The 72,089-nt window shown below is 46.2% G+C and overlaps 1 pseudogene; it reads left to right on the forward strand.

Moving 5' to 3' along the window:
* Positions 1-826: 826 nt before the first annotated feature.
* Positions 827-39,675, forward strand: LOC145540472 (ubiquitin-conjugating enzyme E2 N pseudogene; annotated as a pseudogene).
* The last annotated feature ends 32,414 nt before the right edge of the window (positions 39,676-72,089 follow it).

A 72,089-nucleotide genomic window follows, 5' to 3' on the forward strand; every position in this document is an offset into this window, starting at 1 on the left:
AACTTTAGGTACATTTGAAGTTTTCTGTAATAAAACATGGACATGATTTTGAACCATCTTTTTTTTTTTTGTGCATGCCACAGAGCATGCAGAACCTTAGTTCCCTGACCAGGGATCAAACCTGAGTCCCTTGCATTGGAAGCATGGAGTCTTACTAAACCACCAGGGAAGTTCCAATGAACTATCTTTAACGACTAATGAAAACATTTATGGTAAAATAATCAGTGAGAAAGCAAGATGTGGAACTGTGTAAGCATTGCAATCCCAGCTATGTGTGTGTGTGTGTGTGTGTATCTACCCACACATGTGTGAAAATGTCAAGAATGAACGACAACGTTAATTTAACATGTTTGTCTCTGCATGATAGACTCATTATTTTTCTTATCAATATTTTCCAAGGTTTCTAAAACGAGCGTGTATTATTGTATAATCAGAAAAACGATCGATATGAAAATGCTTAAAATATAATTTTGCTAAACCAAGTGGCTGGGACGGGAGATACTGGGGGCACTGAGCCAGCTGAGGGCAGAGAGGCTGGGGGTCCCCGCAGCTGCTTGGCCCCAGCCCTGGGAGAGGAGGGGCAGCTGGACAGACACCTCCGGGTCTTTATTTCCTCTCCAACGAGTGGGTGCCAGTCCCAGAAGGCCCAGCCCTGCTTCAAGCTGCTTGCCCCGGTCCTGACCGGCTGTGTTGGCCCTGCCTCAGGGGCCAGGTGCTGGGGAGGTGAGCCAGATGTCAGAGCCACAGCCACATCTGGGGAGGGTGGCTGAGAGGCACGTCGCCCAGCTCTCTGGGTCGGGATCTGGTTTCATCACCTGACCCCAGTATGGAGGGCTCCAGGGCCGGAGGGTGTGGCACCACACCCTTGTCCTCACTGCACAAGGCAGATGGAGTGACCGCATCCTTACTGAGGACCTACCAAGTGCCAGGTCTGGCACACAACCTGCAGAAGCAGCAATTGCAGGCCCACTCTACAGATGAGGGAGCCGATGCTCAGAGCTGCACTCACCTTGTTACAATCCTCCAGTGCTTCTCCCTTGCCCTCAGGGTGAAACAGAGTCCCTGCCTCTGGGTCCTCCCACTACCCACCCCACACTGTTTGTCACTGCAATATTCACAGCCCTCATGTGTGGGCACACACATGTCCCCAGCCCTATGCTTGGAATTTCCCCTCATTGTGTTAGCTCTCCTCTTATTCCCACATAATCTTGTCTCTGTGGCAATGCCACGTCCTCCAGGAAGCGCCCCCTCCCAGCCCCCAATAGGCTCAGACTACTGGGGCAACTCCCAGCAAATCAATATTCCTCTTTGCACAGCCCTAGTTGTGCTGTATTGCCAAGCATACTTTCATATCACTCGCCCCTACTGCCCCTGACCATGGACTCCCCAAGGTCAGGGAAGGGGTCAGGGCCATCACACAGAATCCTTCCTCTAGGAGGAAGCAGCCCCACGTGACCACGGGGTGAAGCTTGGAGTCCTGGGTCAGAATGCAGCCTGCACAACTGTGCACCGCATCCCTGGCCTGGGTCTTACTCGGCTGTAAGTGGGCCTGGCACAGAGGCTTGTGGGAATGAACGAGCAAATGAATGACTGAACGTATGGGTGTGAGTGAGAGTTGTCCAGGGTCTTCCAGTGGTAACGGCACAGCCAGGGCTCCACCCATGGCTCAAGGGACTCCAGATCTCGTGTTTGCCATGCCCTCTGGAGATGCGGGGAGCTTGCAGCACCTCCAGATACTGAGCCAAGGCTGGTCTAGTGGCCTGAGCCCTGCCGGGGCCTGACCAGGGTGGTCTCTGGGCCTCCCAGAGGATGAGGTGCTGCTGGACAAGGGGTCACACCAGCTGGCCAAGGCTGATGACCTTGTGGCAGTGAGGGTTGGGCCAGGTCAGGCTTGTGAAGCCCAGGCCTGGTCCCCAAGGGCACATGGAAGTTGAGAACCTGAGACCACCCTATTCGTTGGAGGAGTCTTGGACCTCAGCGAGGGGACCCTCTCTCCTAGAAAAGTTGCCCCATGGAGGACACAAAACAAAGAAAAAGTCCAACATAAATCTACTGGTGACCAATCAGTGTGCGAATAGATTAGGCACCAGGGTATAGCACAGTGAGCACACTGCCTGCCCTTGGGCTGTGCACAGCCTTCGAGGATGTACAGGGAGTGTCCTCCCCTTCCCAGAAGTGAGGGGTGACTCTAGACTCAGGCAGCAAGGTGTCCATTCTCCCCACAGAAGGTGTAGAGAATCTGAGGGGGCAGAGCAGGAAGGAGGGGTGCAGGGGATGGACCCAGAGTGGTGGGCAGCACTTACTCTGCAGAAGTCAGTCTCACTCGAGGGCAGTCTTAGAGGCAGGGATGTAATAAAAAGAAAGAGATGGCTTTGGGGGTCAGACAGAGCTAGAATCAAATCCTGCTAGACCACTTCAGGGCTGGGTGACATTTACAGTTCACCCAGCTCATGTGGGTTTGTGAAAAGAGAGAGATGGTTAGACCCACTGGGAGAAATTACAGCAGGCATGCATCTCAGATACACACCATGAAGAAGACAGGCCACAAAGAGCACAGACTAACTGATGATTCCATTCATACTCGATTCTAGAAAGCACAAACCAAGCTACAGGGAGAGAAAACTGATCTCTAGGGGATGGGGCCTGGGAGGGAAGAGATTACAAACAGCAAAAGGTCACAAGCAAAAGATGGCAGATGATGGACCTGTTCCTAACCCTGAACATGATAATGGCCCCATGAATGTGTACATAGGTTACAATTTAAATTGTACAGTTTATATCTGTGCACTCTGTTGTATGTCAATCACACCTCAATAAAGCTGTTTTAAAAAAGAAATCCCCCAACCTCAAAATTTTTAAAAAACCTCAGTGTCTTCCTCCTGGGAGCAAGTCACAGGGTTGAAGTGACTTTTGAAGATAATGGCACCCCACTCCAGTACTCTTGCCTGGACAATCCCATGGACAGAGGAGCCTGGTAAGCTGCAGTCCATGGGGTCGCGAAGAGTCGGACACGACTGAGCATCTTCACTTTCACTTTTCACTTTCATGCATTGGAGAAGGAAATGGCAACCCACTCCAGTATTCTTGCTTGGAGAATCCCAGGGACGGAGGAGCCTGGTGGGCTGCCGTCTCTGGGGTCGCACAGAGTCGGACACGACTGAAACGACTTAGCAGCAGCAGCAGCATTTCTGTCTGGGTTAGCTTCCTGCCATTTTTACATTGTCAAGACAATTCTTCCCTGACTCATTTGTTGAATGCACATCTATAGAATTCTAACACAGCTCTTGGTCATTAGACCAGGTTGGCTTTCTGAAAGTGACCATGTAAGTGGGGTTCTGCTTTTCTGGAGAGAAGCCCAGGGCAGCCTTTAACTTGATCTGTGCTGTGCTGTGCTTAGTCACTCAGTCATGTCTGACTCTTTGTGACCCTATACGTGGACTATAGCCCACCAGGCTCCTCTGTCCATGGGTTCTCCAGGCAAGAATATTGGAATGGGTTGCCATTCCCTCCTCCAGGGGATCTTCCCAACCCAGGGATCAAACCCAGGTCTCCCATATTGCAGGCAGATTCTTTACCATCTGAGCCACCAGGCAAACCCCTGGTGGGCTTGGCCTGGGGGTCTGGAAACCAAAGTGAGGTTTCCCATTTGGTTCTGTTCGGAGTCCTTATCTGGTGGTCCTTGCTGGTCAGCAGGAGGAAGGGCATGTTTCAGAGCTCCCTCCCCAAGCTCCCTGCTGATGAGATTGGTGCACCTTGGGCCTTTTAACCTCTCATGCGCCTGTGAGGAAGCATGCTTGTCAGATTTAATTTTTTAACATGATTGATTTTAGGTTTTTGAAGTATGGTGTTAGTTTCAGGTGTCCAGCAAAGTGATTCAGTTATTCTTTTTCAGATCTTTTCCCTTTTAGGTTATTACAATATACCAAATACAGTTCCCTATGCTATACAGTAGGACTTTGTTGGTTGTCTATCCCTTATCAGATTAAGATGACTGTTTTTCTTTTTGGTTCTGATTCATTTTTGTCAGTTACTCCTATTCTGACCTGTCATGGCAAGAAGTTCAAAACCAAAATGTGCAGTAATCTGGATTTTGCTGAAAGAATTAGACTGAGTTTATATCAGCATGTAGGATCTTGTGCGTGTGCGTATGTATGTGTGTATGTGTACATGCTGGCATATTGGTGTGCACATTCACAGGTCACAAGCTGTGAACAATCATTACTCAGCTGCAGCTGTCCTTCATGACCTTCTTGCTAGTTGGTATTTTCCATTCTTATAAATGACTCTGAACTACTCCAGTATTAAGAGAAAAATCAAGAAAGAAACCAGCACTGAAGGAAGCATATAGAACCACATCAGTCCACCTGTTCTCTCTTACCTGACCTGAGACCATCCCCTGCACCCACATGGTCTCCAGGCTGGCTCTCTCCCCTCTTTTCTGACCCTGAGTGACCTTTGCAAATTGCAAATCTGAGTACGGCTTTCTTCTGCTTGCATACTCTCCTCTGGCTCCTCTGACAGCAGAACAAAGTCTATGTGCCTCCTTATCATATATTTAATAAAGTTACTGTGTCCGACATATATAAAGAATGCTTATAATTCAATAGTAAAAAGACAACCCAAACAAAAATAGGCAAAACATTTGAGTGGATATTTCTCCAAAGAATATATAAAAATGGCCAGTAAGAATATGAAAAACTGCTCCATGGCATTCGCCATTAGGGAAATACAAATCAAAATGACAGCGAGATAACTCTTCACATCCACTAGATTGACTATTAAAGGTGAATCATGACAAGTGAGGATCTTAGTGAGGTTGTGCAGAAATTGGAACCATGTGGGTTTTGTAAAATGTTGGTGGGAATATGAAATGATATGGCTACTGTGGAAAAAAAGTTTGGTGGTTCCTCCAAAGTTAAACATGCAAGTACCATGTAACCTAGAAATTCCACTTGTCTGTATATGCCCAAGAGAAATGATAGCATGTACTCAAAGCATGTACATGAGTATTCACAGCAGCTTTATTCATAATAGCTAAAAAATGGAAGCAACACAAATGTCCATCAACTGATGGACAGAATGTGGTCAATCCATGTGATGGAATATCTTTTATAGGATTGGAGTACTGATACATGCTACGACATTATGAACCTTGAAAATATGATGCTAATGAAAGAAGACAGACAAAAAGGCCAACTACTCTGTAATCACATTTATAGGAAATATCCAGAATATGCAAATCCATGGAGACAGAAAGTGGATGCTTGTTTGCCAGGGGCTGGAGTGGGAGAGAGAATGGGAATGACTGCTTAATAGGTAGGAGGTGTCTTTTTAGAGTGATGAAAATGTTCTGGAGTCAGAGAGTGATGAAGGCCACACAACATTATGGATGGACTAAAAGCCGCTGAATGATACACTTTTAAAAGCTTGAAATGGTGAATTGTATATTATGGGACACTTCCTCAGCAAAGTATTGCCGTGAAAGTCGCTTAGTCGTGTCTGACTCTTTGCAACCCCATGGACTATACAGTCCATGGAATTCCCCAGGCCAGAATACTGGAGTGGGTAGCTGTTCCCTTCTCCAGGGGATCTTCCCAACCCAGGGATCAAACCCAGGTCTCCCACTTTGGAGGTGGATTCTTTACCAGCTGAGCCACAAAGGAAGCCCAAGAATACTAGAGTATCCCTTCTCCAGCAGATCTTCCCAACCCAGGAATCGAAGTGGGATCCCCTGCATTGCAGGGGGATTCTTTACCAACTGAGCTATCAGGAAAACCCAATATTAACAAATCCTGAGAATGCATATATTAGCCTGAATCCTGCCCACATCAAGTTCCTCCACCTTTACAGAGGTTTTCCCAGCTTGGTCAGCTCCTGGTGATCTCACCCTCTTCTAGACTTTCATGAAATCTACTGAAAAATTGGGGATTTGACTCATCCTACACTACCTACCATTCTTCATTTCTTTGTTTATTCTTCATTATTTACATTTATTTCACTACCTCTCAATATTTATACTAAATTTATATTTATTATACAATCATTTCAATAAAAATATGTTGGAAAAATTAATTAATTAAAAAACCCAAAGAATACCATCAAGTATAGAAAGTCAGGGCCTGAGAATTAGTAGAGAGGACAGAGAAGTCAATGGAACTCAACACAGAGCGGGAATAAGTCCACATCAGGGAACAAGTCCATACCCCTCCATGAGCAAGGTTATACCCACATGGGCCCTCGGCATCCAGTGAGTGATGGGGCTGGAGCAGTTAGCTACTCAATTTAAAAAATAACTACATACATATATACCACATACATACATATTAAAAAATAACTACATTCCAACCTCCCACCATTCACAAAATGAAATCATATATACAAATGAGATAAATAAGGAAAATGAAGCTTCTAAACCAATAGAAGAAAACACTGGACCATGTGTTTGTGTTCTTGTAGGAGGGAAGACTTTGGTCAAGAAAGTATAGCAAGCAAAACTCACAAAGAAAAGATGGACACTGCACTGAATCAGAATGGAAATCTCTGCATGAAAGGAATCAGGGGGTACAAATTTCCTAAAATAAGACTAATACAAGGATACACTGTACCAACCACATGGTGACTATAGCTAAAACACTGTGTCCAATATTTGAAATATTTGAAAGTGTCCAGGAGAATGGATCTTAAAAATTCTCATCACAAGAAAAAAATTGTAACTATGTGTGGTGAAGCCTGTTAACTGGACTTAGTTTTTTTAATTGAATTAAAGTTGATTTACAGTGTTGTGTTAATTTCAGGTGTTCAGCAAAATGAATCTGATATATATACTTTTCCAGATCATTTTTCCCTATCGGTTGTCACAAAACATTGAGTTAACTGGACTTATTGTGGTTATCATTTTGCAGTATTTACAAATATTGATCCATCATGTTAAAAACCTAAAGTTAATATAATGTTGTCTTAATTATGCCTCAAGAAAATATTGAAATTTCTGTGTGCCAAAAAATCACCATAACCAAAGTTTAATAACTTGTGAAAAAATAAAAAAGACTAGGAGAAAATAGTTTATATATATAAATATATACATATATACTTACAATAATATTTGTATAAATAAATATTTATTTTTATATAAATAAATGTATGTTATATAATATATATATATATATATATATATATATATCCAGAACATGTGAAGAACTCCTACAAATCAACAACAGTAATAGAAGACCAAGAACCCGATAGAAATGGAAAAAGAATGTGAATCTCAAATAACAAAATATAAAACCCACATGGTCAATAAACATTTGACAAAAAAGTTGGCTTCACTAGCAATCAGGGAACTGTAAGCAAATACCACAAGGCAACACTATTTTTCTTGCATCAGCTGGGCAGAAATTAGAAAGTTCGAGCACCTCAGAATGGAGAGGATATGAAAGTGGATATTCTCATGGCTGCTGTGGGTTGTGTAAACAGATGTAACCATGTTGAAAGGCAATCTGACAACACGAATTTCAAATTTTAAATCTGTATACCGTGACCTGATTTTTCCATTCCTTGGTGTGTACCCGTAAGAAAACTTGTACATACATGCAAAGAGGCAAATATAAATTTGGTTACTACAGCCTTCTTTAAAAGAGCAAAAACAAGAGACACAACCTAAATGTCACAGATGGGGACAGGACTAGTAAACTGTGATATCACCATACAATGAAATAACATGCTGCATTACAAATAATGAGGTTGTTCCTCTGGCTTGACCAGAACAGGGCTCCAAAACAAACTATCGTTAGATAAAAAAGCAAGTCACAGAGTCATACCTTCAGTATCACACCATGTGTGAAAATACACTGTTACCCACAACTATAGTGCAACATGCTTTCGCAGACACTTGTATGTGTCAGTGCAGGGGTTGCCCCCAGGGATGAGAGTGGAATTAGGCCTGGCCATCAACAAGAACCCGAGGTGATTTTTTTCATACTGATTCTATTTTTTCAAGTAGAATATATTTATGTAATTAAAAAATATGACAATATTGCAAATCAATTACACTTCAATTAAAAAATAGATAAAAAAGAGGAAGATATGTAAAGATTTGGCCCAGAAAAGTTAAGATTAAATTATATTCTGGAAAATGTTCAGGAATCTCAAGTTATTATAGATTTTTTTTAATGCTACACATTTATTAAAAATGTTAAAAGTTTTGAAAGACTAAACATATTGGCAAGGAGATGGAAGGACTGAAAGTTTCAAACTCTTCTGGTAGGAACACAGAAGGAAACAACCATTTTAGATCACAGTATGTGCTGATACGCTCAGTTGCTCAGTCGTGTCTGACTCTTTGTGACCACATGGACTGTAGCCTGCCAGGCTACTCTGTCCATGGAATTTTCCAGGCAAGAATACTGGAGTGGATTACCATTTCCTTCTCCAAAATTTTTTTTTTTTTTAAATAGACATCTGGGTGAGTACAGTGACTTGAAACTAGGAAAAAAATTTAAAAATTTTAAAAATATGAATTAGACACAGGGGACTATATTCTGTCAAGGCAGTCTGAGCGCAGGTTGGAAAAGAATTTCCAGACACAGTATTTTAGAGGAGAGAATTTATTGAGAACAAAGGGCTGAGGTAGTGAGGGGCACTGCCAAGACATCGGGCTGACTTCCTCACTGACCAGGGAGACCTGATGCCTTTCGAGGGTTAGTAGCCAGTTTTTATATTCTCAAGACAAAGAAAAATTCCTGCTGCAAGGTCAGCATTAGATGATTAGCTAGGACGATACAGGGTGAGTACCAGGGTGGGCATTTTTACCTAATTTGGGATCAGGAAACTGATCAGTAAGGATCAGGGGGACTTTTCACAACGGTTATGATGGGGCTCACTCAGTTCCGGGGGCAACCTTGGTTCTGGGCCCCATTGTCTGTGGCCTTGGTGCAAGGCCTCGCACCTGTGGCCTTGGTATGAGACTCCACATATTAAATATCCTGTGATAAACCATAATGGAAAAGAATATTAAGAAGAATATATATATAAAACTGAATGACTTTGCCGTTTAGCAGAGATTAACACATTGTAAATCAACTATACTTCAATAAAATTAATTTTAAAAATTTTAAGTTAGAAAAAATCAAAACCAGGAAAATATAAATCATGATATGAAGTCAGGGCTGTGGGAGAAAGAAATGGAAACATCCAAATCCAGACACCAATGATCTATGACTCTGGGAAACAGTGAAGAAGAGGGAAGCCTAGCGTGCTGCAGTCCTTGGGGTCACAAAGAGTCAGACATGACTGAGTGACTGAACAACAAATGATCTATGAAACTGCCATAGTTGATGTTCATATTTAGTTCTGAGCTTTCTGGCAACCCAGGGAAAAGTGCAGATACGACATAACCAACCCCTGATTGTCAGAAAGCAGAAACCTGGTTAGAAATTTTCTCATGTGGTAGATTTTAGCTTTCTAACTGTGATGGAGAGCCACAAGTTCAACCTCTTGGTAACTTCAGGGCCATGCAGGGGGTTGAGCACCCACTGGTGTGCCCTGCATGTCTGTTAAGGGTTGTGACCACCCTGGTAAGTGTGGGATGCTTACCAGAGTGGAGCAAAGCTATGATTGGTCCTGCAGGATGAAGCAGAGCTCCAAAATTCCATGATCTGCTGTTGGTTAAAGTTTGGTTACATCACTAGGATCCTGACCCCAGAGGCATAACTCTTTGAAATGGATTTCAGTTGATATTTTAAAAGTGTGAAACAAGAAAATAAAAATAAATGACAAAAGGAGAAAATGAAAATTTAAATGAAACAAAGTCAGTTTGCTTGCACCATCGTGCTAGAAGAGGGCCATAAATGTGATCCTGAGCTTCCTTGTGGCCAAAGCAAAGAGTGAAAATGGTCAACTTCAAGGTGCTCGTGTTATATAAGTTATAAACAAGTTGACTGTCAGATGCACAGGCTTTCCTGAGTATAGAGATCTGAAGCCAATGTCTTTGGTGGTTCCCAATAAACCTGATCTCTTGGGACAAGGGAACAGTGTCCTGACCACATCCCTACAACAGTGAGTTTCTGTGCATGCGTGCTAAGATGCTTTGGTCATATCCGACTCTTTGCAACCCTATGGGCTATAGTCAGCCAGGCTCCTGTGTTCATGGGATTCTCCAGATATGAATACTGGAGTGGTTTGCCATGCCCTCCTCCAGGGGATCTTCCCAACCCAGGGATCGAATCTGAGTCTCTTTCATCTCCTGCATTGGCAGGAGGGTCCTTTACCATTAGCACCACCTGTAGTTCCTCTCTAAAACAGCATCTTCAGGACTTCCTTGGTGGTCCAGTGGCTATGACTCTGCACAGGAGACTTGGGTTCACTCACTAGTCGGGTAAGTAAGATCCCACATGCTACAATCAAGAGTTCTATGGCCACAACTGAAAGATCCTGCTTGCCTCAACTGAGACCCGGGGCAGTCAAATAAATAAATATCAAAAAATAAAATAAGGCAACATCTTCAAAGCACTCAGTTGGCATGGCACCAAAAAGTAATTCAGTAAACTCACCGTCCAGGGTGGGGTCAGTCTGGACAATCCTAGTTTGTCACAAATAAGTTGTGATGACATAGATGGATGCAGAAATTAATTCCCAGAGAAGACCCGGGCAGCAGCTGACAGCAAATGTGACAGAGGCCACAGGAGGCGGCAGTGTTGTCCTGCTCCTGGAGGAGAGGCCTGAAGGCAGGACAGTGTATATTTGGAGAGGAAGGTGCTATTGTGTCTCTTTTAAAAAGAAGACAAGTTTCTTAGTTGATGAGGCTGTGTCTTGTGTCTAGACAAGTGTTCGTCATGGCACTATTCTTGATGAACTCCAGGCCGTGTTGACCAGACAGCTGACATGCTGAAAACCTCCTGTGAGTTTGTCATGAACCCCAGCATGGCAACTCTGTGGCTTGGGCAGGTTACATGGTCACTTTGTACCTGACTTTCCTCCTCTGCCATGCAGGTCAGCCGAGAAACCTGGGAATAGGGCAGGGGACGCGCTGGTCCCTTGTGGGCTCTGGAAAGATGCTAAGTCTTTCTGTCATGAAAGAAGGCGAGATAGCAATGTGGCTCTGCTAGAGGACTTTGACCCGAGTCCCTGGCATGGATGCAGGATACGCTCCTGGAACCAAGATCTTCAACTCCAGCTCCAAGGCCTACTGGGTTCTCCTGGGCTCCATGCAGGAACCAGCTCTTTCAGACCTGCAAGCTTCGAGCAGGTCAGGGGCCTGCCTGCCCAGAATGATCAGCCTTGGAAGGAATTTTAATGGAAGTTCATTAACATTTTTCTTTCACTTCTGGAGGATTTGCTTTGAGAGTTGGGTGGAATGTTATCTCCAATGAGATGAAAGTAGAGTCCTCGGATGAATGGAGCCCCCTTGTTCCAAGGAGTCCCTGTCTGATGCTAAGTTTGTACACATGTACCTAGCCAGCCCATGCACCCCACTTCCAGGCCCAAGACACTGGGACCATTGGTTTAAGGTTTCCCAAGAGTTGTCCCCTTAGTGCCTTGGTGAACTGGAGAGGTTGAAAACCCCAGCACCTGGGTTTGTCTACAGGCAGGCAGCCACATGTCGGTTCAACCTTAATAAACCTGCTCTCAGGTGTTGGCCTGGGTGCTCACAATGGCTACTTTGGGGGATCCTTGTGGGTGCACTTAAGTGGCCAGGAGTGGGTCACAGCCACTGAGCAAGGAGCTGTCCTGTCCCAGAGCTCAGGGCCTCTGCCCCTCCCAGCTGGACAATCCAGTGTGGAAGCTGAGACCTTCTGTGGCTATTGACATTTAAACTTAATTCAATCAAATAAAAATTCAGTTCCTTAGTGGCATCAGCTCCATTTCTGGGTGCTTGGAAGCCATACCTGGCTACTTATAGGATAGAGCAGGTGGAGAAGGTTTCCATCATTGTAGGAAGTTCTGTTGGACAGCCTGGCCAGGGTGTCGGGGCTTTCCACTTGCTGAGAAAGGCTGGTTGGGTTCCGTGACCAAGATATTAGTGGTGGTGGGTGACATTCACCTCCAGATGAATCCATAGATCAGAGCCCTGGGTGCACCCAGGCCACCCCAGGGTGGCTCTGTCTCCCTGCCCTGAGCCAGACTCACCCCGTAAGCTGTGTACTTGCCCCCCTGCTCCCAGAGAGGTCAGAGCAGAGAATCTGGTCCCAGCAACTCAAGGTCAGCAGTTTCCAGCCAAGCAGGTCTGGGCTGGGCTTGGTGTTTGCTGAGCTCAGAAGCCCCTGAGGCCCCATGGCCAGCTGGGCCTCCACCCTCTAGAGGCAGCTGGACACCCCAGTCCACCTCTTTGACTCCATATGCCCGTCTGGGACCTTCCTCCTGCTTTCCAGCTAAAGATGAGCTGAAAACAAGGACAACAGCCTTCCCCAGTCCACCCCAATAGCATCAGCATCTGCCTGTGTGAGAGCCTGGCAGAGCCCCCTGCTCCTATGGAGGCCTTTGTCTCTCCATGTGCACATGCATATGAGTATCTATATGTGTGTCTGTGTATGTGTGTGTGCATGCTCGCGCACCTGTGTTATCCTGGGCTGAGGCTTTGGGGACCAAGGACAACTTCCCTTTCCTCCCCATCGAATGTTGATGGGAGGGGGAAATATTTGCATTCCAGTCCCGCCCAGCCCGCTGCTGCTGTGCTTAGTCACTCAGTCGTGTCCGACTCTTTGCGACCCAGTGGACTGTAGCCCACCAGGCTCCTCTATCCATGGGGATTCTTCAGGCAAAAAACTGGAGTGGGTTGCCATATCCTCCTCCAGGGGATCGTCCCAACCCAGGGATCGAACCCAGATCTCCCGCACTGCAAGCAGATTCTTTACCATCTGAGCCACCGGGGAAGCCCCACCCAGCAAGCTAGGGCTGGTGTTAAAGAGTTCGTGGAATAATCTCCAGTATGTGAAAGAAGCTAATCCTAGACTTGAGTCCAGCTTAGCTCAGTTTTCTCTTCTGAAAAATGAGGACAGTAAAGGCAGCTCCCACAGAGCAACAGGGTAGAGATGAGTGTAAAAGTTCTTAGCCACAGTTCCCGGCACGTGGTGCATGCTCAGTAACTCTTAGCTGCTGCTGTCTTTTAATAAATGCAGAGGAACACCTTCCTTTATTAAATCCTTACTACAAATTGGAGCTCTTCTGAGCACTTTATTTTTTATTGAAGTTTAGTTGATTCACCATATCATGTTAGTTTCAGGTGTACAGCTCAGTGATTCATTTATACATATATATATTATATATATATATATATATATATACACACACACACACACATATGTCTTCCCTCATAGTTTAGTTGGTAAAGAATCCGTCTGCAATGGAAGAAACTCCGGTTTGATTCCTGGGTCAGGAAGATCCCCTGGAGAAGGGAAAGACTACGCACTCCAGTATTCTAGCCTAAAGAACTCCATGGACTGTATAGTCCATGGAATCGCAGACAGTAGGATATGACTGAGTCACTTTCACTTTCATACACACACACACACACATATATATACACATCTCAGATTCTTTTCCCTTACAGGTTATTACAAAGTATTGAGTATAATTTCCTGTGCTATACAGTATGTGCTTGTTGGTTATCTGTTTTATGAGTAGTAGTGTGTATCTGTTAATCCTAACCTCCTAATTTAACCTTTCCCTATCTGCTGTCCACTTTGGTAAATATAAATTTGTTTTCTGAGCCTGTGGGTCTCTTTCTATAAACAATGGAATATTCAGTTAAGTTCAGTTCAGTTCAGTTCAGTTGCTCAGTCGTGTCCGACTCTTTGCGAACCCCTGAATCGCAGCATGCTAGGCCTCCCTGTCCATCACCAACTCCCGGAGTTTACCCAAACTCATGTCCATCGAGTTGGTGATGCCATCCAACCATCTCATCCTCTGTCATCCCCTTCTCCTCCTGCCCCCAATCCTTCCCAGCATTAGGGTCTTTTCCAATGAGTCAGCTCTTCACATGAGGTGGCCAAAGTATTGGAGTTTCAGCTTCAACATCAGTCCTTCCAATGAACACCCAGGACTGATCTCCTTTAGGATGGACTGGTTGGATCTCCTTGCAGTCCAAGGGACTCTCAAGAGTCTTCTCCAACACCACAGTTCAAAAGCATCAATTCTTCGGCGCTCAGCTTTCTTCACCATCCAGCTCTCACATCCATACATGACCACTGGAAAAACCATAGCCTTGACTAGACGGACCTTTGTTGGCAGAGTAATGTCTCTGCTATTCAATATGCTATCCTGGTTGGTTATAACCTTCCTTCCAAGGAGTAAGTGTCTTTTAATTTCATGGCTGCAATCACCATCAGCAGTGATTTTGGAGCCCCAGAAAATAAAGTCTGACACTGTTTCCACTGTTTCTCCATCTGTTTCCCATGAAGTGATAGGATATTACTCACCCATAAAAAGAATGAAATAATGCCATTTAGAGCAACGTGGAGGGAGCTAGAAAATATCATACTAAGTGAAGCAAACCAGACCGAGAACAGTATCACATTGCTTATATGTGGAACCTCCAAAAAAAAAAAAAAAAAGATGTCACTTCTTGAATGCTCCCTGCTCCTGTAAGCAGTGCTGATGAGGAGAAGAAGCTCAGGGAAGTTACCTGAGTGGCCAATGGCCACAGGGCTGTGGGATGTCCCACACTCAGCACAGACTCTCCCAGCGGCCCGAGGAGCATCAGAGCCCACGTGGGAAGGAAGAGGCCTGAGAGCAAAGAGACAGGCTACTGATTGGCACAGATGAAGACTGCAGGAGAGGGTGCTCCGGTCTCCCCTTCTCAGTTCTGTGACCCTTCCCAGAGCACCTGCTGGGTACTGGGTTCCCTGGGCTCTCTGCAGTGGTGGACGAAAGAGTAGGAGTCCTGGAGATTCCAGAAGGTCATTGCTGAGTAGAGACGGCAGTAGGAGCTGACCAGTCTAGCCCTGCAAATGAGGGGCTCTCTCCACAGCCATGGAGGGTGAGTCAGGATGCCTGCCTGGCCTGGTCCTCCTGCTTCTCCCTCAGAGCACTTACATGAAACCATTAAGAAGTAAACGGGTGGGGTCCACACAGCCCGTGGACTGTGTGAGGCTGGTAGTGGCCCCTGACACGCTGAGCCCGGGTCTCCCCGGAGTCCGGTTGCTTGGGAATGCAGCCCAAAATGGGTGGTAAACTCCATCTAAGGCTAAATATAATATGAGGCTTTCTCTATTACAAAAATTTCCTTACCCATCAGCTACACAAACTCTACTGCTTAAGAAACATCCACACCTTAAGATTGGGAAATTCTGTCTCTCTCAAAGGCAAACTCTTTCACAGGTTGGGAACCACCCACAAGCAGCAATGCCTTGAGGAGAGCTGGCCCATTCTCTCAGCAGAGAAACCAACCCTGAGTGAGACCCTGGTGAACAAGTTTTGCTGAGACAAGGGAGAGAGAATCGTGGAAGTCCCAGCGCTGATCCAGTGAGCTGGGCCAGGAGGCCCCACCAGACACACTCAGGACTCCAGCAGGCGATGCTGGCAGGCCGACAGCTGAGCACAATGACTTCATTTTCAGCTTATTGTTATTTAAACATGGAAAAAAAATGAGGAGAGACAAAAGAAGTTTGTTTTGGCAACTTGACTTTCAGCTTCAGGAAAGTCATGGCCTAGGGTTTTCCCCCAGCATTTGTTCCCCTGGGTCTTGGGTGCAGGGGGTGGGGACAGGCCAGGTGGGTGCAAAGGTGGGGCGGGGGGGGGGGGAGGGGGAGGGTGACATCCCAGGGCCACTTGTTTTGCCTACAAGACCATAGGACTGGGGTGGCTGATTCTTTATTTTTTTAACTGCAGTACTGGGTGGACTAAAATACTGCTTTGGGTTTTTTCTTTGTTTTGGGTTTGCTTTGTTTGTTGTGATTCCTGAGGACAGAGCACTGCTTCTAGCCCAGGCTCTGCAGTGTGGCCTCAAGCAACAAGCTGCCCCACCCTGGGCCTCAGCTCACAGAACACACACCTCAGGTCTGTCACTGCAGGATCTGGGATGGTGTGTGGTGCCTGCTGGGGCACCGACCACCTCCACTCCTTCCATTCAGAGGAAACCATTTGCAAGGCTTCTTCCTAGTCCTCCCTCTTCGGAGACCCGGTCTGGACCCTCTGGTCATCCTCCATGCCTATAACGCTGGTACTTGATTCCACATTTTGCAAACAGCAGAGAAGAGGGTTTGGACCCTGGCTCTTACCTGCTGTAGGCTCCTAGGCAAGTCACTTGCCCTCTCTGGGCACCTGTCTCTTAATCTCAGGAATGAGGAGTTGTCATCACCATGAAATGGTGAGAGGAACCCTCACACCAGTCTGGTCCAGCCCTGGCATGCAATCAACATGTCAGTTTCAGGGCCATGAGCATCGCCCCCCCATCTGCCTCTCCTGGCCTGGATGGGCCTGCTGTTTGACACCCCAGTGGAAATTTTTAAGGTGCAACCATGTCTCCTCACAGCCCTGGATCGGTGAGAATCGTTGATGAGGTCCAGCGCCTACTCTCAAGCCTGCAGGAGCATCTGGGCTCTGGGGTGGCAAGCCTGGGACTCGGGCACAACATCTAGGGAAGAGCCAACTCCAAAGTGGCAAGTTCAGAGTGGGCCTCCCTTGTCTCACTGGAGTCCCGGTCCTGCACTGGGGACCAGAACAAGAAGATGTAGTCATCAGCCGGTAGACAGGCTTCCCCGGGGAAATGGGGATGCTGGAGCCCCTTTCTCCCTCTGCTTGTTTACCCATCACCTGGACTGGTGGGTCTTTATGAGCAGATGCTGGTGGCCTTGCTCTGCCCTGTACAGGTGGCCCCTGGAGCAGAGCGTGCCTTCAGTAGGTGCTCAGCAGACAGAGGCTGAACAAGTGAATTGCAGAACATACACTCAGCTGTTCTTTTACCCATCCGTCCATCCACCCACCCAGAGCACACAGCCTAAACACCAAACTGTGTGCTGAGCACCATGCTGGGAGCTAGAACCCACAGCATGGCTCACAGTGAATATGAATGAATGTGTGTTTGTGTGTCTGTGTGTATCTTGCCTCCCCTTCCCAACTGCCCTCCAGAAAGGTGACCTGACAGCCAGGGGCCCTGCTACTGGTGTAGCCAGCAGACGCCTTCCGGGAATGAGGCAAGGTCACGCCTCAGTCAATGGAATTTCTCCATAAATCAAGAGTACCCCTAGCAATGGGGTCTGGACAGAGCTAGTTCTTTATCTGTCCCTAGCATCTGTGAGGAAGGCCTTTATGTGATTGGACAGTCTTCAGCCTCCCAGAACTAAAGGTCTGTCTGGGGAGTCATAGCTGGTTCCCATGGGGCAGAGAGAGCTGTGGTGGACTTGATCTTGACCTGGCCCCCAGCCAGCCTTCACCATCTTGAGCTCATCTCAGCAAAACCACGCAGAGGCTGACTGTGGAGCAGAGGCCTGCCTCAGCCTGAATTAAGTGCACACTTACCCTTGGAATCCTCTGCAGTGATGAAGCAGGTGATCGGCATGGCCAGCATGGAGCTCTGTAATAATAATAACAAATTGTAGCACCGGCTCCATGAATTGAGTGCTTACTGTGTGTCAGACACTGAGCTGAGTTCTGCCCATATCTTATCTCATTTAATTCAACAATAACCTGTAAAGCAGCCACTATTCTCATCTCCATTTTAAAGATGAAGAGACTGAGGTTCAGAGTAGTCCTCACCCTTTCCAAGTCTCAGTTTCTACACCTGGGTAGAGGATATGATACCTCCTTAAAGAAGCTAATGCAGCAGCTAGGAGCTTTGCAGGGCACTCAGGGGACTTCCTTGGTGGTCCAGTAGTTAAAAATACATCTTCCAATGCAGGGGACTCAGGTTTGATCCCTAGCTGGGCAACTAAGATCCCACAGACCGCAGGGCACCTAAACCCGTGTGCCACAACTAGAAAGCCTTTGTGCCATGATGGAGGTCCTGTGTGCTGCAACTAAGACCCATAGCAGACAAATAAATAAATAAGTAACTTTAAACATAAAATACACTTAGCCCAGGAGCACTACCCCAGAGCCAGAGGAAGTCAGGGTCACCATGTAGTGAGTGCCCCTCTCACCATGACCCTGTGAGGTAGGTCTTGCTATGACAGCCAGTTCCAGAGGAGGGAACTGAGGCTCAGATGCACTGAATAATTTTACACAACTAGCAAGTAAATAGCCAGGATTCAGACCCACACTGAGTTCTATGACCCTGAATACTAGGCGCGGTTAACGTGACAGTGTTGGGTGGAGCGTGCAGCATTTGGAATCAGACTCCAACTCTGACGCTACCTGAAGGATTCCAGGGGGCAAGGGAAGGAACCTCTCCAAGCCTCAGTTTCCTCATATGTCAAATGGGCCTCAGATGCAACCCTTGCAGCAGGGCTGTGAGGACAGAGGAAAATAATGAGGCAAGTGCCCAACTCAGGATCTGTAACATTTGGATGGCACATAGGGTCTGTTAGTGCTCAGTCCCTTTTGGGGGAGTAGGCACCCACCTGGGGGCTTAGCTGGGTAGGGTTTATTGTTTCTCATGGATCAAGGAGTACAGTTCACTTCAGTTCAGTTGCTCAGTCATGTCCTACTCCCTGCGACCCCACTGACTGCAGCATGCCAGGCTTCCCTGTCCTTCACCATCTCCCAGAGCTTGCCCAAACTCATGTCCATTGAGTCAGTGATGCCTTTCAACCATCTCATCCTCTGTCTTCCCCTTCTCCTCCCGACTTCAATCTTTCTCAACATCAAGGTATTTTTCAATGATTCAGTTCTTCCCATCAGGTGGCCAAAGTATTGGAGCTCCAGCTTCAGCATCAGTCCTTCCAATGAATATTCAGGACTGATTTCCTTTAGGAGTGACTGGTTTGATCTCCTTTTAGTCCAAGGGACTCTCAAGAGTCTTCTCCAACACCACAGTTCAAAAGCATCAATTCATCGGCACTCAGCTTTCTTTGTGGTCCAACTCTCACATCCGTACATGACTACTGGAAAAACCAGAGCTTTGACTAAATGGACATTTATCAGCAAAGTAGTGTTTCTGTTTTTTAATATGCTGTCTATGTTGGTAATAGCTTTTCTTCCAAGGAGCAAGCATCTTTTAATTTCATGGCTGCAGTCATCATCTGCAGTGATTTTGGAGCCCAGAAAAATAAAGTCCGTCACTCTTTCCATTGTTTCCCCATCTATTTGCCATGAAGTGATGGGACCGGATGCCATAATCTTAGTTTTTTGAGTGTTGACTTTTAAGCCAGCTTTTTCACTCCCTTGTTCACTTTCATCAAGAGGCTCTTTAGTTCCTCTTCACTTTCTGCCATAAGGGTGGTGTCATCTGCTTATCTGAAGTTATTGATATTATGCCTGGCAATCTTGATTCCAGCTTGTGTTTCATCCAGCCTGGCATTTCACATGATGTACTCTGCATAAAAATTAAATAAGCAGGGTGACAGTATACAGCTTTGATATACTCTTTGCCCAATTGGAACCATTCCATTGTTCCATGGCCAGTTCTAACTGTTGCTTCTTGACCTGCATACAAGTTTCTCAGGAGGCAGGTAAGGTGGTCTGGTATTCCCATCTCTTGAAGAATTTTCCACAGTTTGTTGTGATCCACACAGTCAAAGGCTTTGGAGTAATCAATAAAGCAGAGAGTGAAAGAAAGTGAAGTCACTCAGTTATGTCCAGCTGTTTGCAACCCCATGGACTGTAGTCTACCAGGCTCCTCTGTCCATGGAATTTTCCAAGCAAGAGTACTGGAGTGGGTTGTCATTTCCTTCTCCAGGGGATCTTCCTGACCCAGGGATTGAACCCAGGTCTACCGCATTGCAGGCAGACGCTTTACCATATGAGCCACCAGGGAAGCCCTCAATAGAGGAGAAGTAGATGTTTTTCTGGAACTCTCTTGCTTTTTCTATGCTCCAACAGATGTTGGCAATTTGATCTCTGGTTCTTCTGCCTTTTCTAAATCCAGCTTAAACTTCAAGAAGTCCAGAGGTGGACAATTAGGGCCAGAACAGTGACCCCACATACCACAAGGATGCATGCTTGTGCATTTTCTCTATAGCATCCTTAGCAAGTGGCTTCCTCCCTCTTACTCCCAAGATGGCTGTTCTACCCCCAGGCATAGCCTTGGTTCCACCCAGGGTAAGCACATGTCACTGGCCAGATCTAGGTCACGTAGCCACTCCTCAATGCAAGGGAGTCTGGGAAGGGGAGACTGCCCCCAACTAAACCTGGTTCTGATGGGCATGGGGGCTGCCAGCAGTTATAGCCACCTGATATCCGGGTGTTGTGGTCTTCTCCCTTCCCCATCCCCATTGGCTCCTTTTTCTCGTGCTTTTACCTCCTCCCCACACCCGCTGACCAGTTTCTCCTCCAGTGGGACCCTGGTTAGTACCAACAGCCAGACTTAATTTTCATATAGGAAATGCCTCTCTTCCCAGAACCCAAACACGTGAGACGCCCAAATGGCCAGGACACATTTCCTATCTCAAAGATATTCCTACAATCACATAATTGTGCTTGACTTTCCAGAACCATCTAGGAGGATCCCCCAGGGGCAGGAAGCCCGAATGGTCTTCTTCTCCTGAAATTAGGCCGAAAGTGAAGCCTTTTGGACCCAAGGACTTGCAGAAACTTGAGAAGTCTTCTGAAGAACCCAGAAAGCCTTGATCAAGGTCATCGCAATGCCAGAATGATCCTCTGACAGGGTTCCTTGGCTCTGCATGAAGCCCTTTCCTGGTTCCTGTCTGGAGTCCTGGGAATCTGAGTGGTATAGGGACAGAGAGCGGGTTTCAGATACATCAGGCTGGACTTGAGCATTTCACCTCTTCCAAACAGGGTTGTTTTGAAGAAACTGAGAGACTCAGAGGGGCAAACACACTTTTTCACAACTATTTTGTTAGAGAATAGTGGAGCTAAGGTTCATACCCAGGTTAGGCAACACAATGCCCCTCTCCCTTTGGCCCAGAAAAACCCCTGAGTGTCTGAATCAACCCTCCCATTGGATGGATGGGGAAACAGAGCCCCAAGGCAGGGGAACTGAGGGCTGGGGAGGGGAGGGACTTGGTCAGACACAATGACTACTTGACAGACGTCTTTAGGCACAAGAGTTTGACAGAGATCTTTTGACTCTAATGATCTCAGTTGATTATTTAAAACAAAGGAGACTAAGGAAGGAGTGAGAAGGTAAGTCTGGATCCTGCATAATAGCCCCACATGGAAAGAAACTGCTTCTCTTCTGCCTGGATTGTCCTTCTCTCAAACTTCCACACACTCATTTCTTCACATCTGTTGATATTCAAATGTCACTTCCTAGCATTTGCCTCCTGAAATGGTTTTTTTTCCTCAGAAGTCTAGGGATGAGCAGTCCAGAGTTAACAGGGTGGTTTCATGATCCCACCAGGGACCCAGGCACCTCTATTCCTGTCCTCAGCACTTGGCTTTATATTTTTAAGATCACTTGGTAGTCCTAAAAGGCTGCTGGAGATATAGCCAACAAGCCTGGCTTCCAGACAGAAGGAGGAATAGAAAAAAAAAGATATGCCTTATTCTTGTTAAGGAAGACTTTACAGAAGTCTCATGTGACACTTGGGCTTACCTGTCATTGGCTGAAACATACTCCATGTCTATATCTATCTGCTAGAGAGATGGGGAAATGTGATCTGTTAACTGGGCCTCAGTGTCTTCATCTATAAAATGGGCATAAGAATACCCACCTTAATGCCTGTTGGGGCACTAGAGATCAGGAACACACTATCCTAGTAATGATAGTGGCTTAGCAATGGAAAGCTCAACCTTTGTCTTACACTGTAACACTTAATTCCTTTGACAACTCCATTTTAATTCCTTTTTTTCTATAAGAAATCTGAAAAATTAAAGAGTTACTAAATAATCAAGGTAAGATTTGAAGCCAGCTTGTTTGATTCCACACACATTTCAATACTGCCTGCAAAAAACTTGAAATTTGTAATTGACAGATTAAAAAAAAAAACTTCATGGTACACACCTATTAGAATGGCTAAAGTTAAAGCTGGATGACATATCTATTTATATGACATTCTGGAGAAAGCAAAATTAGGGTCAGAAATCAGATGGCTTGTTAGGGGCTGGGGTAGGGGAAGGTTTTGGCTACAGAGGGTCAAAAGGGAACTTTTGGGTAATGAAAATATTCTATATCTTCACTGAGGTGAGAGATGGTTACACGAAAGTTATAAAACTGCACACAAGAGCAAAGTTTACTGCATGTAAATTATGTCTCAGTTTCAAAAATTACAACATATTGTCTCACTCAAATATCCCAGGGGGATTTCCCTGGTGGTACAGTGGTTAAGGTTTCAAGTTTCCACTGTAGGGGGCTTGGATTCGATCCCTGGTCGGGGAACTAAGATCTCCTGTGCCCTGTGGTGTGGCCAATAAATAAATAAATAAATACCCCAGGGACCACGTGAGTCAGATATCACATTGTTTCAATTCAATAGCAAGGAAACAAAAGTTCAGAGGCATGAGGATCGCTTGTTGGCCACGGGACCTGTCTCTGTCCCTCATGGGTCTGGGTAAGTGGCAGCAACCATTGCCAAGGTCAGCAGATGATGCCCAGGTCTTCAGAAGAGGCCCCAGCCTCAGGGAGAGCTCCTGCCAGACCCTGTCATTACCCAGGTTGTGTCTGACCTGCCCATTCAGACCTGGTCCAGGAGATGGGCCCACAACTCCACTGGAGCCCCAGTGTGGGGGCCTGGGATCCCCTGATCACACAGCTGTCCTATGTGGTTGGACAGAGGGGACTGTCCATCCGTGTGTCTGTCCTTGGCTGTGTGGACACTGTGCCCTAAAAGCAGCATTCCTAAGTCTGGGGAGGAGCAGCTCCATTAAATACTTCATTTAGTGGCAATAGGGGACCAGCAGAGGCAAAGCAAATTCTGCAGTCCTCCACCCCCAGTGGAGGGCCCCTGAGGTCAGACCCAGGAGGCAGAATGAAAGAATGGAAACAGAGGGCACTACAAACACAGCAGTCATCTGAAATGTCACCAGCAAAAACTGGAGTTGCTACACATGTTAGCAAATGCTTCAAACAGCGAGTGACAACAGAGCAAGCCCTGGGTGTGTTGGGGGGCAGTGGTGGCATAGGTTTGGGGACCACAGGCCTGAGAGCTTCCTAGAACATCCTTCCCAGCCAGTTCACATGCACAGCTCAGACTGGGCAACAAGCACACTTGAAGAGCTTGGCCAAGATTTATCTGTTAACATGTGTTTATTGAGAGCCTACTGTGTGCCAGGTACTCATCTAGGGGTGTGGATACATTAGTGAGCAAAACACACAGGGGTTACGTTGTAATGGGGAGAGTGAGTCCCTGAAAAAAAAGAGCAACCAAATAAATGTCAGATGGAGACAGATGCTCAGAGGGCAAGGGGAGGGGTGACCGAGCAGGTGGTATCTTAGACAGGTGGTCAGGGAAAGCTTACCTGAGAGGATGACAGCGGGGCTGTGGGTGCAGCGGTAATGCCCTTCACATGACCCTCTGGGCAAGCGCAGAGTTTGGGGTGTGCTTTGTATGTTACGAGGATCAGTAGATGGGATGGTGAAGCTGGAGCAGATAGATGGGAGAGGTAAGGTCAGAGGTGGTAATGAACCGTAGAGGTCACTTCAAGATCGTGGATTTGATGCCAAGAGAGCTAGGATGACACTGAAGGGCTTTTAGCAGAGGCGCAACCCTCTGGCAGCTGCCTGGACCCTAGACAGTAACCAGGATGTCTCAACCTCTGCAATGTGACATCTTGGGCTTGATGAGTTTGGCATGGGGATTTTAAATTATGGGGGGTACAGCAGTGCATTGTGCAATATTTAGAAGCATCCCAGGCATCACCCACTAGATGCCAGTAACACCCCTACCAGCCAGTTGTGATGACCAAAGAATGTCTGCAGGTCCAACTGAGAAGTGCAGCTGCAGAGAGACAGCAGGGGAGTAGGATGATCCCTGATGGTTTTGGTAGGAGATGGCCAGGCTTGCACTATGATGGGAGCAGGGGAGGTTCTGAGAAGTGGGAGATGTCGAAGGATTTGATGCCAGAGAGGAGGACACAGTTCACTACTTTACCTATTCTCAGTTGTATCTAAACACAACTGAAGGGCCAGAATTGGAGGTATTCTGCAATTTTGCAAAAAAGGAGTTATGGGCTCATATGTGTAATAAAAAGTATTAAAGGAAACACGAGAAAATATTAACAAAAGTTTCCTGTTGAAGGAAGACCAGAGACCTGGGAAGAGAGGCATAGAGAGTATGACCTTCAATTCTTTCTTAATTTTTTTACTCTATGTATATAAAGAGAGTAAAAAATTAAAAAAAAATATGCATATGTATATACATATATGCCAGTTTAAAAAATCAAAAGGTATATACTGTATAACTCTATGTAAGATTTTCAAAATGGCAGGATTTCCCTGGTGGTCCAGTGGCTAAGAGTCTATGCTGTCAATGCAGGGGGCCGAGGTTCAATCCCTGGTCAGGGAACTATACCCCACACTTCACACCTTAAGAGTTCATATGCCACAGCTATAGGATCCTGCCTGCTGCAGCTAAAACCCGGCACAGCCAGGTAAATAAATAAACATTTAAAAAAGAAAGATTTTCAAAATGGCAAGATTACAGTAATGGAAAGCAAATTAATGGTGGCCAGGGACGCAGAGGGCAAGGAGGGGATGCAGCTGGTATGTGACTATGGAGCGATGGACTGGCTCTAGATTTTGAAGGTTGTGGTTATGTGAACCTATCCTTGTGATAAAAGTGTATGCACACACACAGTCACATTGTGCATGCACACATGATATGTAAAAATTATGCAACCTGAATAGTTGGATGAAGTTGTACCAATGTTGATTTCCTGGTTTTGATAACATGTTATATAAGACGATGCCATTAGGGGAAAATGGGTGAAGGGTACACAGATGTCTCCATGCTATTTTTGTAACTTCCTTTGAGTCTTTGATTATTTCAAAATAAAAAGTAGTTTTAAAGGGCAAAGGGAAGGGTCTGTTAAGACAGAGGTCTTGTCTCGTTGACCTGAGCATGAGCTCTGGAGGACAGAACTTCATGGTAAAGCTCAACTCCTCATGCCTCGCCCAGCACCAGCCACCCCATGGAAGCCCCTTAGTGCTTGAGAAAAGGGTAGCTGAGGCAGGGATGGGTAACACGCAGATGCCCTCAGCAAACAGCAGAATGGGAGACAATGGCAGGGAGCGAGAATTAGGTGAGGTGAAAAATATGGGTCCAAATACCTCTGAAACATGCATAGAACCCTGCCTGCATTTCTACCGCAACAACTGAGGGCAGTTGTTGGCTCATCACTTCTGGTGATAGGTACTCAGTTTCAGCTAGAAAAGCCCTGAGGAATGAGTGAGATTAGGATAGGAAGTGATGGTAAAGGAAGACAATGACCAGCACAGTCCCACAGGGCCAAAGCTCATGCAGCTGTGAAGGTCAAGGGAGCAGCTGGAACGCCCAGATTGAGCCAGAGGGGCTAGTGAAGGGCTGGGCCCCATGAGTGGGGTCATTCATCTCTGGGTTCAGGACCCACCCTCCACATTTCCCCAGGCTCAGGAAGGAAAGTGTGATAAGCTCATGGTGAGTCACAGAAGGGAGGGGGCCAGGAGTTGGGATGACCTTGGCTGACCCCTCAGGGCTGGGCTAAATGAACTCTCTCCCAAGGTGGAGGAAAGCAGGAAAGGAGGTGCACTACACCAAGGAAGGGAGGAGAGTGGAACTGAGAACCCCACCATACTTTAGGATGCAGAGAGCGTCCCCGCCCCTCTGCTCCTTTGAAAGGGAAAGAGCAGAAGTCATGGTCAGTCATGCAGTGGGGACGAGACTGCATGGACAGTCAGTCACCTCAGACCATGGCCAAGACCTAAGATGCCTCCTGACCCCAAAAGGAGGCTGGATTTTCAGTAAGCTCAAGGCAAGGAAGGAAGTGTGCCAAGCCATGTGGAGAGGGCTGTGGAAACCCCTGCCCCAGACAGCTTCACCCTGAGCCCATTGCCCCAGAGACCAGCTCCATCTGAGCTTGGCCATCTCCCTGTGTGCACCCTAGGGTCTGCATGCAAGGTGGGCACCAGGGAGCCAGGGGTGATTGAGAAACAGTGAGGGCACAGCACTGCTATGAGCCCCCATCTCCTCCCTGGCCTGTGGAAATATCACCAGGATCCACAGCATGTACTGCATACAGACCCTGTGCCAGGCTGCAACCGAGTCAGGGCACCAGGCAGTTATAGATCCTCACGCCAGTTTTGTGAAGCAGGCACCTGTGGTACCCACAGGATACTATATCATCTTCCTGCAGCCCTAAGACATGGCCGAGATTCCAGAACAGGCCTGTCTGATTCCAGCAACCGGGCTTTAACTAGCTCTGTACTCCTGCCCCTCAGATCGCTCTGAAGAGGACTGTGATAATACCAGAATTTAAAAGAATCAGAAGCTCACGCCTGTATCTCCAGACCATGTTCACATGGTGCCTGTGCTGAGGATGGCTCCTGGGCTTTCATACTCATACAGAAGGAAGCCCTTCACATTCTTATAGATCAGGCTCAATCCCACCTCTTCCAGGAAGCCTTCCCTGACTCTTGTAGCTCAGGTGACATTGCCCATCTCTCAATGCCTTCAGAATGTCTGCTCATCTAACTCTTTCACCTAATGCTTTATCCTCTCAACTGCATCAACACCTCCCCCACCCCACCCCCCGTCACCAAGGCAGGACAGGATAACAGCTGAGATGGCCAAGCACAATACCTGGCAGAGGGAGGGTGCAATAAACACCAGGTAGTAAGGGGTACATGGATAGATAGATAGATAGATAGATAGATAAAGATTTATAATATACTGTATATTAACAAGAAAGCAGGCCTTACCTTAGAAAATAACCTTAAGTGAGATTGTGTGTAATGTCTTCACACTTCTCTGTATTTTCTAAATTATGAGATCAAAAATATTACTTTGATGTCCTGGGGTGGGGGTGGGGAATGAAGAAACATTTTAAAAAATGAAAGCAACGTAATCTTTGAAGCAAACAAGTGTTTCCATAAAAAGTGCAGGTGTTTCACTGAGCACCTACTGTGTGACCCTGGGGAGGCAGAAATAACTAGGACTCAGCCTTTCCCCGGGGAGACTGGATGTGGGGCAGTGCCTTACCTGACCGGTCCTGCAGTAACTATTCCCAGAGGCACCTGAGAGGTTTCTCCCAGCCCCAGGGGTGCAAAGGTTTATACAACACAGCCCTTGCCCTGAACAAACTAGCAATTGAATCACATCTTAAATGGTTTATGCCAGCCCTCGGAATAGCCCATAACCCTCACCAGGTAACAGACACCTACCTTCAGCTGCCTGGCCTCACAGCAGCCCTGGGCTCTCAGGACTTAAACCTTTATTAGTCACCTAGTGTTAGGCAAATACCGTACTAAGTGGTTTATGCATTCCCTTTCCACCACTTCTGAAACAGCACTTTTTTCCTTTTACAGAAGGAGACACAGGCTCACAGAGGTAGTGAGGACAGAGCTGGGACTGCTCTGCACTGGGCTGTCACCTGGACAAGCCAGCAGCCCCTTCAGCCAAAAAGATGGAAGCTGAGCCCTCTGACCAGCTGACCCCACCCTGGCCCTCTGGCTCCTCTAATAAAAGCCAAGTAGAACGGACAGGCAGCCCCATCTTTTGCCCTCTCTTCTCATAAACATGTTTTCTTTTCCTCTAGGAATGGAGTCCAGCTACCCCCTTGCTCTGCTGGTTCATAATCTTTTTTTTTTTTTACAAGGATTCTCAAGTTAATTAACAGCCCTGACTTGACTATGCCAGGAAAGCAACAGAAGGATTTTTTTTTTTTTTTAAAGACCAAAGAGACAAGGAACAAAGTGTAAGTGGTTTTAGAATCCAAAGCAAGGTTCTAGAAAGCTCCTTTGGATCAAGGAAACCTGAATCACTTTTGTTCTTTTGGTCCACGAAAATAGGAAGGGGAAGGAGAGACCCAGGAGAAAATGCTGACCTTGCCACATTGTCTCCTATGGCTCCCTCTTACTTGGTTATAAAAGATAAGTCAGCCTGGCATTTGCTTTTTCTACCCACTATCCTCAGTTCTTCTGTCCATCTCCCTGGGAGTGTCCCTTGGCAGATACAGAGGACAGTCACCATGTGACAGAAACCCCAACAAGGTCAGTGGTAAAGTGTCTCCCTGCTTAGACAGACCAACCCTGGCTGGGGAACTAAGATCCTGCATGCCGCATGATGAGGTCAAAAAAAAGAAAAGAAATGAGTGCATTGTAGGAAACGTTATAGTACAAACTCTTTTGTTTCTTCAACAAAATATTATAAGAAAGTAAAAGATGAAGGAAAGCACTTGTAAATCAAGAGACAATCCCTCCATCATGGGGTTGGGCTGGCTGTCTTGTAGGGAGACACACCCTATGAATCTTCATTACAGCCACATCCTTAGAGCTTTTTTTTTTCCCCTTTAAGCATCATTTTGATTAATTCCTGTAGAATTCACAGAATGGGCTCTCAGGTAGGAAAATCTCAGGCAGAAGTCAGTTGTATGATGAAATTGAAGTTTGAAAAAGAAAGCCCTTCTTCCCAGCATCCCCAGCCCCGGGGCAGACCACTCTGCAGAGTCCCAAAAGTGGATTCTAGGGTCCCTGCACTCAGATGGGGAAGGTGGCGTTCAGCCAGGGGCAGGGGCTTGTGGGGGCGACACTGCAGGGAAAGAGGTTTCCTGGAGCCACAAGCATGGCCTCGAGTCCCCTTCTCCCTGATGTCAGATGTTTGAGATCCATCACTCTTGACTGGCTGAGTGATCACAGACAGGGCCCCCTTCCCCCAAAGTCACCCTCTCATAGCAAACGGCAAGGTGGCACCGGCTTTTTCCCCGAGCCCCTTAAGTCCTAAAGCAAAATCAGTCAGCCCATGACAGACATGCAGGCGCAGAGGACGCATCTGTGCAGGGGTCAGATGTGTGCTGTGCAATCATGTAGGGCTGAGTGACCTCTCTGAACCTCTGTTTCTACTGCTAAAAGTGACAATGAGATGAATTTTGTAGACTGTGGTGGTGATTGAACACAATATTATATGTGAAACGGCTAGCACAGTGCTGATGGACAGTAAATTGAGACCTTAAGAATAACTATTATTCTTATTTATGTATTTGTTGTTATTATTGCAGGAGGTGGGTGAGCAAGGTCAAAGGCAGAAACTTTAAACTCTTACAAACATCTTACAAACTGACTGGCCCCCAGAGACCTCCCCCAACTGACTGGGTCCTCCAATCATTTTTTTCCAGAGATAGGGTTTGAGGGCTGACTCTGAGAATCTCGCTTGTGAATAAAGTAGCCTGTTTTCTCAAAGAAATATTGCCTTTGTTGTTCAAATAAAACTATTTGTGGTGAGACAGAATGGAGGGGTACGTGACAGAGGAAAAAAATGTGTGAAACAGAAGTAATGGAAGAAAGACTGCAGAGAGACAGAAAAAGTCAAGGAGGGGAAAGAGCAGAGGGAAAGATGCAGAGTGGACAGCAGAGAGGCAGTTAGGAGGGCAAAGAGCAAAAGAAAGAGAAAAAAGACAGGAAGGCAGAGAGATGGCTGGACACACCTGGAGTAACCCAGAAGAAAAGGCGGGTCCCTGACTCACTGGGGCCAGTTTAGTCCAGCCAGGCCCTATGGCTCCGTTCCCCTATCGCAGCTGTCAATCTATGGCCCGGTGAGCTGAGGGCAAATGAGCCTTGAACATGCTATTCTGGGCAGGAACAAACACTCTTCCCAGGCAGCCTGTTCTCTGAGGGTGCCTTGGGGAGGGGAGGGGTTCCCTGGGGGCTCTCCTGACTCTGAATGGCCCCTGTGAGGAGGGCTGGGTCCCCAGCCAAGTCTAGGACCCAGGGGAGACACTGTCATCAAAGCTGCGGAGAGTCAGGCCCAGAGTGGGGCCAGAAATGTGGCCTGATCAATGCTTCAGGACCAGGCAGGTCACAATGCCACACCCCAGTGCCTGACAGGGGGCACCAGGGCCTTTAGCCCATCGCCCCGACCCCAGAACAACACATTTCAAATGGCTGTACCTGTACAGAATCACACACACACACCAAAGAAACCACATTCCATCCGAAAAGAAATGTGGACACTTCTCTCTTGAACAGCAACTGATGACACTTGGACCAACAGCCTTGAAATCTCCATTCACTGCCCTCTGACTTTCAAGGCCTTCCCCAAGTTTTCTGCAAATTTCTTGAAGACTTCCGCTCTCAAGTCACTGCCGTCTTCGAAGACCGGCTCCCACAGTTGTATGTTGTGATCAGTTCCCATCTCATCACCTGCGAGATGCATGGAGACCCTGAGTTCAGGCTCAGCCCACCCTAACCCAGATGGGAGACAACCCACTCTCTCTCTCTGTCTCTCTCGGATGCTCACTCTCTCCTCCTTCTACTAAAGACTCTGTACGTGATGGTGGCAGTGGGGATGGGGAGGATAGCACAGAGCATCAGGCTTTGTAGTCCTGTTCTTAAGAGCCTCCTGGCCCCTCTCTACCTGCCACTTCACCCCAGGCTATCCCGCTCCCTTCCTTCCAGACTAGTCCCTCTCCTATAAATCCTAGTTTTCTTCCTCTCTTAGGAGGTGGTGTCAGCTCCCCAGAGTTTCTCTCTCACCCCGCTCCCAGCTCCTGGTCTTTTCTCAGCCCAGCAAGAACTTTCCTTTTCGTTTAACCTCACCCACCCCTCTTGGAAAAACTGGACTAAAACTCAACATTCAAAAAACAAAGATCATGACATCCAGTCCCAACAATTCATGGCAAATAGAAGGGGGAAAAGTGGAAGCAGTGACAGCAGTGACAGCCTCTCTGCCCTGGGTCCCTCACCTGCTCTCCTGCCTGGTCCCCCCAGAATCTCCACTATTCATCATGAATGGGTCAGATGGCAAAGTGCAGTGACCCAAGCCAGGACCCAAAAGTTCTAGAGGGGTTCATGGAAACTTACAAGATCATCATTTCATTTCTAAAAATCAAGAAGTTGGAACTCTACTCATATTCTGTAATAACTTATATGGGAAAAGAATCTGAAAAAAATGGGTATGTGTATAACTGAACACCTGTATAGTTGTACACCTGAAACTAAGGCAACATTGTAAATCAACTGTAGTATCAAATAAAATTCATTTTTATGTTTTATGCATAATTTATACATGCTTTATACCTAATTCTTTTCTCCAGAATCTTTATTTTCTCTGTGTTTTCCTTTATATTTTGGGAGTCTGCCTGGTGTCAGAAGTGCAGATCTGCTGGTAACAATTTCTTATAGATTTTGTATGTCTGAACAAATCCTTTATTTCACCTTAATTTTTAAATTCTCTTTGCTGGGTTAGAATTCTAAATTGTTGTTGCTGTTTCTTTACACAATTTTAAATATTTTGACATTTAAATAAAATGCCATTCTTTGCATTTTTTTCTGAAGAGAAATTTAATTGCAATTCTGATTCTTTTTCATATGTGGCATTGCTTCTTTCCCTGTCTACCTTTTAAATTTCCTCTATATTATTGGTTTTGATCAATGCAATTATAATCTGCCTTGATGTAGTTTTATTCAAGTTTCTTGTGCTTGGGGTTCATTGATATTCTTGGTTTTGTGATTTTATAGTCATAGGTCAATGTGAAAAATCTCTAACCATTGTTTCTTCTGATATATCTTTCATTCTCTTTCTCTCCTTTGAAAATTTCAATTACACTAAGATTAGAGTCCAGATGGTCCCCAATGTACCACGGTTCAACTGATGATTTTTTTGACTTGAGGATGGTGCAGAAGTGATATGCATTCAGTAGAAACCATACTTGGATTTTGCATTTTCCCAGGTAGGAAGAATGCAGGGTTGTTCTCTCTCATGCATGTGTATGTGCATGCACAATCACTTCAGCAGGGTCCGACTCTGTGTGACCCTATGGACTGTAGCCCTTCAGGATCCTCTGTCCATGGGATTCTCCACACAAGCGTACTAGAGTGGGTTGCCATGCCCTCCTCCAGGGAATCTTCCTAACCCAGGGATCAAGCTCCCATGTCTTACATCTCCTTCATTGGCAGACAAGTTCTTTACCACTGGTGCCACCTGGGAAGCCCATGGTACTCTCTCATAATTCTGGGCAAAGGCAGCTAACTGTCCAATGGGAGCCCCTCAAAGACCAGCAGGTGGGTCTGACCCAGTCTCCTTTCGAATGACTGCTCTTGCCCTGGGTCCTAGAGCATATGATTTCTCATAGCCCTCTGAGTGCTGGCCTTCAAAGCCAAACATTCTTGGGTTTGTTTTTCCCAGTGCAGGATCCCAAAGCTGGGGAACCCAGTGTGGGGCTCAGACCCCTTGCTCTGTAATTGTAATTATTCTCTCATGTGTTGGTTACCCATCCAGGGAGTGAGGGTCCTGACTAGGCTGTTTCTGCCCCTCTTACTCATCTCATTGTTCTTCTTCATATGTTTTAGCTTTGTAAAAAGGTCATTTCTACTAGTCTTCAGGTCTTTTTCATCAATAGCTGCTCTGTAAATATTTGCAGTTTTGATGTGCCCATGGTGGGAGGTGAACTCGGTGCCTTCCTAATCTGCATCTTGGCTATACTCCTCCTATTGATGTTCTTAATGGGAGTTCCCCCCACGTAGCAAGATTGGAATCTCTGAGGCTCTGGACCTGAGCAGGATTGTGCCCTGGGGTTTGCAGCCCAGTGTTCCTTAGTCATGTCTGCAATAGGGATTCTGGGATAGAGGTAGGGATCAGCTGCTCCCAGCCTCGTCCTCCACAGTGGGGGCAGAAGTGAGACATGGGTGAGAGGGAGGGAGAGCTGCCATCCCTTCCCTGAGGGGCAGGAAGACTCAGTCCCCTGATGCCTGGCCCCTATCCACCCTCAGATTGTTCAGCTGCTCCCCTGACCTGGCCCGTTCACATATGGGGAAAACACACACTTGAGTCCTTTCTATTATCTGGTGGTTTGAGTGTCTTGGCTAAGGGCCTATTCTCCCAGCTTTCTTGGTTCCACTAGACTGTCACAGAACACGCAGGGAATGCCAGAATGCATCATGTTAGATACTCACACACATCCTATAGAAATTCCCGACCCCTGGTCCAGGAAGTAAAGGACTAAGCATGGATTGAACCCAGGCCCTGAAACCCATTAATAGATTGAAAATTCATAGATTGAAACCCATTTATTTGGCCCTTCCCAGATCTGGAGCCTCTGGGGCAACAGGACACACAGTAAGGATGCAGAGTGTGCTGGTGGGAGCAGGGGTTTGGAGCCTGACACCATCCTCACTGTGCTGGGATGGATGAACCCCTTAACCTCTCTGAAGCCACAGATTCCTTATCTGTAAACTGAGGATAATAAGATACTGACTTTAGAACACTATGGAGGTTCCATAAAAAACTAAAAATAGAAATACCATCTGACTCTGCAATCCCATTCCTGGGCATGTAACCAGAGAAACTACAGTTCAAAAAGGCATATGCACCCCAATATTCACAGCATATTTACAATAGCCAAAACATGAAAACAACCTAAATGTCCATCAACAGAGGAATAGATAAATAAAATGCAGTACATATATACAATAAAATATTACTCAGCCATGAAAAAGAATGAAATAATGCCATTTACCACACCATGGATGAACCTACAGATGATCATGCTAAATGAAGTAAATAAGACAGAAACATAAATATCATATGATACTGCTTATATGTTTACATAGACTTTCTGGTGATGTCCATGTGTAGAGTCTTCTCTTCTGTTTTTGGAAGAGGGTATTTGCTATGACCAGTGTGTTCTCTTGGCAAAACTCTGTTAGCCTTTCAGTTCAGTTCAGTTCAGTTGCTCAGTCGTGTCCAACTCTTTGTGATCCCATGGACTGCAGCACACCAGGCTTCCCTGTCCGTCACCAACTCCTGGAGCTTATTCAAACTCGTATCCATTGAGTCAGTGATGCTATCCAACCATCTCATCCTCTGTCGCCCCCTTCTGCTCCTGCCATCAATCTTTCCCAGCATCAGGGTCTTTTCTAGTGAGTCAGCACTACACATCAGGTGGCCAAAGTATTGGAGTTTCAGCTTCAACATCAGTCCTTCCAATGAACACCAGATGGTCAATACCAAAATCAGATTGATTATATTCTTTGCAGCTAAAGATGGAGAAGCTCTATACAGTCAGCAAAAACAAGACCAGGAGCTGACTGTGGCTCACATCATGAACTCCTTATTGCCAAACTCAGACTTAAATTGAAGAAAGTAGGAAAAACCACCAGGCCATTCAGGCATGACCTAAATCAAATCCCTTATGATTATATAGTAGAAGTGACAAATAGATTCAAGGGATTAGATCTGATAGAGTGCCTGAAGAACTGTGGATGGAGGTTCATGACATTGTAAAGGAGGCAGTGATCAAAACCATCCCCAAGAAAGAGAAGTGCAAAAAGGCAAAATGGTTGTCTGAGGAGGCCTTACAAACAGCTATGAAGAAAAAGAGAGGTAAAAGGCAAAGGAGAAAAGGAAAGATATACCCATTTGAATGCAGAGTTCCAAAGAATAGCATGGAGAGATAAGAAAGCCTTCCTCAGTGATCAGTGCAAAGAAATAGAGGAAAACAACAGATTGGGAAAGACTAGAAATCTCTTCAAGAAAATTAGAGATACCAAGGGAACACTTCATGCAATGATGGGCACAATAAAGGACGGAAATGGTATGGACCTAACAGAAGCAGAAGATATTAAGAAGACGTGGCAAGAAAACATAGGAGAACTATACAAAAAAGATCTTCATGACCCAGATAACCATGATGGTGTGATCACCCACCTAGAGCCAGACATGTTGGAATGTGAAGTCAAGTGGGCCTTAGGAAGCATCACTATGAACAAAGCTAGAGGAGATGAAGGAATTCCAGTTGAGCTATTTCAAATCCTCAAAGGTGATGCTGTGAAACTGATACACTCAATATGCCAGCAAATTTGGAAAACTCAGCAGTGGCCACAGGACTGAAAAAGGTCAGTTTTCATTCCAATCCCAAAGAAAGGCAATGCCAAAGAATATTCAGACTACTGCACAATTGTACTCACCTTACACGCTAGCAAAGTAATGCTCGAAATTCTCTAAAACAGGCTCCAGCAATATGTGAACCATGAACTTCCAGATGTTCAAGCTGGATTTAAAAAAGGCAGAGGAACCAGAGATCAAATTGCCAACATCCGTTGGATCATCAAAAAAGCAAGAGAGTTCCAGAAAAAAATGTACTTCTGTTTTATTGACTATGCCAAAGCCTTTGACTGTGTGGATCATAACAAACTGTGGAAAATTCCTAAAGAGATGGAAATATCAGACCACCTGACCTGCCTCCTGAGATATCTGTATGCAGGTCAGGAAGCAACAGTTAGAACCAGACATGGAACAACAGACTGGTTCCAAATCAGGAAAGGAGAACATCAAGGCTATATATTGTCACCCTGCTTATTTAACTTTTATGCAGAGTACATCATGTGAAATGCTGGACTGGACGAAGCACAAGCTGGAATTAAGATTGCTGGGAGAACTATTAATAACCTCATATATGCAGATGACACCACCCTTATGGCAGAAAGTGAAGAGGAACTAAAGAACATCTTGATGAAAGAGAAAGAGGAGAGTGAAAAACCTGGCTTAAAACTCAACGTTCAGAAAACTAAGATCATGTCATCTGATCCCATCATTTCATGGCAAATAGATGGGGAAACAATGGAAACAGTGACAGACTTTATTTTTGGGGCTCCAAAATCACTGAAGATGTTGACTGAAGCCATGAAAGATGCTTGCTCTTTTGAAGAAAAGTTATGACCAACACAGACAGCATATTAAGAAGCAGAGATATTACTTTGCCAACAAAGATCCATCTAGTTAAAGCTATGGTTTTTTCAGTAGTCATGTATAAATGTGAGAGTTGGACTATAAAGAAAGCTGAGCCCTGAAGAATTGATCCTTTTGAACTGTGGTGTTGGAGAAGACTCTTGAGAATCCCTTGGACTGCAAGGAAATCAAACCAGTCAATCCTAAAGGAAATCAACCCTGAATATTCATTGGAAGGACTGATACTGAAGATGAAATTCCAATACTTTGGCCACCTGATGCGAAGAACTGACTCATTGGAAAAGACTCTGATGTTGGGAAAGATTGAAGGCGGGAGGAGAAGGGTACAACAGAGGATAAGATGGTTGGATGGCATCACTGACTCGATGCACATGCATTTGAGCAAGCTCCAGGAGTTGGTTTTGGACAGGGAGGGGTGGTGTCCTGCAGTCCATGGGGTCGCAAAGAGTCAGACACAGCTAAGTGACTGAAATGAACTGAACTGAACTGATATGTCTACATATAAATGATACGTAAATCTTTAAAAATGATACAAACCCACACCTCCTGCTTGGTAGGCAGATTTTTTACCACTGAACCACACAGGAAGCCCATAAAGCAACTATATGCCAATAAAAATTGATTTTTTTGTAAAAGTCTGAGAGTAGAGTGTGCCTGGTTCACCAGCACTGAGACTTGAGGCACGTGTCTGAGTCTCCATGTCCTTATCACCAAAGTACCATCCTCCTCTCCTCTCCTTGTGCTGCTGTGGCTGGGACTCTGAAACCACATTTCTGCATCGCCAGCATCAGCCCATGAGGGCACTGAGGGAGGGTTCAGGGCTGACAGGGAAGATTGGACTTATTTCTCCATGTCTGCTTTATGTTCCAGCAGCACTGTTTCACCCCAGCAGCCAGAAATCCTTCCCACAGCAACAGTGGGATCCACTTTGCAGTTTTCCAGCCCTCATAGAACTAGCCTCTTGGTGCTGTACATCAGAGACTCCAGCTCCAGACTGGCAGCATCTCCTACACTTCAGGGACCCGAGCGTCAGCCCCACGGGGCCTCTCTTCCAACTAAATTAACTAATTGAAATTATTAAGTTTTAATAATTTAATCTTGTCCATCAATTCCCCTTCCCTAGGGTACTAGATGGAGGAGGCAATGGCAACCGACTCCGGTACTCTTGCCTGGAAAATGCCATGGACGGAGGAGCCTGGTAGGCTGCAGTCCATGGGGTCGCTAAGAATCGGACACGACTGAGCATCCTTGCTTTCATTTTTCACTTTCATGCATTGGAGAAGGAACTGGCAACCCACTCCAGTGTTCTTGCCTGGAGAATCCCAGGGATGGGGGAGCCTGGTGGGCTGCCGTCTATAGGGTCGCACAGAGTTGGACACGACTGAAGCGACTTAGCAGCAGCAGCAGCAGGGTACTAGAAGCTTCTAGCAATTATTACCTTGTCAATAACTTAGTTTCCTTCTTACTTTTTCAATTATCTAATTAACAACTTTATATCTGGTTTAGCACTTGTAAATGAATTTCTGATATAAATAAGGATTATGGCTTCTATCTCCTAACAGGTGCTGACTGATCCTTCAGGGTATTGAAACATACTTCTTATGGGTATGAGGATTAAATTAAACAGCTTTTACATGGTGCCAGGCATGTATGACATCTTCAATTCACATTAGTCCTGTCCTTCCTTCTGGAACACTGTTGAATCATATGGTGCCAACCTGTCTTCAAAAATCTTAATTTTTTCCCTATTGTTGTTCTGACAGAACAACACTCAATCATGTCTGACTCTTTGCAACCCCAAGGACTGCAGCCCACCAGGCTCCCTTGTCCTTCACTATCTCCCAGAGCTTGCTCAAACTCTTGCCCATTGAGTTGATGATGCCATCCAACCATCTCAACCTCTGTTGCCACCTGCCCTCCTGCCTTCAATCTTTCCCAGCATTTTCCTTACTGAAATGTCTAAAAGCACAGGTTTGGAGACAAATAGACTTGTGCTTGAATCCCAGCTTTGCTGCTTACTGTGTAACATTGGACAATTTCCTTCATGTTTTGGAGCCTCATCTATCAAATGTAAATGATAAGAACAGCACTTCCAGAGTTGCTGTAAGGACCACATGACTAATGTTTGTTGACTATGTCTGGCACAGAGCAGCAGTTAGAAAATTATACCTGTTATGGTCATTCCCTCAACTATTACTTGTGTTGCATGCTTTCGAACTGCCTCTCCTTCCTAAACACGCTTCCCAGATGAGTGTCTGTTAAAACCTTGATGCCCAGGCAGGATGAAATGCTGCACCCAACGTCTGACCAGAGCAGAGATGGCAGGTCACGACTTCTTATGGTCGAAATGCTCTGCTCTCTATGACAGGAACTGAAATCTCAGTCTGTGACCACTTTATTCTTTTGCACCTGCAGTGTAGCAATACTATTGTACCCGTCTAGGTTACTTGGGAGCAACATAAAATATTTAGAGTTGAATTATGCAAAACAAAAAAATAGTCAACACACATTAGAATTCTTAGAAGATGGTGATGACACTTTTAAGTCTTCCCAAATTGTCCCACAGGGCAACAAAGACCCACAGGCAATATCTATAACAAAAAATACATAAGGTCTCCCCAATGATCTCTTGATACGTGGGCTTGGGAACAACCCAGTAGCAGCTACAAGAACTGGATGGCATCTACTTCTGTGTAGAAGGAAGCATAAGGAGGCAACTGGACTGCCAATGGCCCACAGTCACTAGGCTAACTAACTGGAAAGCACTGTGGGCCAGCCTGAGAGCTAGGAAGGCTTTGAAGGATCCCATGTGGGGGCGAGTGCACTGGTCCATGTGAGAGAGCTGATAGACTGGAGCAGCATGGGCCCTTAAACTTATGAAATGTAACAAATCAAAGTTCTTTTCCAAAACAAAGCTCCAGACTAAGAAGAAACAGATAGCAGTAGAATCCAAATTGAGCTGAATAAGGACAGTAAAAGGAAAGAAAAAAAAAGTCCAAATAAAAGTAGAGGAGGGGAACAGAACACTCAGATCTCCAAGAGCCAGACCATGTTTTTATCACTTTGTGAAAACAACATTAGAGGGACCTGCAGGGAGTGGTGGGGCTTCCCCAGAGGTTCAGCGGTAAAGGATTCACCTGCAGTACGGGAGACCCAGGTTTGATCCCTGGGTCAGGAAGATACCCTGGAGGAGGTCATGGCAACCCACTCCAGTATTCTTGCCTGTAGAATCCCATGGACAGAGGAGTCTGGCAGGCTACAGCCCGTGGGGTCACAAAGAGTCGGACATGACTGAAACGACTAAGCATGCGCACACACAGGCAGGGAGAGGAGACCAGAGACCTGGCTTGGGATCTGACAAGATGGCTAGACTGCCCTAGGGATTGTCAAGGAAACCCATCGCTTGCTGGCTGGACTAGTTCCTGGCATCAAAGCGTAACCAGATGAGAGCCTATTATTTTAATGTGGCCATTGCTGGCCCCAGGGCTCCCCTTTGAAGGACGGACATTTAAATGTGAACTATTCATTCCAGAAGAATAGCCCCTAAAGTATGTTTCATGACCAAAATTTAGCATCCTAATGTAGACAAGTTGGGAAGAATATGTTTAGATATTCTGAGTAGTCCCCAGCCCTGCAGATCAGTACTATTCTGTCATCCATCCTGGTTTTGTTAAGTGCTTCCAATCCAGATGATCCATTAGTAAATGATGTGTCTCAGCAGTGAAAGACTTAACAAAGCTCAAGCCATAGAAGCAGCTAGAGCATGGACTTGGCTTGGACTCGGCTATATGCCAACATGAATAATATTTAAATTGATTGGATCATCAAGTCTGCATCACCTCTCCTGTTCTGCCAAGATGTCTTCCTTTTTGGTTTGATTTTAATGGACACGTCTGCCTTCTTAATGCAGTAGGCAGTGCATCAGTCTCATAATCTGAAGGTCCTGAATTCAAGCCTCAGAGAGGGCAGTTTGTTTGGGCTTCCCTGATAGCTCAGTTGGTAAAGAATCCACCTGCAATGCGGGAGACCCTGGTTCGATCCCTGGGTTGGGAAGATCCCCTGGAGAAGGGAAAGGCTACCCACTCCAGTATTCTTGGGCTTCTCTTGTGGCTCAGCTGATAAAGAATCCGCCCGATGCGGGAGACCTGGGTTCCATCCCCGGGTTGGGAAGATCCCCTGGAGAAGGGAAAGGCTATCCAATCCAGTATTGTGGCCTAGAGAATTCCATGGACTGTATAGTCCATGGGGTCACAAAGAATCAGACACGACTGAGTGACTTTCATTTCACTTTAATGGACACAGTCTTAGAAACATTGCAGAATAAAAGCCCAGACACCTTTCATCCTTTGGTGATTAAATGCACATTAGCCAATCTGTGTCTCATCCTGATTCACTGCTGTCAAGCTTGAGCAGAAGCTAGAAAGACACCAGGATTGTTGTGAACATTTCAAAGCAGTGCACCTCTCTGCTTTTATTCATCTACCTACCACTGTTTAAGTAAAAAGCACTGTGAATGAAGGGAATGGCCAGGGTTCGCTGCCGGGGTATGGGTGTTTTTCTCTACGACTTTTTGAGCTTGTGAGAGGTAGTTTTATTTTAATTTTGTTGACTCCTTCCCTTTAATAGTGATCCAATTGCACTGGTTAAAAGCAGCTAACCATTCTTTAGAATATGCTCTCTATTTATTTAGTTGCCACAGATGGATAGGCTTGATTGTTTAAACCAAAATGGGAACATCAAACAAACATCACAGCCCTCACCAATAACACTATGACTTTGCTGTCAAGCATAGACTCTGCCTTTCATGTAAAAGCTTGTGACCATATAGTATGATTTGTCTAGAAACTTCTGTAGGTCTTATGTTTTAGTAAAATATTTCTTGTTATTCTAAAATAAAAAAAAGAGGAAAATATAGAGGGATGAAGCCAAAAAAGATATTCTGATACACACAACCTAAAAAGAAGAAAAATACATTGCATATAGAAAGTGAGCAATAGAAAAAAGTCAGTTCAAATCCCATAGGATGATAATTCTGAAGAAACAAGAGAATGAGAAGAATTACATGTGCATATAAAAATATATATGAATCAGAGAAAAAATATCTCCCAGAGACAATAAAACATACCAGAAAGATATGTATGCAAGAGATAGAAATTATAGCTCAACATTAAAAAACAAGCTAAAATGTATTACGAAAATGATAAAAAGTTATTTAAGAAAAGTATCAATTCAAATCAGAAAATCTTATAAGTGAGGTGACTGGAAATTAAGAAGCTTTGAAAAGAGGAGTGACAGAATTCAGAACATAACTAGAGAAAATAAAGTAATATTTTAAAATGAAGTCTAAAATAGAAGAAATACAAGAAAGAGCAACACAATAATGCCTTAAGATAAATACAAAATGGAAAGGAAGACATATTTGAAAAATATTTTTAAAGAGATAGAAAGGTTTGAGAGAAAAACAATAGCGACTACCATGGTGGTTCAGTGGTTAAGAATCCGCCTGTCCAGGGGACACAGGTTCAATCCCTGGTCAGGGAACTAAGATCCCACGTGCCTCAGGGCACTAAGCCCAAGAGCTGCAACAAGAGAAGCCGCTGTGGTGAGAAGTTGGAACACCATAGCTAGAGAGTAGCTTCTGCTCACCATAACTAGAGAAAGCCCATATGCAGCTATAAAAAAAACCAGCGCAGCCAAAAATAAATTTAAAAAATAAAAATGATAGGTAATAAAGATAAGCAAAGATACAACATATATATAATAAGGGGCTTTTCAAGACATGTATGAAAGCAAAGGAAAAAAAAACACGAAGACTAAAACATATAATTTAAGAAAACATTCCTGGAAAAAAGGAAAAAAAAAAGAAAACATTCCTGAAATAAAAGAATTTGTGACTATATAGTACAAGAACATACCATAGTCCTAAAGAAAATAACCTACACGGCCAGTATCAAGGTGTATTCTGATAAAATTATGAGGCTTTATGAAAAAGTTGTTTTAGGCATCCTGGCAAAAAGACCAAGCTACTCAAAAGGGAATTATAGCCACATCGTCATCAGAATTTTTGACAGCAACGCTTCATGCCAGAAGACAATGGAGTAACTTATCTAACATGTGCAAAAAAACGTAAGTCACAGATTTCACACCAGCCTAATAAATCTCTATGTAACAAGACCATAGAAAATTGTTATGAACATAATAACTCAGGGAATACTGTTCTACAGTCCTTCCTGGGGGGCCATCTGAGGAATAAGCTTTCCCCAAATACTGGGAGGGCGTGATGGAGTAATAGGGACCAAATTTACCCTTCCACCTCAAACACCCAAAATACAAAACAAAATATGTGAAACTGAACACTTAAACCATCAACCAGCCCTGTTACCCGTCACCCAGCCCTGTGACTAAGCTCTCTAAGTTCCCAGTCTCCTCTTCTATGAAAGGGAAAAATTGGGTGTCCTAACTTCTTATAGTTGCTGTGAGACAAATATCAGATTACACATGTCATGTGCTCACCACAGGCCCTGGCAGAGTGCTGCGTACCTAATAGAGATTAGTTTTATCCTTAACCTGTAGGCTGAGGAGATGGGAGGGTCACAGACACTAAGTAACTTGCCAAGGACATACAGCTAGAAAGTATCACTGAACCTCTCTGTCTGGTCCACATGGAGGCTGCACATAATTTTATCACATGGCTTAGTGAGGTTCAGATATGCTTTGTCTTTTGCATTTTCTTTGTCTTTTGCTCACCAATATTTAAAGCCTGGCTTGAAAGAAACAAGCCGGCACAGGAAATTAAGAAGAAATGTCAGAGAACTTTCCATCTTGACCATTCATCTCTTAATCTAGGCTGCCTTGGATGTCAGAACAGGGGAATGACCAGAATCAAGTAAGGTCATAAGTTAAGAGCAAATTAGTAGAACAAATAAATTGACAAAGGAATGAATGGACAATTAGCCTGGATACTGCAACATTGTCCAGGGTCCAGATCCACAGTGATGCTGGCTAAGGCCGGTCATAGTCACAACTTCTGTTGCCCTGGAAATCCCAGGGAATTTTCTCCTCTGCTCTTCAGGAAATTCAATGGCTCTATGATACATGAGGTCATTTCCAATGTCAGAAATTATAACCAACCATAAAACATTTATTAAATCCAAGCAACAACCATCTCTGTTTATAAACATGTCAAGAAGGAAAGTGGCTGCTCAGGGAAGCTTGCTGTAAAATCCAAAGCCAGACCCAGCTCAACCCTGTTCCTTCACTGGTCCCAGCTCCTGGGAGGTTCCTCTGGCTTTTTCATGCACTAAAACTTTATGGGAATAACACAGATTCCTGTCCCTTCAGTAGAACCATCAGTACTGAAGGGTTCAAGTCTTCACATTTGAACCCAACTGTGCCAAACTGAAAATAATTATTACCTACTTGCTGCTGGAGAAATAAAAAGAAACATGCAGACATTTCCTTTTTTGCCCCAAATCAGGGACTGGAGACCCAAAAAGAGAGAAAATCATCTCCTGTCTTAAGTAACTCAGCTCCAGAGGAATGTCCACCACCCCAGCTCTACCCCTCCCCACTTGAGCTTTCTAATCATTCGTGTGTTCACTGGAACAGCTTTCAGTTCAGTTCAGTTCAGTTCAGTCGCTCAGTTGTGTCCGACTCTCTGCGACCCCATGAATTGCAGCACGCCAGGCCTCTCTGTCCATCACCAACTCCCGGAGTCTACCCAAACCCATGTTCATCGAGTCGGTGATGCCATCCAACCATCTCATCCTCTGTCATCCTCTTCTCCTCCCGCCCCCAATCCTACCCAGCATTAGGGTCTTTTCCAATGAGTCAACCCTTCGCATGAGGTGGCCAAAGTATTGGAGCTTCAGCTTCAACATCAGACCTTCCAATGAACACCCAGGATTGATCTCTTTTAGGATGGATTGATTGGATCTCCTTGCAGTCCAAGGGACTCTCAAGAGTCTTCTCCAACACCACAGTTTAAAAGCATCAATTCTGCGGCGCTCAGCTTTCTTCACCGTCCAACTCTCACATCCATACATGACCACTGGAAAAACCATAGCCTTGACTAGACGGACTTTTGTTGGCAAAGTAATGTCTCTGCTTTTAAACATGCTATCTAGGTTGGCCATAACCTTCCTTCCAAGGAGTAAGCGTCTTTTAATTTCATGGCTGCAGTCACCATCAGCAGTGATTCTGGAGCCCAAAAAAGTAAAGTCTGACACTGTTTCCACTGTTTCCCCATCTATTTCCCATGAAGTGATGGGACCAGATGCCATGATCTTAGTTTTCTGAACGTTGAGCTTTAAGCCAACTTTTTCACTCTCCTCCTTCACCTTCATCAAGAGGCTCTTTAGTTCTTCTTCACTTTCTGCCATAAGGGTGGTGTCATCCGCATATCTGAGGTTATTGATATTTCTCCCGGCAATCTTGATTCCAGCTTGTGTTTCTTCCAACCCAGCGTTTCTCATGATGTACTCTGCATATAAGTTAAATAAGCAGGGTGACAATATACAGCCTTGACGTACTCCTTTTCCTATTTGGAACCAGTCTGTTGCTCCATGTCCAGTTCTAACTGTTGCTTCCTGACCTGCATACAGGTTTCTCAAGAGACAAGTCAGATGGTCTGGTATTCCCATCTCTTTCAGAATTTTCCACAGTTTATTGTGATCCACACAGTCAAAGGCTTTGGCATAGTCAATAAAGCAGAAATAGATGTTTTTCTGGAACTCTCTTGCTTTTTCGATGATCCAGCAGATATTGGCAATTTGATCTCTGGTTCCTCTGCCTTTTCTAAAACCAGCTTGAACATCTGGAAGTTCACGGTTCACGTATTGCTGAAGCCTGGCTTGGAGAATTTTGAGCATTACTTTACTAGCATGTGAGATGAGTGCAATTGTGCGGTAGTTTGAGCATTCTTTGGCATTGCCTTTCTTTGGGATTGGAACGAAAACTGACCTTTTCCAGTCCTGTGGCCACTGCTGAGTTTTCCAAATTTGCTGGCATATCGAGTGCAGCACTTTCACAGCATCACCTTTGAGGATTTGAAATAGCTCAACTGGAATTCCATCACCTCCACTAGCTTTGTTCATAGTGATGCTTTCTAAGGCCCACTTGACTTCACATTCCAGGATGTCTGGCTCTAGGTGAGTGATCACACCATCGTGATTATCTGGGTCGTGAAGATCTTTTTTGTACAGTTCTTCTGTGTATTCTTGCCACCTCTTCTTAATATCTTCAGCTTCTGTTAGGTCCATACCATTTCTGTCCTTTATCGAGCCCATCTTTGCATGAAATGTTCCTTTGGTATCTCTAATTTTCTTGAAGAGGTCTCTAGTCTTTCCCAATCTGTTGTTTTCCTCTATTTGTTTGCACTGATCGCTGAGGAAGGCTTTGTTATCTCTCCTTGCTATTCTTTGGAACTCTGCATTCAGATGAGAATATCTTTCCTTTTCTCCTTTGCTTTTCACTTCTCTTCTCTTCCCAGCTATCTGTAAGGCCTCCTCAGACAGCCATTTTGCTTTTTTGCATTTCTGTGGATGTGACTGGTGATAGACGCAAAGTCCGATGCTATAAAGAGCAATATTGCATAGGAACCTGGAATGTTAGGTCCATGAATCAAGGCATACTGGAAGTGGTCAAACAGGAGATGGCAAGAGTGAACGTTGACAATCCCGGAATCAGCGAACTAAGATGGACTGGAATGGGTGAATTTAACTCAGATGACCATTATATCTACTACTGTGGGCAAGAATCCCTTAGAAGAAATGGAGTAGCCATCATGGTCAACAAAAGAGTCCAAAATGCAGTACTTGGAAGCAATCTCAAAAACGACAGAATGATCTCTGTTCGTTTCCAAGGCAAACCATTCAACATCACGGTAATCCAAGTCTATGCCCCGACCAGTAACGCTGAAGAAGCTGAAGTTGAACGGTTCTATGAAGACCTACAAGACCTTCTAGAACTAACACCCAAAAAAGATGTCCTTTTCATTATAGGGGACTGGAATGCAAAAGTAGGAAGTCAAGAAACACCTGGCGTAACAGGCAAGTTTGGCCTTGGAGTACAGAATGAAGCAGGGCAAAGGCTAATAGAGTTTTGCCATGAGAACGCACTGGTAATAGCAAACACCCTATTCCAACAACACAAGAGAAGACTCTACACGTGGACATCACCAGATGGTCAACACCGAAATCAGATTGATTATATTGTTTGCAGCCAAAGATGGAGAAGCTCTATACAGTCATCAAAAACACGACCAGGAGCAGACTGTGGCTCAGATCATGAACTGCTTATTGCCAAATTCAGACGTAAATTGAAGAAAGTAGGGAAAACCACTAGACCATTCAGGTATGACCTAGAGCAAATCCCTTATGAGTATACAGTGGAAGTGACAAATAGATTTAAGGGACTAGACCTGATAGACATAGTGCCTGATGAACTATGGACAGAGGAACAGCTTTCAATTTCCATCAAAAACTTTTCCTTTGTATTCAAAACTTGGTTGACTGCTTGGCACTACAAGCCTAGCTTTCAGCCTGTCTTGGCTTTCAACATGTCTTCCTCATTAAGTTTTAACATTTCTAGTGTTTTGTTTGACTCTTCTTTTCACCTCAAAGCCATTGTAAGGTTATTCAATTCAGTTCGGTTCAGTCACTCAGTCGTGTCTGACTCTTTGCCACCCCATGGACTGCAGCACACCAGGACTCCCTGTCCATCACCAACTCTTGGAGTTTACTCAAATTCATGCCCGCTGAGTCGGTTATGCCATCCAACCATCTCATCCTCCATCTCCCCCTTCTCCTCCCACCTTCAATCCTTCCCAGTATCAGGGTCTTTTTGAATGAGTCAGCTCTTTGCATCAGGTGGCCGAAGTATTGGAGTTTCAGCTTCAACATCAGTCCTTCCGATGAATATTCAGGACTGATTTCCTTAGGATGGACTGGTTGGATCTCCTTGCAGTCCAAGGGACTCTCAAGAGTCTTCTCCAATACCACAGTTGAAAAGCATCAATTCCTTGACACTCAGCTGTCTTTATAGTCCAACTCTCAAATTCATACATGACTACTGGAAAAACCATAGCTTTGACTAGACAGACCTTTGTTGGCAAAGTAATGTCTCTGCTTTTTAATAAGCTGTCTAGGTTGGTCGTAACTTTTCTTCTAAAGAGCAAGTGCCTTTTAATTTCATGGTTGCAGTCACAATCTGCAGTGATTTTGGAGCCCAAGAAAATAAAGTCTCTTACTGTTTCCATTGTTTCCCCACAATTTGCCATGAAGTGATGGGACCAGATGCCATTATCTTAGTTTTCTGAATGTTGAATTTTCAGTCAACTTTTCCACTCTCTTCTTTCCCTTTCATCAAGAGGCTCTTTAGTTCTTCACTTTCTGCAATAAGGGTGGTGTCATCTGCATATCTGAGGTTATTGATATTTCTCCTGGCAATCTTGATTCCAGCTTGTGCTTCATCCAGGCCAGCATTTCTCATGATGTGCTCTGCATAGGAGTTAAATAAGCAGGGTGACAATATACAGCCTTGACCTACTCCTTTCCCGATTTGGAACAAGTTTGTTGTTCCATGTCCAGTTCTAACTGTTGCTTCTTGACCTGCATACAGATTTCTCAAGAGGCAGATCAGGTGGTCTAGTATTCCAATCTCTCGAAGAATTTTCAACAGTCTTCCGTGATCCACACAGTCAAAGGCTTTGGCATAGTCAATAAATCTGAAATAGATGTCTTTCTGGAACTCTTTTGCTCTTTCGATGATCCAATGGATGTTGGCAATTTGATCTCTGGTTCCTCTGCCTTTTTTAAATCCAGCTTGAACATCTGGAAGTTCATGGTTCATGTACTGTTGAAGCCTGACTTGGAGAATTTTGAGCATTACTTTGCTAGCATGTGAGATGAGTGCCACTGTGTGGTAGTTTGAACATTCTTTGGCATTGCTCTTCTTTGGGATTGGAATGAAAACTGACCTTTTCCAGTCCTGTGGCCACTGCTGAGTTTTTCAAATTTGCTGGCATATTGAGTGCAGCACTTAAACAGTATCATCTTTTAGGATTTGAAATAGCTCAACTGGAATTCCATCACCTCCACTAGCTTTGTTCATAGTGGTGCTTCCTAAGGCCCACTTGACTTCTAATTCCAGCGTGTCTGGTTCTAGGTGAGTGATCACACCATCTTCATTATCTGGGTCATGAAGATCTTTTTTGTATCATTCTTCTGTGTATTCTTGCCACCTCTTCTTAATATCTTCAGCTTCTGTTAGGTCCATACCATTTCTGTCCTTTATTGTGCCCATCTTTGCATAAAATGTTCCCTTGGTATCTCTAATTTTCTTGAAGAGATCTCTAGTCTTTCCCATTCTATTGTTTTCCTCTATTTCTTTGCACTGATCACTGAGGAAGTCTTTCTTATCTCTCCTTGCCATTTTTTGAAACTGTGCATTCAAATGGGTATCTTTCCTTTTCTCCTTTGCCTTTCACTTCTCTTTTTCTTCATAGCTGTTTGTAAGGCCTCCTCAGACAACTATTTTGCCTTTCTGCATTTCTCTTTCTTGGGGATGGTCTTGATCACTGCCTGCTGTACAATGTTATGAACCTCCATCCACAGTTCTTCAGGCACTCTGTCTATCAGATCTAATCCCTTGAATCTATTTGTCACTTCCGCTGTATAATCATAAGAGATTTGGTTTAGGTCATACCTGAGTGATCTGGTGGTTTTCCCTACTTTCTACAATTTAAGTCTGAATTTGGCAATAAGGAGTTCATGATCTGAGTCACAGTCAGCTCCCAGTCTTGCTTTTGCTGACTCTTTAGAGCTTCTCCATCTTTGGCTGCAAACAATATAATCAATCTGATTTGGGTATTGACCATCTGGTGATGTCCATGTGTAGAGTCTTCTCTTGTGCTGTTGGAAAAGGGTGTTTGCTCTGACCAGTGCATTCTCCTGGCAAAGCTCTATTAGCCTTTGCCCTGCTTCATTCTGTACTCCAAGGCCAAATTTGCCTGTTACTCCAGGTATTTCTTTACTTCCTATTTTTGCATTCCAGTTCCCTATAATGAAAAGGACATCTTTTTTAGGTGTTAGTTCTAGAAGGTCTTGTAGGTCTTCATAGAACTGTTCAACTTCAGCTTCTTCAGCATTATTGGTCGGGGCATAGACTTGGATTACCATGATGTTGAATGCTTTGCCTTGGATCGAACAGAGATCATTCTGGGTTTTTTTGGAGATTGCACCCAAGTACTGCATTTCACAATGCAAAAATACTGAAGCGTTTTGCCATTCTCTCTCAGTGGACCATGTTTTGTCAGAACTCTCCACCATGACCCATCTGTCTTGGGTGGCCCTACATGGCATGGCTCATAGTTTCATTGAGTTAGACAAGGCTGCGGTCCATGTGATCGGATTGGTTAGTTCTCTGTGATTGAGGTTTTCAGTCTGTCTGCCCTCTGATGGATAAGGATAAGAGGCTTATGGAAGCTTCCTGATGGGAGAGATTGACTGAGGGGGAAACTGGGTCTTGTTCTGAAGGGCAGAGCCATGCTCAGTAAACCTTTAATCCAATTTTCTGTTGAAGGGCAGGGCTGTGTTCCCTCCCTGTTATTTGACCTGAGGCCAAACTATGGTGGAGGTAATGAAGGTAATGGTGACCTCCTTCAAAAGCTCCCATGCAGGCACTGCTACACTCGGTGCCACCAACCCTGCAGCAGGCCACCACCAACCCATGCCTCTGCCAGAGACTTCTGGACATTCACGGGCAAGTCTGGGTCAGTCTCTTGTGGAGTCACTGCTCCTTCCTCTGGGTCCTGGTGATCACAAGGTTCTGTTAATACCCTCCAAGAGTCTGTTTCCCCAGTCCTGTGTAAGTTCTGGCGGCTCTGTGGTGGGTTAATGGTGACCTCCTCCAAGAGGACTTATGCCATACCCAGGTCTACTGCTCCCAGAGCCCCTGCCCCTGTAGCAGTCCACTGCTGACCTGTACCTCCTCAGGAGACACCCAAACACAGTTCTGTCTCAGGTTCTATAAGGTTATTAATTGGCCAAATTTCAATATTGCTGTGTCCTGGGGAATAGGTAGGACCAAAGAAAGAGAGACTGGGAAACAGCCAGTTGATGGAGGAGTCAGAACACACACATTTATTGATTACATTTGCCATCTCATATGCACATGGTTCATGGTGCTCCAAACAAGTATACAATAGTAACATCAAAAATCATTGATCACAGATCACCATAGCAAATATAATAATGATGATAAAGTTTGAAATGTTGCAAAGATTACCAAAACTTGACACAGAGGCCTGAAGTGCACAAATACTGTTGGAAAAACAGCACTGGCAGTCTTGCTTGACAGGGTTGCCACAAACATTCAATTTGCTAAAAAAAAAAAAAAGGCATAATAAAACAAACTACAATAAAACAAGATATGCCTGTACTATGCACTGGATGCTACGAAGGATAGAAAGGTGAAAAATACAAAACCTTCTTCCTCAAGGAAGCCTTCTTCCTCAGGCTTTGTTTGGGAGTAAAAATATAAATCTTTGGAAACTTCAACCAAGAAATAAGATTAAAAACTTTTTTTCTTCCAGTTTGTTGAGATATAGCTGACATACAGCACTGTGTAATTTTAAGGTGTATGGCATAATGATTTACATATGGCATGAAATGATTATCAAGGTCAGTTCAGTGAACATCCATTATCTCATATAAACATAAAATTAAAGAAATAGAAAAAAATGATTTTCCTGTGATAAGAACTCTTAGGATTTACTCTCTTAACAGCTTTCATCCATAACACACAGCAGTGCTAATTAAATTAATCATGGTGTACATTACATCCTTACTTACTTATCTTACAACTGGAAATTTTTACCTTTTGACTACCTTCATCCACTTCCTCCACCCCTGCCTCTGGTAACCACAAATCTGATCTCTTTTTCTATGAGTTTGTTTGTCTGTATTTTAAGTATGATTGACCTGCAACGCTATGTTAGTTCCTGTTACACAACATAGTGATTTGATATTTCTATACATTTCAAAATGATCACTAAGATAAGTCTAATTACCATCTGTCATTATAAAAAGATATTACATAATTATTGACTATATTCCCCACACTGTACATTTTATACCTGTGACTCGTTTTGTAACTGAGAGTTTACACCTCTTAATCTCCCTCACTTATTCCCCCCTCACCCCTCCCACTGGCAACCACCTATTTGTTCTTTGTATCTATGACTCTGCTCCTATTTTGTTATGTTTGTTCATTTATTTCATTTGTTTTAGATTCCACATATAAGTGAAATCATACAGTATTTGTCTTTCTCTGTCTAACTTATTTCATTTAGCATAATATCCTCTAGGTCCATCCATGTTGCTGCAAATATCAAGATTTCATTCTTTTTTCAAGGCTGAGTAATATTCCATTTTGTATATATCTACCACATCTTATTTATCCATTAATCTGTTGATGGGCACTTAGCCATGTCTTGTAAATAATGCTGCTATGAACATTGGGGTGCATGTATCTTTTCTAATAGTATTTTTGTTTCTTTGGATAAATACACAACAGTGAGATTTCTGGATCAAGGGTGGTTCTATTTCTAATTTTTGAAGGAATCTCCATACTGTTTTCCATAGTGACTGCAGCAATTTACATTACCATCAGTGGTATGTAAGTGTTTGCTTGTCTCCACATACTCACCAACACTTGTTACTTGTCTTATTGATAATAGTCCTTCTGACAGGTAGGAGGTGATGTCTCGTTGTGGTTTTAATTTGCATTTCCCTGATGATTACTGGTGTTGAGCATCTTTTTATGTCCCTGTTGGCCATCTGTATGTCTTCTTCGGAAAAATGTCTGTTCACATTTTCTGCCCATTTTTTAATTGGGTTGTTTGAGTTTTGTGTTTGTGTTTTTGGCTACACTGTGCAGCATACAGAATCTTAGTTCCCCATCCAGGGATTGAACCCATGTCCACTGAAGTGGAAGCATGGAGTCTATAATGCTCGACCACCAGGGAAGTCTGTAGTTGTTTGTTTTATTGATGTTGAGTTGCATGAGTTCTTTGTATATTTTGGATGTTAATTCTATATTGGCTAGCAACTTTACAGAATTCATTGGTGAATTCTAGTAGTAGGTTTTTGGTGGCATCTTTAGGGTTTCCTGTGTTTAGTATTATGTCACCCACAAAGAGTGACAATTTTACTTCTTCTTTTTCACTTGGATTCCTTTTATTTCTTTTCCTTGCCTGATTGCTGTGGCTAGGAGTTCCAATACTATGTTGAATAAAAGTGGTGAGAGTGGGCATCCTTGTCTTGCCCCTGACTTTGGAAGAAATGCTTTGATTTTTTTTCACCTTTGAGTATGCTAGCTGTGGGCTTGTCATATATAGCTTTTATTATATTGAGGTATGTTTCCTCTTTACCGACTTTGTTAGAGAGTTGTTTTTTTTTATCATAAGTGGATATTGAAGGGAATAAGATATAAATAACAAAGATGGCAAAGTGAAATCTAACAATGATAAAAACAGAATTAATTACCAGGTACTTTGCCCCTGCTCGCCATAGCTCCTCAGAGTTGGGGTCCCAACCCCCTCCTAGAGCCTCACCCCTGCCCCTATCCGCATCCTCAGACCAGTCCATCATGAGAAGCTGGTTTGTGAGCAGCCTGAGTCCCATCCTCTCCCTCTATCATGTTCCCATCCTATCCCTTGACCCTAGGAAGTAGGTACCTTTCTGCACATTTTACAGATGACAAAACTAAGGCCCATGGTGATTAAATAATTTCTCAAAACCCCAAATTCCATAAGTAACAGAACCTGGATCCCATCCCAGCTCTATTCGACAGTCTGAGCTTCACCCACACACTTAGTCTACACACACTGGGAGGCATTTGGTGGGAATTACACTAGGGTGTAAGGCAGCATTTCTGCCCTTGGGGATTGTAATCTGTTTGAAGGGAAGAGTATTTGCTCACCTGGAATAGTTGGTATCATGCAAGTGGAAATATGTGTGTTGAGTGCAAACAACAGAAACCCAACTCTGGCTGCCAGGGAGCTCAAAATCGACAAGAAGGTGGGAGAACAAAGCTCAGGAAATGGCCAGGAGCCAAAGGAGGCTGGGAGCCAAAAGCATAGCCAGTCACAGCCCCAGGTCCTCTGGGCAAGGTCCACCTCACTGTGGCTGGTCTCCAGGACTGCTGCTTCCACCCCTAGACGTGGCCATGGGGAATGGTGTCAAACTCTCCCTTTGAACGATGTCACCACTTAAAGATTCTGAGCCCTGGATAGCAGTGTCTTTTTGGCCAAGCCTGGTCAACATGCCAAGGAACTTGGTGAGGGTATGTCCGCCCTCTCCAGCTTTCAGAGTGGGGTGGCTTTTATCCTGCCAGTATCACATAAAGGGGCCTTCCTCTCAAATAAGATGGGCAGGGGCAAATATGCTGGGCAGTATTCTACCCACCCCAATAACAGTATCCCCTGCAGTAAGATAAAGCTAAAAAGAGTAGTCTGGACACTGTAGGGTCTAGTTGTCTAAAGGAAGAGCCCAGATGAGCACTGAAAGAACTCAAGAGGTCTTCACAGAAGAGGTGTGTCTTGACACTGGCCTCACAGAGAGGATGTGACCCTTGCTTTAGCCCCGATGCTTGGCCTAACCTGGACAGTCGTCTTGCAGATGACTGCGTTGCCATGTCATTTTCACAAGTCCGCCAGCCCCTGGCATTGAGCTGAGAGCCAGGCCTGCCCAACTTCTAGCTCTCCCAACCATCTTGCTGGCCATCTTCACTGGCTCCCATCTCACAGATGAGGAAACTGAAGCTTAGAAAGATCACATGTGTTGGGTGGAGGCAACTGATGTGGGAACTCAGGCCTGTTCGACCAGGACCCCCACATCCTTTGCCAAAAGCCTGACGCCTCCCAGCATGGCTGAGAAGTAGCAGGAACACTACACTTCACTTCTTCCTGCTCAATGCTCTGCTTAGGAATTTTTGTATCCTTTATGCCAACGCTATGAGAGTGAGGGCCATGTGATCATGCCTTTGAGTAGCTGAGGAATTTCTAAGGCCAAGGTCAACCAGATTTCGAGGCCTGGTGCCGGCTTTCCGGCATCATCCAGCCTGAAAACTGCCTTCTTCCCCATGACCCTGCTGCTGGAGGTTGTGAGGTGAAGTGGCTTGGGGAACAGATCCCATTAAGCTGTGTCCATCCTCAAAGTGTAAGCCCACACTGAGCCCTTCCCCGGAACCGAGTGGTCAAAAGTGCTGAGGGAACATGTCTAGGGGAACAATATGTATTGATGACTCTGGCAGCGGCAGCTGGCAGGCTCTGGAGGCGGTTTCGTCTGGGGTTTGGGGTGGATTTTACTTGGATGCCAAAGCCCAGTTACTCATCATTGTTGCTCTACCTGGGCCCCTGGGCTGCCCGAGATCCAGTAGGAACAGCTCCACAGCCCATATGGGCTGTCCCCCTGTTCCCTCTCCTCCTGGGAGTGACTGATGTCAAAGCATTGACGGGGCCTGGGCTGGCCTAACACCCCTACAAAGACTGCGACAGAGACCTGGACACTGGGCTCAGATCTCCCAGCCCTGGAGGCAGCGGGCATCCTTCTTTATACAGGGCACACACACCTGAGAACTTTCTAGAGAAGACTGCATTCTTGCTTCATTACTGGCCACCTACCTGTCACTAAAAAAATTCTCTCTATATATTCCACAGACTTTACATGCACACCCAGAGCCAAGTCACCTTCTGCCTGTCACCACCTCGGTCCCCTCAGTAGTCTGAGTATCAAGAGATCTCAAGCCAGTCCTGGTTCAGCCACTAAGGCATGGCCTTTCACGTCCCTTCTCAGTGTCTCCAACTGTATGATGAGGAGACTGGACATATTGGCCTCTTGGTCTGCACGGCTTCAGACCTTCTGGATCTCATCTGCCTCCTGCTCCAGCCACCTGGGTACCTGCAGGGACCAGCTCTGAGTTCTCATCCCCTGAGCATTCCTTGCCTGGTGGTCACACAGTTACAATAGGAAACAGAAGGAGTACGTTAAGGCTGTATATTGTCACCCTGCTTATTTAACTTATATGCAGAATACATCATGAGAAATGCTGGGCTGGAAGAAACACAAGCTGGAATCAAGATTGCTGGGAGAAATATCAATAACCTCAGATATGCAGATGACACCACCCTTATGGCAGAAAGTGAAGAAGAACTAAAGAGCCTCTTGATGAAAGTGAAGGAGGAGAGTGAAAAAGTTGGCTTAAAGCTCAATGTTGAGAAAACTAAGATCATGGCATCTGGTCCCATCACTTCATGGGAAATAGATGGAGAAACTATGGAAACAGTGTCAGACTTTATTTTTTGGGGCTCCAAAATCACTGCTGATGGTGATTGCGGCCGTGAAATTAAAAGACGCTTACTCCTTGGAAGGAAGGTTATGGCCAACCTAGACAGCATATTTAAAAGCAGAGACATTACTTTGCCAACAAAAGTCCTTCTAGTCAAGGCTATGGTTTTTCCATTGGTCATGTATGGATGTGAGAGTTGGACGGTGAAGAAAGCTGAGTGCCGCAGAATTGATGCTTTTGAACTGTGGTGTTGGAGAAGACTCTTGAGAGTCCCTTGGACTGCAAGGAGATCCAATCAATCCATCCTAAAGGAGATCAGTCCTGGGTGTTCATTGGAAGGACTGATGTTGAAGCTGAAACTCCAATACTTTGGCCACCTGACACGAAGAGCTGATTCATTTGAAAAGACTCTAATGCTGGGAAAGATTGAGGGCAGGCGGAGAAGGGGACGACAGAGGATGAGATGGTTGGATGGCATCACTGACTCGATGGACATGGGTTTGGGTAAACTCTGGGTGTTGGTGATGGACAGGGAGGCTTGGTGTGCTGCAATTCATGGGGTTGCAAAGAGTCGGACACGACTGAGCGACTGAACTGAACTGAACTGAACTGAACTGAAGGATAAGTCCTCCACCTCCCTCCCCCAGGAGGAGTATGTGCCACTTCTTGAAGCCAGGACCCAGGGGTCTGTCATCCATCCCACGCAAGCATCTGTTCTCCATCCCAGCCCATGCCCTCCCGTCTCCATCGCTCCATCTCCCAAGGGTCATACTGTTACCAGAAGTATGTAGGGGGGTGGGGGAGGTCCAGCTGCTCGCCACTCAAAAGCCAGTAAACAGGCCAGATTGGTGGAAAGTTTGCTTTATTTCAGATTTTGGCAACTGGAGAGGGGAGGGTGGCAGACATCTGTCCAAAGGCCGATCTCCACCCCCCAACAAGCTGGGAGTGAGAGCTCTTATAGACGGGGCGGGGGTGGGGTGTTACCTGCAAAAGCAGCACAGTCATCTCTAACAGTCATCTTCAAACTGGTCGTCAGTGGTCTGACCAGCATCATCTTGTTTGTTTCAGGTACAGTTAATCTTCAGTTCCAGGGTCCATTTGTTCCCATTTCTTTGTGGTCCATTCTCAGAACTGTGGCAGCTCAAGTCCTGGGTACAGTCTGGTCATGTAGTTAACTTCTCCACCTGGTGTTTTGATATCTATAAGAGAGCTCACAGGATATGGCTCAGAATATTATCTATAGCCGTTGAGAGAGAACTAAAGGTCCTTGACTATGCTTAATGACTATATTATTATTATTATTTAGTCTCCTTCGACTGTTTTCCTTTGTTTCAGCATTTATCATTTCTCTGATTAAACTTATTCTTTGATTAAAGTTTTTCATAGGCAAAAGGCAGGCAAAGGACATATGGGGGCGGCAAGGACCCTATGGTCCTGCTCCGTTTCAGTACTTACCCCAAAAGATTTCACACAGAGACCGGAAGCCTCAGGCTCTGCTTGGGTGAACTCAGGTCAAGACAGTGGGTTTAAGAATCTCTCTGGTCTCTGTTTTGTTACATGGGAAGGATGTTCTCTTAAGAAAAAATGCCGAGGCCTGGCATTCTCCTGTCACACCTGCTTTGCATCCCTGCACAATGAGGCTGAACTCTTGCAGACTTGCTCCCAAGATGAAATGAAACAATGCATCTAATGCACTCTGAACAATGCCCATGTCCAGTAGGTGCTCAGTAGGGACCTTTCCAGCTGTCCCTTGGGAGGCGCTGCCTCACTGGCGGGCCCTGATGACAGAGGCACTCAGGTCCACTCAGGTCCCCCACACCTTCCCCTTCCACCAGCCCCCAGATCCAGCATTCGCAGGCTGGATGATACGCGCCCAGAACTGGGGCCAAGACTCCGGCAGGCGCTCAAGATCAACAAGCGTCGGGTTTCCTGGTTGAGGACACACCCGTACATCATGTTCCCTCTCTCCAGAAGGAGGTGGCAGCTCCAGAGGCAGCCTCATGCTGCTCTGTCACCCTGACTCCCTCCCACTGTCCCCGGTTTCCCCCCAGCTGCCTGGGTCTGTTCACCCGAGCAAACCCGCAACGGCTCCGTCTCAGAGTGATGAGGGCCAGACATGACCGTCTGCACCCCCAGAGCCAGCTTCTAACCCTGGGCTCACAAGACCCTGGGGGCTTGGCTCTGCAGTACCTCTGATCACATCCCCATTCACCTCTGGAAGTCAAGGCCGGGAAGGGAGGCTGGGGGCCTGGTAGTGAAGGGGCACCAAGACCTCGGACCTGATTCTCAGGAGGCAAGTGCACCCAGCTGGACAGGCAGAGACCAGCACTGCTCCTCCAGCCATCTGGCTAAAGCTGCAGGTTCCCAGTCAGTGGAAGGCCAGGGCCCTGCCCGCGGGAAGGAGGTATCATCACCCAACAGCCAGACACACCTGGGAGAAACTCAACACGAGCCCATCAGCCTTTTAGTGGCAGGTGCAGTGGGTGCTGAGGGGAGAGAGGGGCAGCTCAGGGGGTCCCAGAGGGTCAATCCTGTAAAAGTCCAGCTCCAACTTCCACATCCTATGAGATGGACAAAAATGTGACCAAAAACTGACCCTCTGGCCTAGCTTTAATATTAACCTTCACCTTATCCAGGAGGCCACATCTGGCCCTGACCCAGACTTGAATTTGAATCCTAATGAAATCCAGTCTGCAGCCAGACCTCGGTCTTTCTCCACATAGAGGGCTCAAGAAAACCTATGTGACAGCTAACCAAATAGAACTCAGAAACGCCCTGAGAGAAGACTCTGGAAAAGGCAAAGCAGATTCAAAGAGTAGCTCCTCTGTAGGAAACCCACCTGCAGCTCCAGACCACAGCCCAGGACAGGGCCAGGGACTCAGGTGTCTGGGAGTCATGTCCCTTCAGCACCTATGGAAATGGGCTGAGGGTCCCCCAGGCACCTGGGGTCAGTTAAGTTGTCTAGGAGCAGACATAGATAACTGGCTTCCTGTCCTCTGGTCACCTGCTCCTGCTTGGAGGCCTCACTGCTCACATTGACCAGCTATCGATCCTTGGCATGCACTTGAGGATCCCTGCAAGGGCTGGGTCCCCTGCTCAGCACTTGGAGGTGAAGTATGTGCAGGTCTTGCCCTCAGGAACCCGGCTGCAGTTGGGGAGGCAAGATTTATTCTACATAAATCTCATGCCTGTTCATCCTACAGGCATTGCATATCTTCTGCAATTCCCGAGCTCTTGGGTAAGAGTCCCACAGTGCGAGGCTTTGGAAATCTGCTTTAGAGGACACCCCACGTGCAGCTCCATCTCTTCAGATGGACTCATATGTGTAAACCTTCAGGTCTGTGCATTTATTTATAATGAGTATCCCTGGAACATGATGGAAACTGTTCTTGGCCTGTGACTCTGCCTTCTTCCCACAGCAGACCTTCATCAGAAACCAAACAACCATACGTAGGTTGCTCAGAGAGCATGAACGTGGCACAGAGAGAGCTAGAGAAACCAATGGGTTCAGAATTCTGAAAAGGCATTGACTAAAAAGCCTCTTGTGGGCATTGCTGGAGTGGGCACTGCCAGTGTTTGCTTCTGTGTGGCTATGACAGAAATTTTCTTTCTTTAGACATTGTAGAAGATAAGAATACATCTGGGTTCAAATTCTCTGAGACTCCTTTCCTTTCTTTATGTGTATTGCCTCACGGTGGCAAAATGGTTGCTGCCTCACCAAGCCTCATAGCAACATTCCAGTATCCCCTACAAACCTGACAGAGGGAAGCAAGATGGTCAGAGGGAAGGGGACCCCTGCACTGGTGGGTGGAGAAGGCCTGGGTGAGTTCAGAAAAGTACATCAGCTCTTGAGGCTGCCATGAATGGAAGGGAAAGGTCAAAAGTAAGGTTAGATGAAGGGTGAGGCTAGATCACAGAGGGCGGGAGGTTCAGCTGAGGGAAAGCTGTCCTCAGCCTGCCCCAAAGAAGGATCTATTCTGTTCCTGCATTCTCATAGTGATGGCTCATGTTTGCACAGAGCCCACGAGTCCAGGCTGATCTAAACAGTTTACTGGCATTAGCTCATTTGCCTGGCACAGAACTACTCGGAGGTGAAGACTGTTCCCACCTCCACCTTACCAGTGAGAAACCTGAGCAGAGAGGGCAGACAGTTGTCCAAGGTCACACTGGAAGTAAGTGGCACCCAAGCTGTCTGGCTTCAGAGCACAGGCTCCGAGCCTATACCCCACTCAGCCACAGAAGCACCTTTGGGTGGTTGGGGCCTGGGACAGAAGCAGCCCAAGGCTGCATCCTCTGACCTCCTCCTCAGTTCTTCTTGACCCTCAGGGAGGCACCTCTCCTCTCCCAGCCAGGTGAGGATGCTGCTGACCCAGCCCTTCAAACCAAAGCCTTCAGAACTCCAGGCTCTCAAAGGCAGCTTGTCTTCCAGGGACAAAGCAGCAGACGCCAAGCCCCAGGGGGTGGGCTGTGGGCCAGGGACATGGTTTGGCTCCAGAACATCATAGAGCAATTTGCAATACCTTCAAACCTCCCAGAGCAGCCAAGAGAGGTAGGTGAGGCACAGGTCTGCGGGAGGAGGGCCAGGTGTTGGTTTACCTGGTCAGGGGGTGGGGGTGGGGGGAGGAGAGGAAGGCCCTGGCAGCCCACCCCTCCTGCCAGCACTCCGGCATTCTCCTGCATGCAGCGCATTGCCTGGGGCCCCCACAACCAGGTACGGGCCTTGGCAGTCCTACCTATGAGATCCATCAGCACTCCAGCTTAGTCTCCTGGCTGCAGGGTCTTCAAGGAATGAGAGCACACACGCAGGTGGGGAGGCTGGCTGTGACCGGCCCACCAGGACCATCCATCACCTTCAGCACTATGGGCTCAGCCTGGGTTTCCTGCCTCTGAGCAGATGCAGTGGGTCATGGCTGGATGGTTTAAAGCCCTCATTTAAGACAACTGACGTTTCCCCTAGATCTGCTGTAGGCCAGGCATGATCTTATGAGTTTACTTCCCTTTACCTCCTTCTCAATTTCCATAAACACCTACTGAATAATACTAAGTACCAGGCACCCTGGCAGGTGAGCCAGGCCCAGGTTATCCCCACCATAACCTACAAGGGATCAACTGCCATTCAGGCTTTAGAGAAATGAAACTGAGGCTCAGAGAGGTCAAGCAACTTGCTCAGACTCACACAGCAGCCATGGTAGGATTTGAACCCCACTGTGAACAACCCCAAGTTCTTGTGCTCAGTCCTGAGGAACAAAGCAGGGAGGACAGTGCCAGGCGGCTGAAGCAGGATGGTTGTGGGGGTGGGTGGATGAGGAAGGAGTGGGCCCTCGAAGAAGAACAGTGACTCACCCACTGGGAGACGTCATCACAGGTTACAAAACAGGCCTGGCCCATGCCAGACACTTATTCTCACTCACTTTTTTTTTTTTTCTCACTCACTTTTTCCTGTTTCTTCCTTGCTCTTCCACTCCCTGTTCCTTGGGCTCCTGAAATACATTCTGTTCTTGCTGAACTGAGCAGGGCCACTGGGTTGCCCCATGAACCGAGGGCCCTCAACCACCGGGATCATCACTCTAGGCCGGGAGGACCTGAGAGATGCAGTTTAAGGTGCGTGCCAGAGCCCAGGCTGCCCAACCTGCAAGTCTGCAGGGCTCCCCGTGCTAACACTCAACTTAGTGCCAGGGCTGTTCCACTGCCCAGGCTGGCCTCCTCCACCCCTCCCAGGCGCTCGGCATAGAAACGCTGCTCAGATCAACTTAGCACCAGGGCTGTTCAATTGCTGGGCTGCCTGCTTTGCAGTCTGGCCTCCTCTGCCCCTCCCAGGTGCTCAGCACAGAAACGCTGCTCAGACTACTACACACACCACCCATCTCCACACCCACAGGCTGCCCACAACACTCCCCACAATTTCCTAATGTTGATCACGGTACTGGGGTTGCGCTTGCGTTTAGGAAACTCTCATTGAACTATTTAGATGTAAAAGGTCATCATATCTGCAACTTATTCTGAAACACTTTAGAAAAAATAAATTTTGAGAGTTATAGATAAATGATGAAGAAGATGATAGATAATGGATAGATAGATAGATGATAGATATGGGGAAGAGAGAGGGAAAGAAAGTAAATGTGGCAAAATATTAACATTTCAAGGAATTTGAGTGAAGGATATTGGAAATTCTTTGCACGATTTTTGCAACTTTTCTCCAAATTTGAAATTACTTCTTTAAACATGCAGAAAATTAGAATAGGGAAGTAAGTTTTAAAACCCATCCACCTAGAGCTTCATCTCCAGAAAGGCCCTCCCAATCATTGAGACTGGGTGTGGGGCCCCTTCCAGGCCCTCCCCAACATCTTCATGTCCCCTGTCACACTGCATTTTGATGAACTGTTTGCCACTTTAGCCAGTGAGTGCCTGGAGGACAGGGACTGTGTTGAATTCAGATCTGTGACCCAAATGATGTGTGTGTCTCTGCCTCTGGGCTCAGTGCTCTGAAAATACAATAGCAAGATGAGATGGTACCCCGTGTCCAAAAGCTCACAGCTGACTAGGGAAAGGAGAGGAGAGAATAGTAAATCATGACACTTGTCTCAGACAGTGCAGACATGCCATGTGGCTGCCAGCACTCACTCTGGCCAGAGCTACTTTCCTGAGCCACCCAGTTACCTCCCCCTGCCCCACCCCACCAGCTGACTCCGGTGAGCCTGGGCCCAGGATCTCTGAGAGCCAGTGTCCCTCCAGGAAACTGAAAATCTGCAGAGAGGAAAGGCCAGGCTACTGAGAGCCAGGGAGACGGGGAGGAAAGACAGGGTGGTGGAGACATTGGGAGAGGCCCAACCTTGCCATCTTTTTCTCTCAGGACTTGTTCTTCGTGGGGCATCTACCTGTCCAGGCTCTACTCCAGGTACAGGTGATACAACAATAAATGAAGCAAAGCCCACTTCCCAAGGAGCAGCTGTCCTGCTACAGGAGACAGTCAACTCCGCACATCACAAGCTCTACAGCCTGGGCTCTGTCAGCGTGGAGAAAATGACTCTGATTTGTGGGCCCTGGGCAGCGGTGGAAGATGCTGGTCCAGCCCTGAGAGGATGTGCAGGTGGCAGAATCGAGGCCTCCAGCAGGGACACTGAGCCAGACCCTATTCTCAAGTTGCCACCAGGGAGGTGCTGAGAAACCCTCCCCCACCTCCTCTGAAAGGTATACATGCCTTTGTCCAGAAGCAGTAGGGAACTGTTGATCAAGACCTTGGCCAGGCATGATGATAACCACTTGCATGAGCTGTCTCAAAGCAGAAGGTTCCAATAAGGAACGTGGTGCTGCTGCCGAAAACTAAGAATTAGGGCAGGGCCAAAAAGAGGGAGGAGACTCCAGTCTGCATGTCCTGCCAACCTCCCAGAAGGCTTCTTGCTGGAATCCATCTTGGCTGAGAGATGCACACACAATTAGGAAAGACCTTGAGTCAGACCAAATATGAGCCAAGCAAGATGACTGTCCAGAGACAACCCGGAAACTGAGCCCATCACCATAAAACCTGAGACTGCAAGCCATGTGGCAGAGCAGTACTCCTGGGTTTCCTTACCCTGCTGCCCTCTGCCTGGGCACCCCTTCCCAATAAAATCTCTTGCTCTGTCATCACGTGTGTCTCCTCTGACAGTTCATTTCTGAGTGTTAGACAAGAGCCCACTCTCGGGCCCTGGAAGGGGTCCCCCTTCCTGCAACAGAGAGAAGTCCCACGGGCCTTCCACCCTCTGTCTGACTGGCCTTGGGTAAAAGCAATGGTGATCTCGGCTGTGTGACCGCACCACCACCCCCTGCCCTGGCAGGACTGTCTTCTTCCACTCGGCAGCGCAAGCTCTTCAGTCTTTCCCAAGGTCATAACCAAGGTTAGCCATAGGCGAGGTGCTTTCCACAATGGGCATGAGGACTCCCACCCTGCCAGCCTTGGCATAAGTCACTTCAGAGCATCTTTATGCAGGGATCAAGGTCCAAACCTGGGAAGAAAGAAAGAGAGTCAGGGAGACCTGTACTCCTCTCCTGAGCCTCCATGACTCATGGCCTCGAGTGAGCCTCAGAACTCAGTCACCTCCTCTGCAGTGTCCAGGGTCTGTTGAGTGGGTATCCTCACAGGCCAGTGTGTTCACTACCTCATATCTGCAAGGTGGCACTTGCAAGGGGCACTTTCCAGGGAGCCAGCCTCTGCATCTCTGCCTCCGATTCTGTCTGGGAACCAGGATTTCCTTGGCCGGGGATCCGTCCTTGGCCTGCCCTGGGCCCCATGCTGGGCCCTGGACCCTGGTGGTCGGCCTCACTGAGTCTCATCCAGGTTGGCCTCTAGTTCACCAGAAGTGTGCCAGAGGGCTGGCTGCCTGGAAGGGTGAGTGGTTCAAGCTGCAGGTCTACTCAAGGCAAGGTGGGAACCGGGAGGGAAAGGACATGGGTGCTCGCAGGATGGCAGCAGGGAGCGAAGCTCTGACATTCTGCTGATAACTGGCCTTCTTTCTCCTCTGTTTCCTCATCTGGAAAATGGGTGCAATAACCCCCATCTGACAAAGCCATTATGAGGACTGTCTGAGAGAATGAAGCGCAGAATCTCGCTCATAGTAGACCCTCAGGAAACAGCAGTTCCCTGATTTTTGTTTATGAAAGTTTCACATGATGGAGGTGAGGGGAGTGTGTGTAGTGGATACTCATGAGTGTCCCCTTCAGGGATGAAGGACATTCTTTCCAGGTTGCTGGGTGGGGTGCAGCCCCCCACAGTCCCTGCAAGAGTTGCCACCTTCAAGTCACTTCCCCCCTGCCTTCAAACCACATGCCTTCCACCTTAGGGTCACAACCCTCCTGGGTGACCAGCATCCAGGGACTGACTAGCAGGTGATGTAAGGGTCTGGCTCTCTTACCCCTTGTGGGGGAAACTCTGAAATGTGTTTCAGCTTTGAGCTGCCCGTGGGGCCCTTGGAGGCCCCACTGGTCCTGCCTGGCAGCCCCAAATCTCCATCTGTTCTTCCCTGCTTCCTCCCCCATGTCCCACTCCCAGTGCCAACCTCAAGACCATTCCCTATTGGAAACTCCCTGGCAGTCCAGTGGTTAGAACTTGGTGCTTTCACTGCAGGGAGGCACGGGTTCAACCCCTGGTCATGGAACTAAGATCCTGCAAACCACATGGCGTGGCCAAAAAAAACACCCAAAACAAAAAAAACAAAATGGCATTCCCTGTTAAATGTCCTGCACAATGATCTCTATCCTGGAGTCTGCTTCCCAGATCCCCCAATGTTCAAAATCTGGATTTATGTAAGAAAAAAAATCAGATGGGCTTTGTGGCTTTATAAAAGAATCCTTTACTCTCCCAAAAAACTAACTCTTCATAGGCTTTCCTTAAAGGGCGAAACCCATTGACTTATTTAAACTAGCGCTTGAATGACCCGCAGTGAATGGGCTGTATCCAGAGTAACCCGTGGAAACAAGGGCCTTGAAGGGAGATCTGGGGGTTACTCTGGAAGCTGGTCAGCATCTTCCAACTCAGAGCTCTCAGCATATAAGACAGGTGCCTGTGCTCCAGAGGCTCTCGGCCCAGGGGAGGACAGGGCAAGGTGAAACACCTTCGCTGGAGCAAGCTAGGGGCTGTGGGAGTTGGAAAGGGGCGTGTCTGGCCCACCTGTATTAGAGGCGACCAGGAGGGCTCTGTGCCTGCAGGAAGGGAAGGCTGTCCTGGGCAAAGAAGCCATGTGGTCAGGCCCTTTCCATGTAAGTGCCCCGTGCCTTTCCTGTGTCATCATGTTGAAACCAGGCACCTGCCCTTGGGAAGGAGTTACGATTATCTTTAGTCTAGAGGCTCAGAGAAGTAGTCGGGGTGAACCTGCCTGAACCCTCTTACTGTTAGAACACACTAGCCAGATGGGCTGAAATGCCTCGTGGTAGGCAGTTGTGGGCAGCCTTTGGCTCCTGGAGACTGGGCACTCCAATGCAGGATCTTGGCCAGCCTGTGGCCAGGGGAGGCAGAGGACCACCCCTGATACCACCTACTCTGAGGCCTCCTCTTTCTTCAGAGCTGTCAGCAGAGCAGATTCGATGGGCAAGAACAATGGATGACTGCTCTGGTATTGGCCCAGCTTGACTGCAGGGTTGGGTGGAGATGGGCTGGCCCCCTGGAGAGGGTCCCTGTAGGTGGAGCACTGACTCTCCTCATCAAGCAAGCATGAGGAACATGGACCAGAAACCAAGTGCAGCCAACACCAGTTGTGGAAGAGACTGAAAGAAAAGCAGTCCAGAAGAGAAGACAGTACTAAGATTCTTCAGGTCCATGGGGGAACTGCCTGCTCCAGCTGGGAGCACCGGGCAAGGGGCGGGTTGTTTTGTTTTGTTTTCCCAGAATGACATGTTTTATGAACTGAGCATTTCTGTATCTTTCTGTCTTCTTCAAACCTATTTTATTGTGAAACTTAATGTGAATACAGAAAAGGGCAAAAAAGAGACACACAGCTCGATGACTTACAACAAAGCCAACATTCAATAAGATCACTCCTGGGGCAGGAAATGGACCACTGCAATTCCCCAGAACCACCTCCAAGCTGGAATCCTCTCCCACTGCCCCCTGCCCCCGCCAAGTTAACCACTAGCCTGACACTCACAGCTATCACTTCCTCACCTTTCGGTTGAACTTGACCACCTAAGCATCCCTAAACATTCCTAGATTTGCCTTCTTTACCAAGCTAGGAAGTTAGGTGACACTCCTTCTTCCTTGCTTCTTTCACTTCCTGTCACATCTGAGATGGTCATGAGCTGTTTACGGAGAGGCATCTCTGGAGCCAGACTGGCTGGTACCCCCTGCAGGGCATGACCTGGGCTCTGAGTCTTCCCACACCTGGGCATTCTGTCCGAACTTGAAGGTGTCTGTCCCAAAACTACCGCCCATCTGAAGAGCTCCAGAACTAAGTCTGAACCCAGGCTTCACCACTTTCTGACTGTGTCAGCTTGGGGTGGAGGGGTTATTTTTGGCTACTCTGTGTGGATTGTAGGATCTTAGTTCCCCTATCAGGGATCAAAACCATGTCCTTGCAGTGGAAGTGCAGAGTCTTAACCACTGGACTTCCAGAGAAGTCCCTGACTGTGTCATTTTGATCAAGGTATTTGCTTTTTCTGAGACCCCATTACTCCTCTGTAAAATAGTAATAATAGTATCTCCTTGCAGGATGTTTTAAGAACTATGGATGTTTGGGTAGGCATGGTTCATTTCTTATCCTCTTAGCCATAATGTGGCTGACCTGATGTGATGTTTAATAAGTTACTTATAAACAACCACTTGTGAGAGGGACCCTTTTCTTCCTTTTTATATGAAAATGTGGTGGTATCTATGAAATGCAATGCTGCCATAGTCCCTGGCTGAAAAGACAGCTCTATCAAAGTGCTGTCTGCCCCTAAGCTATTTCCAGGCTTGACAGGAACAGGAGGAAAGGCCTGCTGCCCTGGGGGGAGCCCTGGACACTAACAGCTTGTCCCAAGTCCCTCCTAGAAGGAGCCTCCTAGGGCTTCCTATTCCTCTGGCTTCCACCAGCTTAGAGCAAGGAGTGTCCATGAAAATGTTCCAAAACCCACCGTGCTATGCAAGTTTGGGCATTTCAGACCCACCCCAGCAGGAGCCGAGAAGGCACCTCTCTGTAAGCAAAGGCCCCAGTGTGAGAAAGAAAGGCAGACGGAGGTGGCATCTCTGGGAAAAGACCCACACTCCAGGATTTATGGGCAGCCAGTGGCCGGTGGCATGTGGGGCAGGAGCCTAGAGTCAGACTTCCCCCAAGCAGCCTCTATCCCCCACCAGGTGCCCTGTCAAGCCCAAGGCACCTCCTGAATTGATGCCAGACCTCCCTGGGGACAGCTGTGTCCCTGCTCCCCGACCTAACTAACCCAAACCCCTGAGCCTGCCCCAGCCACAATGCCTTTTGCAGTTAAAGTGTTGAGGATCCTGGTCAGGTGGAGATCAACTTTAAAATACAGAGGACAGTAGCCAAAATAAAAAAATAAGTGAATGGTTGAAATCTAACATCTTCTGTTCCATAATAGGATAGCTGACTCTGTTTGCAGTTTTTACCCGTGAATGAAGACGTCTCACTCAGCAAGTTGGGCCCCTTGCCATGGCAACTCTTATATCTGGATCTCTTCCTGATCACCATGCAGGTGTCAGGCCACTGGAGTGGAGCACAGGTGGTGCCCTCCATGGGAAAGATGATGTAAAAAGGTGTGAGGGAGACTTGTGCAGATAGAACTCCCTTTCAGGATGTCAGGCCACACTTTCTGGCCAAGTATGTACCACATTCAAGTCAGCATTTTTAAGCCTGAGGTTTTTCCTTGGAGAACAAACACAGTAGCCTTAACTTGCAGGGTGTTGCAATGGTTAAGTGTGGCCATTTAAGCACAGAGGACTATAACCAATCTTCTGGGATAAACCATAATGGAAAACAATATTTAACAGATTGTACATATGTGTATGTGTGTGCTTAGTCGCTCAGTCGTGTCCGACTCTTTGTGACCCCAGGGACGGTAACCCTCCAGGCTCCTCCGTCTATGGGATTCTACAATCAAGAATACTGGAGTGGGTTGCCATTACCTTCTTCAGGGGATATTCCCAACCCAGGGATCGAACCTGGGTCTCCTGCCTTGCAGGTGGATTCTTTACTGTCTGAGCCCCATATATATGTGTATAACTGAGTCATTTTGCTATGCAGCAGAAATTAACACAACACAGTAAATCAACTATACTTCAATTAAAAAAAAAATGTGGCCATTTAATTGAGTCTGCTGTGTGCTTGGCCTGAACTGTGGTGCATACATTCTGTAAGTGGTGGTGATGGGTATCTGGAAAAAGACCCTTCTAGCCCTGATATTCCTGTCAGCCTTCACTGGGAGGTAGGAACTCGGCTGCCCCCTGCAGAGAGTGGTTGGAGCCTGGCCCCTCCAAGCCAGATAACCAATCTCCATTTGCCTCAGGCACCATCCTCTGGGGCAGGTACCTTGGTCACGTAGGGCTTCCCCTTGACGTGTACCTGCCCACATCCACCATCCTTACTCACTCCAGCTTCTCCCTGCATCCTTGTCTCCTGAAGGCAGCCTTCTCCCTGCTTTCCGGCTCCAACACAGCCTATCACCCTGGTGGCCCCTCTGTCCCAGGAAACACCCATTCCCTTCTAGGCAGGTTCCTGACATTTCTGATGTGAGGAGGGCCTGAGTTGGAGCACAAAGTCCTGTCTGAGGATGTGGGCACCTGGGTTTCTTCTCAGCTTGGATGGGCCCCAGTAACCAGGGGGCCTGGGTGTGTTGCCTCCTTTCTGTGGGCCTCAGATTCTCCAGTAGCAGCATCAGAAGAGTTTAGACAATCTTGGAGCTGCTTGCACCCTCCCCTCTCCACCCTGGGTATCCTCAGAGACTCCCTCATAAACCCATGCTCCCTTTACAACCCAGTCTGGCCCTCAGATAAGAGTTTGGGGTGCACAGCCACACACAGTTGAAAGAAGGTTTGGGGGGACAGGTTTGAAGACCACTGGCCTGGGCGATGTCGAGGGTTCCTGCCAGGTTGACTATCCAGGGTCGGGTGACCTGGGTCTGGCTGGAATTGGGCCACATGTGGCCACAGCTTGGTCACGCGGGAGCAGGTCCTCCCTCCCGCGCCTCCTCCATCACCCCTATGCCAGAGACAAACAGGACCGAAACCAGCCCGGAAGCCTCAGCTCACCTCACAGTGGACCCTGTGTACCCCCACCTAGCCCTGCACACAGCCTCTGTTTTGTACACAAACACTGAGGATAGGGTGCTGGAAACCTGTGGACTGGTTTTGTCTTTCCAAAAACAGTGCTTTTTTTTTTCTTAAAGGTGCCGTTGCACACTAGGGTTGGGGAGGCAAGTCAAGGCCATGAGGAGTCTGGAAGGGGACTACTTAGTTGGCAAAGAATCTGCCTTCAATGCAGGAGACCCGGTTTGATTCCTGGGTCGGGAAGATCCGCTGGAGAAGGGATAAGCTATCCACTCCAGTATTCTTAGGCTCCCCTTGTGGTCCAGTTGGTAAAGAATCCTTTTGCAACGCAGGAGAGCTGGGTTCGATCCTTGGGTTGGGAAGATCCACAGAGAAGGGAAAGGCTACCGAATCCAGTATTCTGGCCTGGAGAATTCCATGGACCATATAACCCATGGGGTCACAAAGAGTGGGACATGGCTGAGGGACTTCCACATTCACTTTCACTGTCCGGTGGTCAAGATTTTGCCTTTCAATGCAGAGGCTACAGGTTTGATCCCTGGCCAGGGGATCTAAGATCCAACATGGCTTGCAGTCAAAAAAATACCACATAAAACAGAAACAATATTGTAACAAATTCAATAAAGACTTAAAAAAAAAAAGAGGCTGGAGGAGGTGGGAGACCACAGTTCTGCAAGTCCCCGCTCTGAGCATGGGATGGGGGGGGTCCCCTACATCACCCCATCCAGCAGAGTGCCTGCCACACAGCAGTGTGGGCTCAGAATGACTGTTGGTGAAGAAAATAAAAAAGAATGAATAAATTCTGATGCAGAGCCTCTGAAAATCAGCCCCACTTTTGGGCTGATTATGTCTCTATGGAGACAGAGTCAAGGAGTGGTTTAGGGCACAGGCTTGAGTCAAAACACTGGCCTTCAGATTCTTTCCTGGACAAGTTAATGAGTCTCTCCTGCTCCAGTTTTCTCCTTCCTGAAACTGGGCTGTTGATGGTGCCCGAGCAGGGCTGTTGGGAGCATTGGTATCTAGACCCTAAACAGAGCTGGGTGCGGGGGTGATGCTGGAGGTATCAGCAAGTCCTTTCTTCATTCATTCTGGTGGATTTTGTTATTTTTGTTCAGTCACTAAGTTGTATCTGACTCTTTATGACCCCATGGACTGCAGCATGCCAGGCCTCCCAATCTGTCACTGTCTCCAGGAGTTTGCTCAAATTTATGTCCATTGAGTCAATGGGTTTCTTTATTTAACTACATGGAGGAAGCGAATGCTGGACCTACAGCTGGTCTGTGTTTCCAACCACCCAAGAATGGGACCAGTGAGCTGTGCAACTTCCTTCTGTCCACAGTCATGTGAGGAAAGTCGCCGGGGGCCACTCTCAGGCTGGTCTCTAAAACTGCTCCTCTTATCCTCTGGGTGCTCAGCCTCTGCTTGCAGCAAAGGGCCAAGCGGAGGGCTCTAAGGCCATAGGAAACAGTGGGACCCCCCAGATGGAGGGAACCTTGGTCCCTGAATGACCACATGAAACATAGCCTAGCAGCCCAGATCAGCCTGAGACACAAAAGAGAAATAAACCTTTATTGTGTAAAGCACTAAAGTCCAGGGGAAGGGGTGGAGGGATGGAGTCTAGCGTCACTTATCTAATATGGCCATAACATGAGACTGTAGTAGTCAACTCTTCTCAGGGCATCTTCAACTTAATCCTTTTTTCCTAATAATTATTATCTGGTAAGATTGTGTTCTATTCTTGGTAGTCTTCTTTTAAATGTTATCATTTGGCTACTTCACAGAGAGTTCAGTTGGTCTACCATCCATTCTTCTAACTTATAAGGTGCTAACAACCTAAGAAAAAATAGTACCCAAAGTGCTACTTAGAACATGTGGTTGCATCTGTCGGGAGAGAGTGTAATTTCCTCGGGTCTGTCTCACCACAGCAAAGATTTGAAACGGTGGACAGGTGTTACAGCTTGGTTAAAGCTCAGAGTTTTATTTGGCAAACAAAGGATAATACACCCTCCAGGCATGAGGGTGGGCCAACCCCAAAGAAGAGGCCTCAATCCATCTTGGCTTCCTCTTTTTATACCTTTTGTCTCCTCCCTCCCAAGCCTGCCCTATGCAAACTGGGCTAGCCAGGAAGGCTGTTTGTTTCACCTGAGGTTCTCACTCCAGTTCATGGATTTTCTTTTGTTCCATTTTCATGGGCTTTTCCTTTTCTTTGTCTTTTAGCCACTGTCATTTTGGACTCCATTTTCCTATTCTAACTACCTAACACATCCACCCCTTTACATGGCCCAAGAGAAGAGTTAGGATATGGCTGAGATGGGGATGGGATGACCATGATACCTGACTTCACCAAGGGGATGAAGAATTGGGAGGTATCCAAAGAAAACTCTAATTCCAAGGTATACATGTGCCCAATGTTTATTGCAGCACTATTCACAATAGCCAAGACCTGGAAGCAACATAAATGTCCATTAACAGGTGAATGGATAAAGCTCTGGTATATATCTAATGGAATATTATTCAGCCAGAAAAAAGAAAGAAATAATGCCATTTGCAGTAACATGGAAGGACTTAGAGATTATCATACTAAATGAAGTCAGACAAAGACAAATATCACATGGTATCCCTTATGTGTGGAATCTAAAAAAATGATACCAATAAACTATTTATAAAACAGAAACAGACTCGCAGATGTAGAAAACAAACTTATAGTTACTGAAAGGATAGTGGTGGGGAGATAAATGAGGAGTTTGAGATTACCAGATACACACTATGATATATAAAATGGAGAAAAAATAAGGTCTTACTGTATAGTATGCGGAATGTATTTAATATCCTATGATAAACCATAATGGGAAAAAATATGAAAAACAATGTATATATGTGTATAATTGAATCTCTTTGCTATACAGCAGAAAATAACATAACACTGTAAATCAGTTATATTTAAATTTTATAAAAAGAAAAATAATTGGGAGGAAGGGCACCCCCACAACCTACCTAGACATACTGGATATTCTTTCTAAGCTCAGAGCAGCATCTCTTCCAAGACGTGATTCCTCCCTACCTCTGGCCCTACCATGCCCTCCCCAGAGCTGCCTGCACAGCCCTGGAGTCCACCGCAGTCCTTGGAGTAGACAGACGTGGGTCGGAAG

Source organism: Giraffa tippelskirchi, chromosome 3, assembly GCF_054371585.1.
Source record: "Giraffa tippelskirchi isolate mGirTip1 chromosome 3, T2T-mGirTip1v1.2.pri, whole genome shotgun sequence".
Lineage (NCBI taxonomy): Eukaryota > Metazoa > Chordata > Mammalia > Artiodactyla > Giraffidae > Giraffa > Giraffa tippelskirchi.